Source organism: Microtus oregoni, unplaced genomic scaffold (assembly GCF_018167655.1).
Source record: "Microtus oregoni isolate MIOR12 unplaced genomic scaffold, Mior012 000038F_ref0000394, whole genome shotgun sequence".
NCBI lineage: Eukaryota > Metazoa > Chordata > Mammalia > Rodentia > Cricetidae > Microtus > Microtus oregoni.
Window position 1 is genome coordinate 9,894,037 of NW_024543097.1, and position 72,089 is coordinate 9,966,125.

General features: G+C 40.5%; 1 pseudogene; it reads right to left on the reverse strand.

The window, feature by feature from the left end:
• Positions 1-25,989: 25,989 nt before the first annotated feature.
• On the reverse strand, positions 25,990-33,517 carry LOC121433374 (annotated as a pseudogene).
• Between the last annotated feature and the right edge of the window lie 38,572 nt (positions 33,518-72,089).

Below are 72,089 nucleotides of genomic sequence, written 5' to 3' on the forward strand. Positions count from 1 at the left end.
GACTAGGCAGAATAGCGCTTTGGATGGGGAGTAGCATGGAGACCTTCCATAAACCTGCGCAGTATGAGTGAGGGCTAACCTGACCTGCAGAGTGGGACATCAATTGGAAACATACTGTTTAAAATTCTGCATGCAAATACCCAAAGGGCTGAAATTGACAAAGGATATCTCTTCTGAGTCTCAGTTGAGAGAAGAGAGTAATATAATCAGTATGTCATTAATCCTGAGAACAATATAACTTTTTAAGACCAGTATTTAAAAAAGATTCCCTTTTGTTTAGCCAGGGGTGGTGGCACACACCTTTAATCCCAGCACTTGGGAATCAGAGGCAGGTGGATCTTCGAGGCCAACCTGGTCTACAAGAGCTAGTTCCAGAACAGGCACCAAAAGCTACAGAGAAACCCTGTCTCGAAAATCCAAAAAAAAAAAAAAAAAAAAATCTCCTTGTTTTTATTTTGTGTGTATGAGTATTTCTCTACATAGAGGTAGATACATCAGGTGTGTGGAGCCAATTTAACTTTAAAAAAAATATAAATTATTATTATGTGTGTAGATATTTTGTCTGCATAAATGTCTGTGCACTGTGTACATGCCTGGTGCCCACAGAGGCAGGAAGAGGGCATCAAGATCCCTGGAAACTTGAGTTGCAGATGACTGTGAGCTGCCATGTGGGTGCTGGGGATCGAGTCCAGGTCCACTGGAAGATCCGCCACTGCTCTCTGGCCCCGAAGTTAACTTTTTACCACCATGGACTCATACCCATAGACAAACAAAAGAAAACTTCCTGCTGCAATTTTAACACACCTGTGCAAACACGTCAAGGGGTTACATGTGATATGTTGTCAAATAAATGCATGGCTGTGCTCAAGCCAAGATTAGGCATCCTCACAGAAGAGCCAAAAGGCAAAATGTCCATACATGACCAACCCTGATGCCCCAAACTTCTGTCTTCCAATGAAAGAATCAAAAACAAACATGGAGTTTCTATGTGGGAGTATCTGAAAATGACTTACGTGGGTTTTTTTTTTTTTAAAGAGAACTACTTCTGCACATTTTCTTTGCTTTTTGCTTTGTGTTTATTGAACATATGTCATGCACCAGACATGTCATAGTGGAGGTATAATGTGCACTAGTGCTAACAATACACACACACACACACACACACACACACACACACTCAATGTTCTTCGAGTAGCTGAAGTTGCTTTCTGAAGGCAGCTTAGCTAGGATTTGAGGCTGTGAGTAGTTCTGACTCCAATTTTCTTTTTGTTCTATTGCTCATTTCCATTTCACTGTCCTTATCAGAGAGGCAGGGACCCAGGAGGCAGGAGGAAGTCTGTGAGGTAAGAACTAGGAAAGGACTTTTGCTGGCTGGTATGGCCTGCTATAGCTTGTCTGAGTGACCAGAAGTAAAAGACTTCTATAGACACCTTGTAATGGAACCCCAGGAGCAGTCTGACAGACACATGAGTTGTTATCGGTAGTGACGATGTAACTTCTTTCAGACACAAGGGCAATAAACAATAAATCTGTCGGGAAGTTGTAGACCTGAAAGACTTTATGGGATCTGGAATTTATTTTTTTAAATGAATAACATCAGACCCATTTCAGCCCTCTTTCTAATATACTGCAAAGCCATTTTAGTGAATTAAACTATTATTTCTACTGAAGTTAGGTTGAATTACTTAACAGCATGGTGATTGCCTGGCATGGATTCTTGGCTGGTAATCACAGTTCCTTCGGAGGAGGAGTCAGGAGGACAACAAATGCAAGGCCAACCTGAGTCACTTAGTGAGACTCTATCCCAAATGAAAAGTACAAAGAGTATAGCTCAGTGTGAGAGAATTTACTTAGGATGCAGCTGTGAGGGGCTGTGGCCCAGCTCGGCAGGGTGCCTCCTGATTAGCATGCACCTGGCTGGCTTGGACAGTTCCTGATCCAGAAGGAAACTTCTGAACAGAGTTACTTTCAGCACATTGTTACCTTGAATCCTCTGCACTGTTGGCAGAGTTACTCTGATAATAATATTTTGGGTTCCTGGCAAGAACAATTTTTCTGTGAAGTCTGATTGATAAAGTGCTCTACTTGAGATCTAATCGTGCCTTTACCTTGTAGATCTGGCACAAATATATCCTAGAGAAGACAATATAGAAAATCCACGGTTACTACATTTTACACTTACAGACACACACATACACAAACAGAAGGAGAGAAATTGATGCTGATTTGTGCTAAGCCAAAGGTTGGGTACAGAAGTCAAGCCTGACCCTATTTTGAGGAAAATAACCAAGAAGTTGTAAAATACAAGGAGGGAAAGCAAGCATGAGAAATCCCGAGATGCAGAGGCTGGGGGAAGCAGTCCACTGTTATCTGCCTTGCCAATTAAGGAGAAATGGAAGCAAGGGAAAAAATTGGGTCACTCTGACATCTGTTATTCTAGCAATTTTGCTTTCAACATTATTCATAACTATGTCATCCCAGCTTATGATCTGGCCTCAAAGCAAAATCCTAGCTATTTATGAATAAAATACAGTAGTCGGTATATTGTAAGTAGAATAATAAAAAGGTAGAGATTTATGATGGGCTTCTGCACAAGGTAGACAAGATCTAGGTGTAAAAGATAATTGCCTTTGAGAAGGAGCTGTGCCTACTGCCAAGAAGCTCTCACCTCCCAATGTGGAAATTGCAAATGGATCAATTCTAAAACATTTCCTACAATTTAGGGCCTCAAAGGCATGGTGTACCATGCAAAGGGACGATTCTAGAGCAATGCATCAACATGGAAGGTTGAAGCCCACACAAAATAAGGGCCAACATGTTTCACAATGCATTATTATAGAAAAGAGCCTGGCTGGTGGCCTGGGAGAAGAATTACAAGGTTATTGTTCTGAATGAGTCATCTTGCTGCCTCTGCAGGAGTTATCTATTGCAGACGAACTACCATCCGTCCTGAACTAGTTGTCAGGATGCTGCAGATGTGGTTTACGGACTAGAGACCAGAAAAGAAATCTTGCCATACTGTGGCTGGAATCTTGCATTCCGTGTAAACTGTATACACTTGGATGAGCAATAGAAAAGTCAGTCAACTCAGCATCAGGTCCCAAGTTCCTAAGGAGTCAGAGGCAAGATCAAGACCAGCCTGGGAAATATAGTGAGAAACTTCCTTAAAATACGAAGTAAAATGAGAGATGGGTGTGGCCTAACGGTAGAAAGCTTACTTAGAACCCACCAGTGAGAAGCCAGTGTCACAGTGCAGCAGGAGAGAGAGCTCTTGCTTAGGATCAACAAGTCCCTGAGTTACATCTCCAGTGCTGAAGAATAAATGAGTCAGGATAACTCACGACGATCACCTCCCCCTTTGTCAGAACCTCTGTATTTGGTATTCTAGGTATTCACTAGCTAGGTCTGTCCCTTAGAAGGACTCTGAATCCAGATCTGCCAGGCCAGTGTAGGGACTGGAAATGTGCACTTGTACCTGGCTGTTGAGGATATTACAGGACATGGAGGCTTCTAAGCTAGAATTTTTTTGTGCCACTGGGATCAGTAACTTCCCTGAGGAGGTGTTAAGATTCAGTAGAAAATTTCAAGTCTTGTCCAAGTGGACAACCTGCTTGTTCAAACACATAGAGGGATGAAAGGCAAGGGAGGGGAAGAGAGGGGAAAATGCCAACTTGGCTAGATTGGGGCATCTGGCTAGCAGGAAAATGATAAAGTAGCTTTAGTGATGATAAGAGAGGGCAGAGAGAAACCCCAACGTTTGTGATGAAAGGGAAATGGAAGAAAGGAAAAAACATATTGATGGATTCTATACAGCAGAGCTGGGGGTATTGTATAGGTGGTTATTGTTTCTTTTCTTCACAGTGGTTATTGTTTAGACCATGGTTATTGTTTCTTTTGCTCTATGGATTATTATTATTATCATTATTTTAAATAATGTGTATACGTGCACTTGAGCGCATTACCTTTAGAGACCAGAAGATGGTGAGAGATTCCCTCAGAACTGGAGTTACAGGAAGTTGTAACAGGTTGGTGTGAATCAAACTCCGGGCCTCTGAAGGAGCAGTACACATTCAAACACTGAGTCATCTTTCCAACCCTAGAATCTTTTTCATTTGGATATGATCTGTGGTTTTTCAAATGACAATGCCCCCTAAAGATTCCTATATTTGAATACTTGGTCTCTATCTGAAGAACTCTTTGGGAAGGTTTGGAAGGGTGGCTTTGTTGGGGGAGGTGTTTGTTTCACTGAGGAAGGGCTTTGAGGTTTCAGAAGGTACCACCCCTGTTTTGCTCTCTCGGCCTCCTACTTGCCGATCAAGATGTGAGCCCCCAGATGTTCCTACTGCTGTGCTTCTGTTCTGCCACCACGGGCTCGAAGTTTCTGGAATCATAAGCCCAATTTCAACATTTTGTTTTTATTTCTTGTCTTGGTTCTGGCGTTTTCTCACAGCAATAGAAAAGTAAGCAAGATCTGTTCTAATGTGTTATTTCTTACTATTCTCTCCTAGGCTATTAGAGTCCTTTTCAGAATATCCTTGCCTATATGCCTGTATCTTAAAGGTTTTCCCCATTTTCCTTTAGCAGTTTTAAAGCTTCAGGTTGTCAGTTAAGTTCCTTTTATCTTCAATGAATGTCTCCATTTTTAACTGAGTTTTGTAGAAGGAGAACTGTAAGGATCTGGTTTCAGTCTTTGGCATTTGAGTATCTGGCTCACCTTGTGCCATTCCTTAGAGAGACTCCTTCCATCAGTATGTGTTTTGATATACTTTAAAAGCATCAGATGGCTGCAGTTGTGTGGGTTTACTTTGGACTTTCTTCTCTACTCACCAACAGGACTGTTTGGTCACACTGTCGTGATTGTTTTGTTACTATGCCTTTGTAGAATCATTTGAAATTAGGTTCTGTGGTGTCTCCAGCATTGCTCTTTTTGCTCGGGATCATTTTGCCTATTGGGGGTGTATGCCTGATAGCTCATGTATGTGTGTGAATTTGACACAAGTTAAAAACATCTCAGCTGAGGGAATGCCTTCATGAGTTTGGGCTGTAAGTAAGACAGTGGGGCATTTTCTTGATTAGCTATTTAGGCAGGTAGAACCAGCCTACTATGGGTGGTGCTACCCCTGGGCTTGTCATCCTGGGTTATATACAAAAGCTGAGTGAGCCTTGAGGAGCAAGATAGTAAGCAGTGTTCTCCATGGTTCTGTTTCAGATCCTGCCTCCAAATCCTACCCCGACATGCCTCAGTGATGGAGTACCGTAATATGAAATTCCAACCCAAGCTATTTTTGGTCATGGTGTTTATAACAACAGTAGTAATCTAGCTATGACAGTGTATTTCTTAACTCCACATTAATTTTTAAGACTCTTCTGATTGGCATTTTTGATGGGGCTTGCACCAAATCTGTAGATCACGGCTGATGACATGGTTACTGTCACAGTGTTGAGCTGCCTATCCATGAGCATCAAAAGTTTTTGCCTTTTCAAGTATCTTTAATTTTTTCTTTGATGTTTTATAATTTTCTTCGTAGACATTTTTGTGAACACCTTGGCTCAGCTTGTATATAGGTTTTGTTAATATTGTCTGTTTTGTTTTGAGACTGTTGTTAATGGAATCATTTTCATGAATTCTTTCTTACAGTGTCATTTTAGTGTAAGAACACACTTTGATTTGAAGATGCTGATCCCATTATGCTTAAATTGCTTAGCAGATCTAAGAGTGTCAAACAAACACTTAAACAAAAGTGCCCAGACCCAAAGACATCCTGAAGCTATGGAATTTCACTTTGTGGTGGCTTAAGTGAGAAGTCCCACAGGCTCTAGTATTTGAACACTTGGTCTCCAGTTGGTGTCATGGTTTGGAGAGGTTTAGGAGATGCATCCTTCATGGAGGAATTGTATCAATGGGGTGAGCTTTGAGAGTTTATAACCACATTCCACTTTCAATTACTTTTCTCTTTTTTTTTTTCATGAGGATGGAAATTCAGTCTCTGAGCTTCTGCACAATGCCATGCATTGCCACCATGATGGGCTTTTATATATTTGGAACTTTGAACCCAAATAAATAAACTCTTTCTTAAATAAATTTCCTTGGTCAAAGTATTTTGGCACAGCAACAGAAAGGTAAGTAATATATCAATCAATTACATTTCTATGTGCTTACCTACCGCAAAATGAAAAATCCACAGCACAGCTAAAACTAGAAAAGCAATTAGCTTTATATCCTCTTTCACCACTTATGTCTTCTATCCTGCCTTGTCATCTAATACCAATCTTTCTAGTTCTTATTTCTAAATGTTACAATGTACCCACACGTACATTTGTTCATGTATATACATGCATTCATTGTAGGCTAGGATTCCCACATGAGAAAACATATGAATTATTTTTGTTTTTCTGAGATTGATGATTTTGTTTAATATTATATATTCTAAGCTCACCGGGCTTTCTACTTTTCTTTAGAGATGATTCTTTTGTTTTCTGGTGCTGTGGGATAATGGTCTTGTACCATGTAAAGATTTGTCACTTGTATTGGTTTAATAAAACGTGGATTGGCCAGTAGCCAGACAGGAAGTATAGGCAGGTCGACCAGAGAAGAAGTATAGGTAGGGTGACCAGAATAGGAGAATTCTGGGAAGAGGAAAGGCTCAGTCTGCAGTTGTCACCCAGACACAGAGGAAGCAAGATGAGAATGCCTCACTGATAAAAGGTACCAAACCACGTGGCTAACACAGACAAGAATTATGGGTTATTTTAAGATGTAAAAGTTAATAAGATGCCTGAGATGCCAACCAGTTTACAATTAATGTAGACCTCTATGTGTTTCTTTGGAACTGAACAGCTTTGGGACCGGGCAGGACAGAAAGCTCTGTTAACATTCTGGTTTTAACTTCTTTATTTCTTTCTTTTCCATTATTACCATTATTAAATTACAAGCACTATATTGAATAAGAGTGTGGAGGGGGATGTCTTTGTCTTCTGCCTCATTTAAGAGAAAATTCTTTCAGATTTAACTCATCAAGTAGTAGATTGGCTGTTCATCTTTATTGTGTTGGCATATGAGCTTTCTGTCCTCATATTCATCAGTCGTTTTAGGAAGACTTGGTTTTATTTATGCCTCCTCCCCCCCCCCGTGTGTGTGTGTGTGTGTGTGTGTGTGTGTGTGTGTGTGGTTTAATGTGTATTACTTGTTCACAAGCCAGTAGAGTATATCAGATCCTCTGAAGCTGAAGTTATCAGCCACCATGGTTGCTGGGAACCTAACTTGTATTCTTTGTAAGAACAGTAATTGCTCGAACAACTAAGCCATCTCTCCAGGCCATCCTTCAGACCTTTTAACCATCAGGGATGTTGAACTTTGTTGTAAGACTTTTGTGCAAGTCTTACGTTAAGACAATCTTAGAATTTTGTTTTTGATTCTGTTTTTATGCTGTATTATATATGCTGAACCAGTCTTGCATCCTGAAATGAAACAAACTTGACTGAAATGCACAATCTTTCTAATGTATGGCTAAATTTACTTTCCGTTTATTTTGTAGAGACTTTGTATGTCTGTGTTCATTTAGTACATTGTGCTATGGTTTTCCTTTAGTGTCAGTTTTGGTATCAATATTATTAATATTGGTATTAATATTGATTTCTGGAGGTTTGGAACTATTCCTTTCTATATTATAGAATATCATCAGGAGCATTTCTCTTTCTATTAATGCCACAGCTTAAGATTTATGATAAATATGTCTTTTAATGAACTTTGACTCTGCTTCCTACTGGTCTTGGAGAATTCAACAGTGAATCCATCTAGTCTTAGGTTTTTGTATAAATACTTTATTACTGATTTGACTATGTTCTTTATTGACTTCTTAATTTTTTGTTCTTTATATTTTTTTTTCAGTTTTTGTAGGTAGTTTTTTGTCTGGAAATTTATCTTCATCTTTTATTTTGTTGTAATATAACCCTAACAATTCTGTGGATTTCAGAGGTTTCCGAGTCTCCCTTCTTGCCTCTAATTTTGTAACTTTGTTTCAATATTCTCTAGTTTTTTAAGTTACTTTAATGTAGGTTTTCTCAATCCTTTCTTTTTGTCTTGTCTTTATTTTCTGTGTGCTAGTGTTTGAGTGTTTGCCTATGTTTATGTATGTTCTCCACATGTGTGCAGTGCCTGTAGATGACAGAAGAGGCATAAAAAAACCCTGGAACTGAACTTGCAGACAATTGTGACCTCCATATGGGTGCTGGAAACCAAACCTGACCTCTGTACAAGAGCAGCTCATACTCTTAACCACTGAGTCATCTCTCCAGTACCAACCCTATGGTTTTAAACAACTAACTCTTTGCTTTGCTGGTTGCCTAAAAACTAAGAATACATGAAAATTGAACAATAATATACTTTTGAATAATCAATGGTTCACTGAAGAAGTCGAGAATGGGGGAATTAAAATATCTTATGAACAGTTGAAAATTAAAACAAAATGTGGCAGTTTGTGGGATACAGTGCGGAGCTTTAAAAATTAAGACCTTAGTTATTAATACCTACATTTAAAACTCAGAGATATACCAAATACCCTAATGATATATGCCAAAGTCTTAGAAGAGAAGTAATGAGAAAAACCAAAAATTAACAGAGAAAAAAATAATGAAGAGTAGAGTTAAAATTAATGGAGAGTAGCCTGGTGGTAGTGGTAGCCCACAATTTAGTCTCAGCATTCAGGAGACAAAGGCAGGTTTATCTCTGTAAGTTTGAGACCAGCCTGGTCTACAGAGTGAGTTCCAGGATAGGCCTACACAGAGAAACCCTGTCTTGAAAACAAATTTAAAATATTAATGGAGAGTGGACCTAAGTAAACACATTATTGTCTTTAGTATTTTTGTCTTAGATGTCTGTAGGAAATCATGAGTTATCTCTTTAGGCAATGCTGATTTTATGATTCCCCCATTTAAGATTTCAGGGTCACTAATCATCTATTCTTGAATTCCAATACCCTTTCAGGACACTAACATCTTCTTAAAGTCATAACTGCCATGACTACAGAGAAGATCTTACAAGGAGAGACACTTGTGACACTATAGACTATAGAAACAATGGTTCCCAAGAAATATAAATTTCTCCAGAAACTTAATGCAGGTCAGGAAAGAAAAAGCTGAAGATTGCTGTAGCCACACCCTGATCAGGGTGGTTTGGTTATGCATGTCTGTCGCTTTCTACTTAAACCAGGATTATCCAACTTCTTGGCTTTTCTGGGCCACAGTGGATGAAGAATTGCCTTGAACTACACATTTAATGCAGTGGTGTCCAGCCCAGAGCCTGAGAGGATATATATTACTTTGTGTGACACTTGTATTAGCTATTTCTATGTTGTGTGATAAACACCAGGACCAAAAGCAACTTGCCTGCTGTGTGTATGGGGGGATTGTATTTGCCTAACACTTCTGCATCACAGTCCAGCTATGAGGGAAGTTAGAGCAGGGACTCAGACAGGAACCTAGAGGCAGGAACAGAAGCCAAAACCACAGAGAAAAGCTGCTTCCTGGCTTGCTCTCCCCGATTTGCTTAATTTTCTCTCCAATACAACCCAGAAACACAAGACCACAGACTTGCAAACAGTCCAAATCTGATGGAGGTATCTTCTTCTCAGTTAAGGCTGTCACTTTCCTGATGACTCTAGTTTGTGTTAAGTTGACAAAAGCTAACCAGCACAGTGTTCAAAAGCAACTTACGGAAGTAAGAGTCTATTTGGGTTTACATTTCAAATAGACTTACAGAGTAATAAGAGTGCATCATCGAAGGTAGGCATGGCAGCAAGAGGCGGGCAGGCACTGTGGCAGAAGCAGGGAACGGAGAACTCATATCTTCAACCATAAACACAAAGCAGAGAATAAACTGGCCGTGAATTCTCAGTGACATCTTCCCTCCAGTAAGGCTGCACTTCTCCATAACCTCCCCCAAAACAATGCCACCAGCTGAAAATAAAGTATACACATAGGTGAGCCTACAGGGGACAGTTCTCATTTAAACCACTACACTCATTACAAAGCTCATTGTAAGAACTGTGAAGTCAAGTTATTATCAAATCACAAAAAGGCAGTGTGTGGTGGCACACGCCTTTAACCCCAGCACTTAGAAGACAGAGGCAGGAGGATCTCTATGATGTCAAAGTCAACCTGGTCTACGAAATGAGTTCCGGAACAGTTAGGGCTGTTACCCAGAGAAATCCTGTCTCGAAAAACAAAGAACAATCTTACAATGCTTTGAAGAAGACTATTCTTTTGTGCTGAGCTGCGTCCATAGCTATCTCAGGCCATGTGTAACCCTCTTGGTGCATTTGGGACATCCTTGATTTAAACCTCAACCTTAGCTATTCAGCTTACAGATAGATACAGTAGGGGTAGTTCCCGGATCTCGCTAGTCCTCTTCTCAACGGGGCCACATTGAGTAAACTTTCGTCTTCTGCTCTCCACTGTCAGCTTATTTTTGTGATTTGTTTATTGAGGAGAGGGCTGAAAGCTTAGAGTATCGAGGCAATCAGGACTGAGACAGTGACCTTCCGCACACAGCCACGCACCTGTTTTGTTTAAGTCGCATGGAGATTCAAGAAGGCAACTGTGCCTCTAATCTTATACCTTCTCTGCCTCTGAAGAATTCTCCTGAGCTCCTCATTGTCTCAGAGATTCTGTATTAATTTCAATTCAAGTTCATTAAAATGATATTTACAGACACTGGCTTGGATCTTAGCTACATCTTATATCATATATCACGTTGTTTCTGAGGAAGGCATCAGTTCCCGGAGACATCAGTTGTCTTTTTTTCTTTTTTCAAAGTAATCTAATTTTTATTGATTGTATCTTTGGCTTAACTCTTTTTGGTCTCCAAGATGATTTAAGAAATATACAATTATGTTTGCTTTTTTTTTAACCAACATATTATTCAGAAAAAAATTCTAAAAACTATTGATTCCAATTTACTTCTATTTTCCTTTTAATCCATTCCAAGACTATTTAAGTTATTATTTTTAAATTTTTGTTATGCTGTACAAAAATATAAATTTAAAAATGAAGTTTGAGTAATAAAGACAGTACAAAATTTCTTTTTTATTCTTTTTTCTTTTCTCTTTTCCCAACCAAAGCTCTATTAAAAAGAATAGGAAGCATAAATCCACTCAAGCCTTTCCCAGGAGAAATCAAATCAAATTAAGGGCTCTCCAGTTAAAAACTAGCAATGGCCTTCGAATCTCAGTCAAAAGACCTGGTTTTGATTTTCTGTTTGGGTTTTGTAAACTGACTTTTTTTTCTATTCATTTTTTTCTTTTCTTCCCAGTTCTCCTTCCCTCCTCAACTCCTGCTCCCCCTGCAATTCCCCATCTCACCCCCCATTGGCTCCTCAGAGAGGGTAAGACCTCTCCTGGGAACACAACTAAGTCTGTCCAATCACCTAGTTGAGGCCGGACCAAGGCCTACCCCATCCTATCTCCAATCCCTCGCCTAGGCTGAGGTCTCTCTCCACAGAGAATGGGCTCCACAAGTCACTTTTTCTTCACTGTCCACATGAGATCCATTAACACGCTCATTTTGAGAAGGGCTTATTTTTACTTTCTCTCTATGGATGCTCTCCTGTGTGTCTGTATGTGCACCTTGTGTGTACCTGGTACACAAGGAGGTCAGAAAGGGGCATTGGATCCCTCAGAGACCAGAACTACAAATGGCTGTGAACTGTCATGTGAACCCAGGTCCTCTGTAGGAACAAGTGTTCTTAACTGCAGGTAAACCTCTCCAGCTCCACCATTCTGGACTATACTTTTCTTCTTCCTTTTCAACCCCAGATATCAAAGAAAGCTCCAGAACATAAGTACTCTGCTAACTATGAAGCTGCAGACCCAACCATTCAGAAGAAGCTTCCTGAGATAGAACATCATGTTCCTGGATTGGTGACTCCCCTTGTGTTTCCTTACCCACTCAGCATAGGATACTTATATGGCCACAATAGTCAGTTGTTTTAATCAATGTGTTACCCAGAAAAAGAAAAACATAATGAAAAAGCCCTAAGCCATAAAAATTATCCTATCCTAAGAATTAACTAAGAGTGTTTGGTTTTAGGGAGAAAAAAGGATGGGGTCATAAATTTGACTGAAACTGGAATTATTAAGCAACAGCATCACTATGGGAGCCCTGCCAGACAAAGCAATGTGTCTTTCTCTGATGGTTCTCAAGGTAAGGGGAGGTCCTGTTCTAAGAGGAAGGACACTTAAAGTGTGACCAAAGGTATGACACAAGTGGAGGAATATACCACAAGTGCCTTTTTCTACATGGCAGAGGTCATTCTTTAACTGGGTAGAAGAAGAGGGATGATAATAGCTTCATTGCCATTACCAGAGTCCTGGGTATCCCCAGGATCATTCTGCTTATTTCACTGACCCCAAGTCTTCTATAGATCACCATAACAGCTCTGCTTCTTGATGACAATGCTCAGGCTGTGCCTACGGGCAACAGCTATACTACAACAGCGACCACAGTGAGCAGTAGATGAGATCCTTTATATGAATATAGAGAGAGTGTTTATGTCACTGAGAAAAGTATTACCCATGGACTCAGGGCTTGAAGCAAGGTGATATTTACTCTGGATTTACATACCTCTCAACAGGGTTAGAATGTATCCAAACAAGTCTGGGGACAATAAATGGGATGTTGCTTGTGGCACCCACATCTTTCTCCTTCCAGGGATAAATTCTTTTCCAGTCTCTAAAGCCCAAACAAATGCTTCTTCATTTTTCAGCATGGCATTTTCTCTCTCTCTGCTTAACACACTTTTAGCTCAGATGTTACCAAACTCTGGGGCCACAGCCTGTGCCCCAACAAAGCCAGGTTCGGCCATTCATTGTCAACAAGCCCACTAAAGGAGTTGAATTAGCAGTGAAATGCAGGAAAAAGGATATGTCTTCAGTCTGACTGCAATGGGAAAAGGCAAAGAGATACAGTGACAATAGCCATCCAGCTTTCCTGTCAATCTTTAAGGTCTCAAAGTGAGAGTAGAGTTTGAATAGGCAATAACAGATAAGTATCTCAACAGTCCCCTCACTCATGATCAGCTCAGCCTTAGTCTCCTTTGTAAGGTGCTCTGACATGTTGTAAATTCTCCTTCTGGAGACATCTCCCTTTGACTGATGACTCTTGCTTCTCCCAGAATGATATTCTTTGGGAAATTCTCTCTGTCTCTCTGTCTTTGTCTCTGTCTCTCTGTCTCTATCTCTCTCTTTTTGGTCTGGGACCCACTGTTTCAACACTCTGACCGAAACACGCTACTAGTATCTCATAAGAATATCTTCCTTTCCATCCGGCTTCCCATGCAGACTCCGCCCTCTTCTCTATGTTTTTCTTTGTTCACTAAATGAAAAATCTGGCATGAGAGCATAAAGACCCTGCCCCTGAGTTTGCTGCTTCCTGACTGTGCCATGTGGATCGTGTGTTAGCATGCCTGGCTTCACTTTCTTCACACGCGAGGACAGTAGTAGCTGCTCTAGACGGCCTGTGCAGGGAAGGCACAAGATGAAGAGGGCCAATGTACTGGATGAAAGTCTACTTCCAAGGCTGCGAAGTGTTATTAGCAGACACTGCAGCTCAGCCAATGCACGGGTGTCTACTCTCAGACCAAGAATCTTTCCTCCCAGAAGCTCTCACTAGTGTTTTTACTGGAACAAATATTTAGGTCTTAGAAAAAGATAGAGATGGGCTGGAGAGATAGCTCAGCAGTGAAGAGCATTGCCTGCTCTTCCAAAGGTCCTGAGTTCAATTCCCGGCGACCACATGGTGGCTCACAACCATCTGTAATGAGGTCTGGTGCCCTCTTCTGGCCTGCAGGCATACATGCAGACAGAATATTGTATACATAATAAATAAATACTAAAAAAAGAATATGATTTATAAAAAAGAAAGAAAAAGATAGAGATCTCAGGGAAGTTCCCTAGAGCCACTCCTGGAAGGAAGTTAATATCTGGGTCTGCAGAACCTTGGGGGACCAACTAAGCAGTTGTCTGTCAGTGCAAAAACACAACGCTCACCTCAAAGGGGATAAAAGATAGTTTATTCTGGGCCAGTAGCTATGACCCAAGAACACAGATTTAGGTTACCCAAGACTCCATGTTCTAATGTGGATGCAGTTTTGTGAAGTTTTAATAGTAAGAGAATGAAGAAAATCATAAATGAAGACACCTTTCAAGTATTTACTGGGAACGTCAGAGAGGGGGATAAGAGCTAAGTGGAGAAACCTCAGCTGTAGACCTCACATGGTATCTGATAGCATCCTTAGCCTTTGGGTTCATGGAATCTACTGGTCTGCTAAGCTAGCTAATACATTACAAAAGATTTTTAGCTGCGAACATAGGATATTAGGTCCCACACAGAAGCAGACAAAGAATGGCTGTGTATGGGGCTAAAGATAGCACAAGACAAATTGTAATTAGGCTCCCGACTTGCACCAGTCCAACTTCCTCATGTCGTTACGGTTCTCAGAAGTTAATCAGCCTTGTGTTCAGGAAATTTCATTCACGAGTGGGAAAGAAGCAGACCATCAGAGGCCACATTGAAACACCATTGAAGAGCATTAGCCTTCAGCCTAATCCACCTGAAGGGTTCTCAGCCTCCACCCTGGAAATGGAAGGGGCTGATACATGATGGGGGTGACAGTGAGACCTGAGGTTTCTCTGCTGATGTCTGCCCAGCACAGAAGACAGCGGTTCAGGCACTTTGTGAAGGTGAGAAATATGAGGGGACCTGACACGTGGAAGGACCATTGGGTCTCTTAGGAGCTTTCCACAGAGATTTGAAGAATAGGGATTAATAGGGGGAAAAAAAGGCTAAAAAAGAATAAGACATATCTATGTTTCGGTGTGGCCTTGTTTCACTCTTAGTTGTCTTTATAATAACCACGTGTATGATTTTGATATCAAAGGACGAAAGAACACTTTGATCTTTTCCAAATGATACTCTGCTATTCTGGAGCCGAGCCTAATCATTATCAGTGAGGCCTCAACTGGCAACTGATGGAGGAAGATGCAGAGCCAAACGTTAGGCAGAGTTTGGGGAATCCTGAATAAGGTGAGCAAGAAAGGTTGCAGGGATCAGAGGAATCAAGTACACCACAAAACAGAACACAGGATCAACTAACTCATAGGGCTCACAGAGACTGAACCAACAATCAGAGAGCTTGTATGGTCCTCTGCATGTATATTATGGTTATGTATCTTGGTGTTCTTGTGGAACTCGCAACAGTGGGAGTGGGGTCTGTCTCTGAGTCTTCTGGCTGTTTTGAGACCTTTCTCCTCCTACTGGATTACCTCTCCCAGCCTTATTATGATGGGATATGCCTAGTCTTATTGCAGCATGATATGCCATGTTTGATTGATATCCCTGGGAGACCTGCCCTTTCTTAAAGGGACATGAAAGGCTTCCTTTTGGGCCCCTAAGCGTCTTGCAAATCATGACACAGAAACTTATCATTAGTTTTGAATGTCTGGGCTTATATTATGCTTGCCCCATTAGCTCTTTTATTTTGACCTGTTTCTCTTCATCTACATTTTGTCTTGGGGCCTTTTACCTTTCTTTCCTTCTGTAAGCCCTACTTTCCTGCTTTCTTGCCTGGCTATCTGGCTGCAGGCATCTCCCTCTTTTTCTCGCTCATTCTCTTCTCTCTTCTCTCTCAAGCCTAGATTCCTCCTCCTCCTTAATTCTCTCTGACTACCAGCCCTGCCTATCCCTCTGTTGAATTGGTTTGTTCAGCTTTTATTAGTTGCCTTAGGTAAGCAAGGTGACACATCTTTACATCGTTAAACAAAAGCAGCATAAACAAATGCAACACACCTTTACATAGCTAAATATTCCACAACATTAACAAATGTAACACATCTTTTCGTAGTTAAAGTAATATTCCACAGTAGGAGTGGATCTGGGGGTAGCAGAGAGAGACTGGGAGGAGAGGAAGGAGGAGAGACTGTGGTCAAGCTGTAATATATGAAAGAAGAAGAAATTAAGAAAAAAGCATTAGATTGAAGATCTATTCCACATTCATTCTGTATCATGAATGGAAAAAATATTAAGCATATATTAACTGTAATAAGATGATAAAAGAATCATTTTCATTATTATAGTAAAAGACAAAGATATGTTTGTGAGGAAGGATGTGGGGTTGGATCATTCCAGTTTATTTCTAGGACACTCAGAAATGGGACTGATGAAAACTTCCAAGAAAATAGGCTGAATTTATTGAGAAAACAAAATCATGTTTGGCCCTTATCACAGACTCCTATGTTTGAGTACTTAGTTTCCAGCTTATGGAACTTTTGGGGAAGGATTAAGAGGTGTGGCCTTGTTGGAGAAGGTCTATCACTGGATGACGTTTCAAACACTATTTTTAGTATGTTCCCTGCCTTCTGCTGTGGCTCCATAAACTTTTAGCTGTCCCTGTCCCTATGCCTTGGTGTAACCCCCTCTATGTCTTGGTGTGAACCACATGGATTCTAACCCTCTGAAACTATAAGCCCAACTAAATGTTTTCTTGTATTTTTAAATAAAAGAAAGAGAGGGGGAAGAAAGGGGGGGAAGAAATCGGGCTGTATAACTCCATCTATTTCTAGAAAAGCTTTAATAAGAAATTTCATTAATGTATTTGAAATGGAAAGATGTGAGATACTCTCGTGGCTCACTAAATGATTTGGTTTTGAATAATATCAGAAAAGACATTTGCAATTTTGACTTATGGGGAAGAGTTTTTAGACAATTACTCTTTGAGTTATGAAACAATACAAGATGGCAATCATTTTCATCATCAGCCTTTGTGTATAGTAACTTTGAAATGGATATAATAATATATTTTTATTGTGATAATGGAATTAAAGAAGTTAATTATACTCTTTGTCTTTTGTGTATAATAAACACTGATGGTATCTACTAAATATTTCCCAAATTATAATCACACAGGTTGAAATCATTTGTATCTATCCTATAAACATCCCTCCACTGCAATCACGTTAATGTTTCCTAGCTTCTGGGCTTATGGTCAAAACCACTGCCATCTTTTCCTTAACTGGGTTTTCTACAAACACCACAGAATTATGAGATATGTTTGATATGTCAAAAATACTTATTTATTCTTAAGTCTTTCAGCATGTATCTTTAAGAATAAAGGATGACTTCTGTAGTGATATTTCACTCATATTTTAATAGATAAAGCTTGCTTGAAGAGTAAAACATTTGCCCTGGTCAGCCTTACAGACCAGGCAGTGATGACACACACCTTTAATCCCAGTAGCCATGCTAGTTTGTTGTAGAAACCAGGCAGTAGTCATGCATGAATTTAATCCCAGTCCTAAGAGAGGAATATAAAATGAGAGGAGACAACTCTCAGGCACAGTCTCATTATGAGATTCCTGGAGGTAGGATGACCATTTTGGACTGAAATAGTGGTAAGAGCCAATGGCTGGTTGTTTTGCTTTTCTGACCTTCAGGTTGAGTCCCAATTTCTGTTTCTGGGTTTCTATTAATTGTGCAACAGGCTCTCCATGAGTCACCACAAAAAAGGGTATTTATTTTTATTTTATGTGGTTGAGTGTTCACCTATATAATATATTATGTATGCAATGCCAGCATAATCCAGAAGAGGGTACCAGCTCTCCCAGGAACTGGAATTACAGACGGATGTAAGCTGCCATATGGTGCTGGAATTCAACTGAGATCCTCTACAAAAGCAGCCAGGGCTCTTAAACATCAATATCCATTTCTCTAACTCTAGGAAATCTTTTAACTTTTAGAAAGACCACAATTTAGTTCCCAGTGTGCATTGGGTGAGATCACAGCTGATAAGGTGAAACCATGACTCACAAGGGTTATGCATGAGGGAAATTAGGATGCTTTTACTGTAAATAGGTATATAAAATTTTATTTGTGAGATTTCCAGAAAATATCTAGAAAAGTGAATAAGGCCATAATCAAGGTCATAGACATCCAGTCTTTAGAAAGATTCATTGCTATTCAAACATTTGAAAATATTACTATATAAAAAGAATATTGTCTCTCTATCAGCATCCTCCATAGTAAATGTTAATTGTTTAGGAACCATATTAAATCTTTGTGTGTGGTGTATTGTTTGCATATGTTCATACATATGTTTACATGTATATATAAGTGAACTTGCATGTTTATGTGCATGCTTGCAGAAGCAGAAGTCAATGTCTTCCTCCATCAATCTCCACCTACCTTTTGGGACAGGGTGTCTTGCTGAGCCCAGAGCACATCGATTTAGCTACACTGGCTAGCCAGTGAGTTTCAGAGGTCTGGTCTGCCTCTGTCTCTTCAGTGCTGGCGTTACAGGTGTGCGCTACCACATCTGATGCTTTACATGGTTGCTGGGGTGTGAATAAGATCCTCAGTTTTGTGTGACAAGTGCTTTACCTGTTGTTCAATCACCTGGTCTCAGCTGATGAGAGACTAACCAGTCTCTAAGGTGAGGGCCTTCTTCCAGCTTTAATATTCCCTTAATGACCCCTGACTTTCTAGCCTGTTTCATTGTGTAGTTTGTTGGAAAAAGAAAAATAAACCTTAAGATATCTTCTGAGACTTTCAGGAGAGTTCTAAACTGTGTCTTCAAAAATGAATATGGTCTTTTGACAATGGCTAGACAAAACTACAAGAGAACAGAGCCAGGATGTGACTGCTGCAGTATTTGAGTGTGGAGAGCTCAGAATAAATGGCAGAATCAAGAAAAGCTTCATGAAGAAGGTGATATCTAGATGACCATTGAGTCATAGTGGACAAACAAGGATAAAACTGAATCAATAATCCACCTAAATTAATTATAGGTATATACTCAACCCCTCCCACAAAACATCAAAGTCTAAGTTGACCTACAATAGAAAGACCTACATTTTTATAATATCCATATGGTTGTTATAGAATCAGCCTAGAGGTTCATCAGGGAATAAATGGAGGAAGAAAATGTGGTACACACACCACCTCTACCACCACTACCACCACTACCACCACCACCACACTATTCATCCATAAACAAGAAAGCAATTAGATTGTTTGTGGAAAATGGGTAGAACTAGAGATGATTATTTCAGTAAGGTAAGTTAGATCTACAAATTCAATTACTGAATATTTTGACTTACAAAATTAAATATTGAATGTTTTCTTGGGGGTGGAAAAGAATATGGAAATAAAAGGGGGACTAATAGGGTTATAAGATAAACAGAGAGAGGAAAAGAAAGATAAAGTAGGATAGTGAGGGGTTGGGAAGGTAGATAAACAGTTTAGATCACTGGCTGCCTATGCAGAGGACCCAATTGGATTCCCAGCACCCAATTGGTAGCTCATCGATAACTACAGTTCCAGGGAATGTGATCCCCTCTTCTGGTCTCGACAGGCACTGTACACATGGAGTAGTCAGACATACATGCAGGGAAAACATCCAAACACATAAAAATAAATAAATCATTAAAAAATGTTAAGACAGAAAAGATAATTAGGGATGGACAAGGTAAGCATACATTATATGTATGTAAAAGTGTTATAATGAAACTTATTTTTTATGTATAAGTAATATTAATACTAATCAAGAAGACATGAAAAATGATTAAATATATTTTGACTACTGAAACAATTTTTATCTAAAATAAAAGGTTACGTTTATGCTAAAAAAAATAACCACTGAGCCATCTAATTTGAGTAGACATTACATTAACCAAAATTGTGAATCTGGGGCTTAGGCATAGAAAACTTGGAGAATGGCAGTCAAGGTTGTACCTCAAAGATAGGTCACATGAAGGAATGTTTTTGCTGCTGCAGACCCTGGTAAACACAAAGAGCACATGTTCCCCTGCCCCCAGCCATGGGCTCCTGCTGTGTACGTTGTGCAGCTATGTATTGGTGTTTTGGCACTCAGCTGGCCTCACAGACCTGGGCAGGAGCACAGCCAGCTGTGCTGACTGAGCAGGGCTGGAGGAGGTAGTATCTAACCTTCTGTGTTCTGGCAAGGAGGAGGGGTCTCTCTCATGTCACCTCACACAATGTTACAGTCCTCCAATTCAAGATGGAAGGGCCTAGGATTGAAAGGCAGGGAGAATTAAGAGATGCTGGAGGGGAGGGAAGTCCAGGGCATGATTGGGGCACACCTGGAGGGGAGAGTGAGTGGTTGAGGCAGATTTACTATGATGTTTGACTAGTCCATCTTGGATAAGGTTAGAAGTGTGAGGCTGAAGTTGCCTGAAGAAGCCATGTCTGTACTAGAATCCTATAATCTGGAGACCCATGCAGACAAGAATGTGGTAAGTCTACAGCCTCATTTCCTTTGAGTAATCTTAGGCTCTTTATGACCTGTCTACTTTTACTTTTGTGTCTTTACTGTGACAGTTGGTTTTAATAGTCAACCAGACACAATCTTGACCCACTCAGTGGCTAGCACTATTCCCTGGGATGGAAATCCTGAGTTATGTAAAAGTAGACATGCAAGATGAGCAGGTGAGCACTTCCATGAATACATTAACTTGTTCTCTGCTTGTGACTATGGACATAACGTGACCGGCTGCTTCACGTTCCTGGCACTGCCCCGCTGTGGTAGACTGTAATCTGGAATGGTGAGCTAAAATAAACCTTCCCCAAGATGCTTTTGCCAAGGTTTTCATGGTAGAAACATGAAACCAAACTAAGATGCAAACTTTGTTGTGACTTAGGCAAACATTGTTAGTAGCCTTAGCAGACCTCTCCCATGCATTAACTCTAGATCTGTGAATGGTACCAAATGACATCTGAAATCTATGGAAAGATTTTCTTCGCTTGCTGTAGCTTACTGGGATATCTAGGTTTTAACATACGCTACAGTCACCAGAGAAAAGAGAGCCCCTCTTGAGATGTTTCTATCAGATTGGTCTGTGGGTCTGTCTATAAGGGTATTTTCTTGATTGTTGATTGATGTGGGAGGGCCCAGCCCATTGAAGACAGTGCCATATTTAGGCAAGTAATCCTGGTCTCTAAGAAAGGTAGCTGAGCAAGCCAGGAAAAGTAAGTCAGTGAGCAGTGTTCTTCCATGGTCTCTGTTTCAGTTCCTGCCTCAATTCCTATCCTGAATTTCCTCAGTGATAAATGGTGACCGATTTGTGACTTAGACATATAAGATAAAATAAGCCCTTTACTCCCTAGGTTGCATTTGGTCAGAGCTTTATCACATCAGAGAAGAAAGCTGTAACAGCCACCTCCCTAAAGCCCCCACCAATGCATCTATTTTGACTGTATTACTGTATGCTTGTTTTGTTTTATGCCTATAGATAAATGTTCACATGTCCTCTTCCATAGTGGTATGCATCCTTCAGAATTCCTAAGCCTGCCTTCCTGGCCATACCACGCATAGTTAGCTCAAAATCAACTACTTTCTTATCTTACTCTTTACTGAAGACAAGTGATTTTATATCTTCAGGGGGCTTTCCATCTGTGATGCTGTCTCCATTAAGATGGAACTTGGGAACTTGTCTAAGACTGTACAAAGATGGGGTTTGTATCCCATTGCTGTGAGACTACAAAGGGCCATTTGATTCCTATTTCTGAGGGTGGAACGGAGGTGGTACAGAAGAGAGACACCTGATAGCAGGAGTGTCAGGGTGTGTGTCCTGTGGGATTTTCTTCTCTGAGGTAACCTTGAACTCGAAGGCTTCCTAAGCTAGTTCATCAAAGCCACAGGGACACACCTCTACAGCATCTGGAGATGGCTTATGGCAGCTCTGTGGCTGTATTGGCCTCGGCTGCTTCCCTGCCTGGCAGCACTTTAGAGAGAGATCAGGGTTCTCTCCAAAGTACTAAGTGCATCAAATTTAGCAGGGCAGGCTCCGCGTGCCAAAAGAAAATGCTCCAAAGGCTCAGAGTGGGCATGAGCAGCCCAGGAGGTCAGACTCTTAGCAGCCCTTGGTGGTGCATGCATGCAGAATGGTGTTCGTTCCCCTGGGTATCCAATTGGAAAATGTCCCTGTTCTCCACTCAGATGCCTGCTGGCCACCCAGAGCAAACTTCCTGGAGCCTCAGCAGTTTTGATTCACCTAAAAATATGATTTGGAATCAGCTGCCGTGTTAGTTGAGTAACAGATTCTGTTTTCCTTTCTATTTTTGTACTATCTTTCAGAAACACATTCTCCATAACGGATCTGGATACTTCAATGTTGTGAACTAAAGCCATATGGAGTGGAAGGAGAATCGGTTATGGGTTGGAGGAAGAGCTTCCTAGGGGCTTGTTAATCAAGTTTACTCCCTGCTGTCCCTCTCCTCCCCTGGCATCCCAGCCCCACAGTCCTTCCTTTGTTCCTTCAATCAAGCCTGGAGTGGAACCTGCTGAGTGCTGTGAGCCTGTCAGATTTGCAGGGAATCTCTCTGCCCTTGCCTTGGATGATTGGCTCAGTGAATCTGTGTGCTGTGGCTAAAGATTCCTAGGCAGAAAGCTAAGGGTAACTCTAGTCCCTGGACTTCTCCTGCATACAGGGACACCAGACAGCGTTAATGCAGCAGGTTCTGCAAGAACCTCCCCCAGCTTCCCCCAAGCCCTCCATTGCTTTCACAGTTACTCAGAAATGGGAACTGGGGCCCATCAAGTTTTGGGCTTTCTTTCACTTACCTGTGGAGTATAGGGAATCTCATTTCCCAGGTTCCCTTGCCAATTTGCTTCTAAGTGTGGCCATGATGAAGCAGGGGAAGAGCAGAACAGAGGACCAAACAGAGAAGGAAGGTGTTCGTCTCTCTGGCTAAATCTTTCCCTTGGGAATTGTTCACTTCGATAGTCCAGTCTCTTCCCACAGCGTCACCAGGGTTCCAGCTCTTTTTCTGTGGCCTTGCCTCCTAGTCTCTGCGTAGCCACTTTCTCTGTGTGGGAATGGCCTCTGTAGTTGCTAAGTCTTCATTTGTGCATGGCTTCTCAACACTTTTACCATCTCTGTGATCAATTTTCCTTAGAACAAAGTACATTTCATTCACAGGGATAGGTGTGCCCGACAAGCCATTTGCATTCATTTCTTTTCTAAAATTCCTTTCCTTTGACCACTTTCCTATTATATGGTTGATTTTTCCAATGAATTATAAGCTCTATGTGGGTATTATTGTGTGACTTTTCCTGGGGACACATGAATGAACATCTGATCACCTGACATAGAGCACCAATGACAAACCAATGAAGTGATTTCACCTGAGTCTGACTGGGAGAACCAGTGAGTCTATTGGAGCCTTTCATAGGAACATGAGAGATGCAAGGGCAGCTGCATCACCAGAAACAAATCTCAGCCCAGTGCAGTTGATGATTCATGAGAACTAAACCCCCAGAGCTCTTGGCACAGCTTTCAGGCAACTTGTCAGCTCAGAGAATCTCTTCTCTTTAACAGATGTTACTTCTATATAATCTCATGGAGAGGTTTCATGAATTTTGTAAGTTTCAGGGACTTCCTGGGCATTGTAAGTTTTTTATTTCCTGTGTCATACAATCGCCCCCTTTTTCTATTCATGAAATAATGTTTAAATGAAAAAGAAATGGCTATACCCTGCTTTTCTATTATGTGGCTGACTTTTTTTTCCAATTAATTTATCATAAGTACCATGCTAGGAATATTAGTCTCTTATCTATGATATAAGTTGAATTTTTTTCCTGATTTTTGACCTTTGCTATAGGTATTTATATTGTTATTATTTTCTTTGGCACAAACCACATTTCTATAAACTGTTTCAAAGACATGTATTTATCACTACTTTTGATGCTACATTTAGAATGACTAAATTAATCATAGTTAAAATTTCTCTACACATTTTATTTTAGCATTTTAATGGTTTCACTTATTAAAATGTGCAACTGATTCCATAATCTAATGAACAAAAATATATAGATATGACTTTATTCCTCTTACTTTTTTGGAAATGATTGCTAAGTTATATTAATATAATTTGTTAAATAGGTCACTGTATTTGTTTATTTTTTTGTGTGACTATAACAAAATGCCTGAAGCTAACTAGTTTATAAAGGGAACTTTAGTTCATAGTAATTGCGGTTCAAGGGCATGGCACTGACATCTGTTTGGCTCTAATGAAAGCCTGCAGCAGATGGTATCACAGTGGTGGGCATATGTTCAGAGAGAGGCAAAACGAGAAGAATCATGGGTCATACTGGCTCTTTAATAAGTTATGCTTATTCAATATTTATTAATTGGTCAAATTAATGGATTGCATTTGATATTTACATATTTCTACCATTGCTTATGCAAACCTTTGATCATATGCCTTTCTTCCAACCCTCTCTTGCCTCTTTCCTTTTCTCTAGACCCCCTTCCTCATTCCTAGGAACCCATCACCCATTTTTTGTTTGTTTGTTTCCAGACACAAGAGATAGCATGACAACTTGGCTAATTTTGATTTAGAAAATAATCACTGGTCCTACCCATTTTCCTGCAAGTAGCGTGATTTAATTTTATCTTTCTTATTTGTGACCTAGAGAGACTTCACTGTGCATATAAAGCAGGCATTTAAAAATCCATTTGTCTGTTGGTGAAGGTCAAGGCGGATTTCATGTCTTGGTTACATAGATACAGGGCATCTCTGTGGTAAATTTTAGTTATATTCCCAGAGCTGGTACAGCTTCATTTTAAGATACATTTATTTTTAGTTAAAATAGTTTTTAAAATATTCAAACTTTGTTTCCATAGTGGCTGTAATAATTTATATCAACACTGTGCAATTCTCCCCCCACCATAACCTCAATATTGCTTTGTTTTGTTTTTATGATACTCTTATGAGTATTATAGAGGTCCGTTAGAAGTTATATTATGCCTTTTTGAGATAGGCCCTCACTATGTAGCCCTGACTGGCCTGAAATTTGCTGTGTAGACTAGACTGGCATCAAACTCATAGAGATCTACCTGCTTCTGCCTCCTGAGTGCTAGGATAAAAGGTCTATACAATCCCAGGCCCTCATATTAACTTTCTTTGAGATTAATCTCCCAGTACTTAATTACCTCTCACTAAGCCCCATCTCTTTAAAGTTCTACGCTTTTTCCACATAGTCACCCTAGGGAATAAATTTCTAGAACATGCAGCCTTGAGGCACACCCTTATACCACACCCAAAGCATTCTTAGTCAAATGATTTGAGATGGCACTTCCACGAACCCATAGTTTACTATATATATTTGGTCAATTGTCATCTTTCTCCCCTGTGTCTTTGGTAATTATATGAATCGAATTTGGCCTTATGTAACTTTGGAGACTGGCTCCATTGGAGAGTAAAATGAATCTGAGTTTCAGTTTTTTTGGCTATGTGTGCAGAATGTCACTCCTTTTTTATATCTCTAATTGCATTCTCCTCTCTCTCTCTCTCTCTCTCTCTCTCTCTTTCTTTCTCTCTCTCTCTGTGTGTGTGTGTGTGTGTGTGTTCTTAGTTGCGTATCACTTGTCAGTTGCAGAATATTCAGTTGTTTCTAGCTTTTCAATGATGGGGATGAATGAAGCCTTATGGCTTTATTTAAAATAATTTAAAAATAAATCCACATGTAAATGTTCCTCACAGAACATTTATTTTAAAAATATTTAAATAAATAAATACAATTCTTTATTTAAAATTATTTTAACTCATATGTATAAGCATTTTATCTGCATGTGTATCTGTGCACCATACACATGGAGTGCCCTTAGAATCTGAAAGATTGGATCCACTGGAACTGGAGTTGCAGAAAATGTGAAGTGTACTGCCACTCAATCGTTGGTCCTCTGGAAGACCAACCAGTGCTCTTAGCTGCTGAATCATCGCTCCAGAATCTTGATTTATTTATTTGTTTTATGGCCCTGAATTTCCTTTAATCAGAGATAACCATGAAAAATCCACTAACTCTCAAAAGCTATATTTTACTTAATTGAGTCTTCATCTTTAAAAACATTTAATAAAACATGTATACAATATATGCTGCTTCCCTTTCAAGATACATCACATCACATTGCCTTCAGTTCGTCAGCTGGCATTTAGCCACTTGTGGCTCTGACTCAGAGAGATTACAGGCTCAGAAATTTCAAAGCTCTTCACCATCTCCTCCCGGTCATGATAATTCAAAGCTATAATTCCTTGACTCCTAATTTAAGTGTTTTGGTCAATTTCCTCACTTTCTGCCTTCATCACTGGTTCTATTAGTGGTAATCGGTCTTGATCAAGTCTTACTCTTGCAAAGGCATCCCGTATAATGAAGCAAACAGGAAAGATGTTTTCCACTATACAGGGATCAACCGCAAAATAATATAAGGACATTGGAGTATCAAGGTCTTCTCTAAAGCAAGTCTGCAACAATCTGGAGATTCCACTTCTTTCTCAGTCGCTTCTTGATGAGACTCTTCCATGCACTTCCACCTAGCATGCCTTGTCTGTGGCTCTTCTAGCCTATGAGATTGTCTTAGCCAATCAGTTTGTGGCTTTGGCACAGGGAATTCTCCATGTATTGAACCCGACAAAGAGAGAAATGTATGGATTTTATTAAAGATGTTTTCTCATTTTTGCCTAATAACTTTCAGGAGTCTTAGACAATTAATCAAAATCAGCTTTATCTTCACCACAGTTGAGTTCTTCAACTTCTACTGAATTTACACCCATGTGTGTCAGTAGAGTTTCAATGTATCTTACCATCAAATGAGTTTAGATCAGAGTACAGCAGTTTGGCTTTCTCTCTGGCCAATTCTGAAGCAAGAACAAGAAACTGGACATCAAGAACTATTTCTTAAACTCACAATAGTTTATTATACAGACTGTTGACCACTGCAAGGATCTCTGTTACCAGCATCCAGTGTGTCTTCCAGATTTTGTTGGGTGGAATTGATGAGAGCACAGTACAGGTGGCACAGGCTGTGATTGTACTTGGCCTCCAAGCAGGCCAGGTCCATCAACTTGTCCCCGAAATCAAATGGGTTGATGTCCTCCTGCAGGCCAGCCAGACCATGAGTGGAGTGAGAGCAAACGTGGTCCTAATGTGGGCCGGCAGCTGTTGTTCTCATGATTTATTTTTATTACATGTATGAATGGTTGCCTGTATGCATGTGTGTGCAATATCCATAGATGTAGGAGAGGCCATTGGATCCTGTTGAATTAGAATTATTGGTGGTTGTGAGACACCATATGGGTGCTGGGAACTGAACCTGTGTCTTCTGCAAGAAGGGCAAGTCTCCTAACCTCAGAGACATCTATCTCTACAGCCCCTCACATATAGATTTTATATAAACCTAAGTTTTCATTCCTCAGAGATAAACATGTAGGTGTAACATTACTCATTAACATAGTAACTGCACATTTCACTCACAAACAAACAAAAAATGTTCGTTTGAGGCTGGAGCTGGCCTTGTACTTTTTATGCATTGAAGGCTGATCTTAAACTCTTGAAATTGATCCTCCTATCTCTACCTCCCAGTGCTAGTTAGGATTATACATACAATATATACATACATATATATTATATATGTGCCAAACTGTTCCCAAAGAGGCTGCGTTCCCATTCCCACAGCTATAATGCTTAAGTCCATACTAAAAGTACAAAGCTTTAAGCAAACAGGATTCTACCCCCTGTAAATCTCTGCACTTTTAGCTGAGAGGGGCCTGATACTTAGAACAACCAGGGCTCAGCTCTGCAACCTGAGAAGGAGGGGACTGGGGCACGTTACAGCTCAGAGCTCCCATCCTTTGACCTTGAGAAAGGATGTTTCTCATTAGCGTTTACCCACAGAGGTACAAAGCAAGTGAGGCAACTCAAAAAGGAGTAATTGGGTCCACAGGACTTCCTACCTCAGCTGTAGGTTGTTGGTCTAGGAGACAGGATGATGGAAATCTTGCTTTCAGTACCAGAGCAAGCTCATCAGACCTCATCATGGGACTTGAAGATGAAACTTGTGTGACACAAGTTTTCCTCCTGTTGTGACCTGCTCCCTCACACCTGCAAAGAAGCCACCCTCTCTGCACCTAAGTGTATTCATTGCACCCCTCCTCTAGGCACCACTTCCTCTATCTGTGTCAGACCGACACTGGTCCAGAGGAACACAGCAGCTAGACCCTCTCAAATGAACACTTTTAGCATTAAATACCTATCTAAACATGAGCAGGGGCTATGCTTTGTCAACAATATAAGCCATAACCATTGTTCCCAAATATTGGTAAATTATTTTTGCCATGAAACTTCTAGAAATAATTTAACAATGAGAAGTTGATGGTTGCCAGGAAACAATGGGCAAGCAGCCAAGATGGTAATGTTCAAGAAGAATAGGAAATCCTGACCTATTTTGGGCGGTGGATAGAGAGAAAAGTAACTCTTGAATGTCAGCCCCAAAGTGAGGACCGTGAGACTCTCATTGCCTTTTAGGTCTCTTCCTCACTTTGAGGCATATAAAATTTTACACTCCATCTCCCCCAACCAATTAAAGCTGTTAGAATTTATCTTTAGCATAAAAAGCTACATTTTCCCCACCATAAGAAAAAACATCTGTTTGATTTAAAAGCATCATGTTCCATACCCTAAAGATAAGTTGGAGATCCAGAGAGGGAAAAAAAGGAAGCTTAAAGTAATGGAACATAAACATCATACAGAGGAAAGGTAATCAAAAGAAAGCTGTAGCTGGCTTAGAAAGCTTGTACTCAGGAAATACGCCTTAGTCTTGGATGGGGGTGGAGGCGGGATGGTTGGATCCCTTACAGGCTGGTGCTGTGGGCCTTACTGAGAACTCTGGATGATGAAAACTCCAGATGCTGCAGAACTCAGGATGTCTCTGGATTGTGAGCTGTTCTTTACTCAAAAGCTATTCCAAGATTCAAACTAATGTTTGAGATTTAAAACAGTCCCCTAGAGCTCTATCTAGTTTACTTTCTGTGTTATATATTTCTTTTTTTTGTCTCGGTAACAAAGTACTCGAGAAAACAACTTCAGGGAAGAAGGCTTATTTGGGCTTGTAATTCCAGTCTATAATCAGCTAGTCTGTTCAGGGCCTGAGGCAGTGCTTCAGTCTACGAAGCTTGTGTTGGAGTTAAACCAGTCACTTGGTGGTAGGCAGGTAGAGGGTGACACAAGAAGAGGTCTGAGCGACCCATACCTATCAAATATAAGTTAGGAACAAAGATTGTCTTGTCTTGCAAAGAAACCTATGCACAAAGCAAAAGCACCTTGGCAAGGCAATGGTTTTTACAATCAACCCCACCTGATTGGCCAGCACAAAGAGACAGGAAGGTCACTTGGGTTTTTATTCTAATGTAGGTAGCTACTGCATCTTTCTCCCATTGGTTGGGATCCAACCTCACAATCCTTCATGATTGGCTAGTTTTAAAAGAATTGGTGCAAAAGAAACAAAGGCAAAACGGAAAAGACTGGTCCCAGAAGTCCCTGGAGTCCTGAAAATGCAGGGGAACCTTTATGTAAACAAAGTTTTACAGGATGGGCTTAGTAAAACATTTGCATAAAGGGTTTTCAAGGTTGGGAAAACAAAAAGATTTGCAGAAGAGTCTCACAGGTGCTGAGGTTAAAAAGACTTGAATTATTTGTCATAAACAAAACTTTTACAGTATTTGACAGAAAGAATAATATTTAATATTTCTTACAGGCACATCAGATGACTCACTTTCTCTAGTCAGCTCCCACCTTCTAATAACCCCTTCAGTATCTAGCTGCTGATGAAGTTAGTGGCCTCAAGAGTCAATCACTTCTTTGATTGTATATACCAGTTGGAAAACAACAGTCAACACATAAGCCTTTCACAGAGACATTTTGTAGTCAAACCATAATGCTCTTTGCTATACAGAAGCAGAAACTGATGCAAGGAGTCTCTGATAGCAGAAATAGGTGAGGAAACTGTGAAGGCCCAAAATTGTGAGCCTATTTTCACCTTGTCTGAAGGTCAGAGAATTTCAACTTGCTCAGAGTTGTTGTCATTCAACCCTTACCAAAGGTCAGAGAGTTGAAACTTACTTCTATTTCTTCAAGGTTATTGTCTGTTTGTACCTCAAACAAAGAACCCACCTATATTCAGACCAGAGAGTTCTGCTCTCTCAATGTTATTGTCAACAGGTGTGGCTAATATCCAGACCTTGTATTTCAGGCATAGAGAAGTAGCTGTTTCTACCTCAAACAAAAGTCTAAGGATCCAACTAAGTTTCTACTCCCTCAGGGAGATAACAATGGATTTCACCTAGGGAGTGGGTTGCCTACAGAATGTTTTGGTTTAGAGTGTGAGATTACTTGTCTTGTTCTAGCAACAGAATGTATAAGAATGCAGCCTGCAACCTTCAACTGGTCTTTCTTTTCCTTGTATAATGTTAATCCATTTTTTGTTTTTGTTTTTGTTTTATCTTACTCTTACCTTTAGGGGTATTCTAAGCAAATGAAAATTAAACACGGGCAATTTCAGTATTCACTGGAACGATCTCCCAGCACTATCCTGTGTTTTCTGTTTTATTATTTTTCCTTTGTGTCTTTGTTATCTTTACTTGTTTTTCTAATATCCATGCCCCTACCCTGGTAAGTGCTATTTTTGTCAAAGCTGGTCTCTGACACAGAACATTACATCACTGAAAGAGAGAAGAAAAGCCCCAAACAAGCCAAATTTAAGGCAAAGCTAAGATGATGCTATTTAGTCCCTTCACTTCTGTACACAGACACTCGTTTCAGCTTCTTCTTCTCTTGTCTAGGGTTCCAGGCTATGGGGAAAGATGGAGATAACAGAAACATCACACCCTCTAGAATAACCCAACTGTTGTCATTGGATTTGGGTTAAACTAATTCTGTGGCTCATACCCTTAAAATCAATAAACTCTATTTTTAAGAGCAGTTTTAGATTCACAGTAAAATTGGAAAGAAAGTAGAGTCTTAACCACATAAAATGCCCAGTATTCGCATCCCACACCTAGTGATGTATTTGTTGTAGTTGATAAACCAACATTGACACATCATTATCACCCGAAGTTCACAGTTTGCATTAGGATCCACATGGGATTTGTGTTTTCTATGGGTTTTGACAAATATAGGGTGACATCTAACCTCTATTATAGCATCATTCCAAAAAATATTTACCACTCTAAAAGCATCTCTGCGTTCTATCAGTTCCTCCACCCTAAGCCTCACACCCTGCCCTCTACTAATCTTTTCATAGCCTCCATGGCCTTACCTTTCTAAGATACCACACAATAAGGATCATTCTACAGTGACATGTTTTCAGATTGGAATTTTTTACTTGGTAATTTTCATCATACATGATTTCCTTTCAAGATGTCCTCTTTATTGAAGGGTTTATTTACTTTTATTTTATGTGCAAGGAGTGTTTGGGCTATCTGTGTATACCTGCACCATGTACGTCCTTGATGGCCTTGGAGGCCAGAGGAAGGTATTAGATATTCAGGATCCGGAGTTACAGGTAGCGGTATACTGCCATGTGGGTGCTAGGAACCAAACCCAGGTCTTCTGCTAAAGTACCCAGTGTTCTTAACTATCAAGCCACCTCTTCAGCCCCAAGGGTCCTATTTTCAAAGTTCCAACATATCCATGTGGCAAACAGTGAGTCCCACCCAAGAGTCTTCTTTAGAAGGTAGTCTCAGTTCTCAAGAGGATTTATCTGGGAAGACAAAGTAGAAGAGATACCCTGAAGAGGGAGATGGGAACATGAGGGATTGGTTGAGTGGGCTGGGGACAGGACAGAGGAGAGTAATGACGGAGATGTCTTGTGAGGGGGTATTTTGGCATCAGAGAGAAACCTGGTGCCAGAGAAATTCCCAGCAATTTACAAGAATGACCCCAGCTAAGACTCCTAGCAATAGTGGAGAGCATGCCTAAACTGACCACCTCTGGTAATCAGATTGGTGATCGTCCTAATTGTCGTCACAGAACCTTCATCCAGTAACTGATGGAAACAAATGCAGAGATCCATAGCCAAGCACTGGGCCGAGCTCTGGGAATCCTGATAAAGAGAGGGAGGAAATATTGTAAGAGCCAGGGAGAGTCAAGGTCATCACAAGGGAATCCACAGAAACAACTAATCTGTGCTCATAGGAGCTCATAGACTCTAGACCAACAGCTAGGGAGCCTGCATTGACTGACCTAGGCCCTCTACATATGTGTGACAGTTGTGTGGTTTGGTCTATTTGTGGGACTCCTAGCAGTGGGATTAGAGCCTGTTCCTAAAATTTGAGCTGGCTTTCGGGAACCTATATTGGGTTGCCTTGCCCAGCCTTAATACAAAGAGAGGAGCTTTTTCCTACCTTTACTTGATATGCTGTGCTTTGTTGACATCCGTGGGAGGCCTGCCCTTTTCTAAACAGAAACAGAGGAGGAATGGTGAGGGTCCAGGGGACATGAGCGGGGGAGAGTGTAATTGGAGACTGCTCCTTTGTTTGCTGGATGCGCTGACCAGAATAATCACACAGAAACTATATTAATTGCAACACTGTTTGGCCAATGCCTTAGGCATATTCCTAGCTAGCTCTTACATCCTCAATTACTACATTTCTATTAGTCTCTGTTTTCATCACGAGGCTGTGGCTTACCAAAAAGGTTCTGGGCATCTTTTTTTCCTTCAGCAGCTACATGGCATCTCTTTGACTCTGCCTACTCTCCATATATATTTCTGTCTAAGATTCCTACCTGGCTTTATTCTGGCCTGCCATAGACCAAAGCAGCTTCTTTATTAACTAATGATAATAAAACACATTCACAGCATACAGAGAAGAATCCTCATCAGGAGAGGAAAGAGGGTAAACTGTGGCTGGTATGTAAAACAAATGAAAAATTTTAATTAATAAAAAATATTTTAAAGCCACCTATCACTCTGCACCCTCAGTGGAACTCTGAAACACAGCTTGCTCCAATACTGAGGAGACTTAAGAGGTGAGTGAACAACCACATGGCGGGAAGCCCCACTCTCTAGGATCTCCAGAGTAGGACAAAACCCCGGGGCCCCTCCCCCAACTCCCTTGGCTTTTCTAGTCAGCCAGCAGGGAGTTTCCTGCAGCTAGGCTTCCCCTAAAACCCATATTCATCCAAACTACTAGCCACACACCACCCCCAAACCCACCTATCCTTGTGTAACCTGGGTGGAACTCTGAAACACAGCTTGTTCCAATACTGAGGGGACTTAAGAGGTAAGTGAACAGCCACACAGCGGGATGCCCCACTCTCTAGGACCTCCACAGTGGGACAAAACCCCTATATAATGTTCTGTCTCTTTAAGAGACAAGCCACGTCAACTTTTTCCCTGCTTGCAGCCTTAGCTTCTCTCTCTTCTTTCTCTCTCTCTCTCTCAGAGGCAGCTTCTTCCTCTCCCCATTTCTCCCCTTCCCTCTTCTCTTTCTCTCTCTCTGTCTGTCTGTCTCTCTCTCATCTTCTCCCCTTCTCCCCTCCCTTCCATAGCTACTAAATAAATATCCAACTCCATTCTGTATGATGTGCCTATCCATCTGTCTGCTGCCACCAGGATCCCGCAGCAAGTCTCACCTGCCGCCACATGGAAATCTGCCTCATAGTCTCGATCACCATCCCTGCTTGGGACTGGGTGCTTTCAGGACCCCGAAAAACAAACAAACAAACAAACAAACAAACAAAAACAAGGATAGCCAAAAACAATCCTGTACAATAAAGGAACTTTTGGAGGCATCTCCATCCCTGACATCAAGCTCTATTACAGAACTACAGTAATAAAAACAACTTGGTATTGGCATAAAAACAGAGAGGTTGACAAATGGAATTTAATTGAAAACCTGGATATTAATCCATACACCTATGGACACCTGATACTTGACAAAGAAACTAAAATTATAAAATGAAAAAAAAGAAAGCATCTTCAACAAATGGTGCTGGCATAACTGGATGTCAGCATGTAGACGAATGAAAATAGACCCATATCTATCACCATGCACAAAACTCAAGTCCAAATGGATTAAAGACCTCAATATAAATCTGACCACACTGAACCTGATAGAAGAGAAAGTGGGAAGTAATCTTCAATGCATGGGCACAGGGGACCACTTCCTAAATATAACACCAGTAGCACAGATACTGAGAGCAACAATAAATAAATGGGACCTCCTGAAACTGAGAAGCTTCTGTAAAGCAATGACATAGTCAATAAGACAAAAAGGCAACCTACTGAATGAGAGAAAATCTTCACCAACCCACATCAGACAAAGGACTGATCTCCAAAATATATAAAGAACTCAAGAAATTGGACATTAAAATTTGAAATAACCCAATTAAAAAATGGGTACTGAACTAAACAGAGATTCTCAACTGAAGACTCTCAAATGGCCAAAAAAACACTTAAGGAAATGTTCAATATCCTTAACCATCAGGGAAATACAAATCAAAACAACTCTGAGACCATCTCACACTTGTCAGAATGGCAAAGATCAAAACTCCAATGATAGCTTATGCTGGAGAGAATGTGGAGTAACTGGAACACTCATCCATTGCTAGTGGGAATGTAAACTTGTACAACCACTTGGGAAATCAGTATGATAGTTTCTCAGAAAACTGGGATTCAGCAATACCAATCTTGAGCATATACCCAAAAGATGATCAATCATACTACAAAAGCATTTGCTCAATTATGTACATAGCAGCATTATTTGTAATAGCCAGAACCTGGAAACAACTTAGATGTCCCTCAGTCAAAGAATGGATAAATAAAATGTGGCATATTTACATATTAGAGTACTACTCAGTGGTTAAAAAAAACCAATGACATCTTGAATTTTGGATGCAAATGGATAGAATTAGAAAACACTATCCTGAGTGAGAAACTCCAGACCCAAAAAGATGAATATGTTATGTATACACTCATAAGTGGATACTAGCTATAAACAAAGGACATTGACCCTATAGTTCATGATCCTAGAGAAGCTAAGTAATAAAGTGAACTCAAAGAAAAACATATATGGACCCACCTGGAAATTGGAAACAGACAAGATCACCTGACAAAATTGGGAGCATGGGGGTAGGGGGGAGAAGGAAGGGTAGAAGGAGAAGAGGAGGGGAGAAGAGGAGGGGTGAAGAGAACTTGAGGGAATGGGATAGTCGAAATGAAGGAAAGACAGAGGTGAGAGCAAGGAAAGAGATATTTTGATAGAGGGAGCCATTAATAGGGTTAGCAGAAACCTGACTCTAGAGAAATTCCCAGGAATCCACAAAGATGACCCTGCCTAAGATGCTAGGCATTAGAGGAGAGGGGACTTGATCTTCACTTGTCAGACTGATGATTATCTTAAACATCACCATAGAACCTTCATCCTGCAACTGATGGAAACAGAGGCTGAGACCCACATTGGAGCACTGGACTGAGCTCCCAAAGTTCAGTTGAAGAGTGGGAGGAATTAAAATATGAGCAAAGAGGTCAAGACCATGATGAATTAACACACTGAGCTAATAGGTGGATATCAACTCCAGCCAGACTGGCAAAAAACAAGTATAGGACCAAACTAGTCCCTCTGAAATTGATTGACAGTTGCATGGTTTGGGGCAGACTAAGCAGCCACTGGCAGTGGCACCAGGATTTATCCCTACTGCACGTACTTCCTTTTTGGGATCCTATTCTTTTTGGATGTATACCTTGCTCATCCTAGATATAGTAGGGAGGGCCTTGGACCTTCCCCAAAGCATGTGCCTTATCCTCTTTGAGGATTAGATGGGGGTGGGGTGGGAGGGTGTGCAGAGGGAATGTGAGGAGAGGAGGGAGTGGGTACTTGGATTGGTATATTTTAAAAAAATCTAATAGATTAAAAAAATAAATAAGCATGGCAAAAAGTATTTTAAAAAAACAGAGCTATTTCTTTTCCTTTTACTACTCTCACCCACAAGGATGTGAATCTAAAACTATCAGGGCCAACAGCATAGTTCCATGAGTAATGGAGCTTGCCCCCAAACAAAGCGACTGGAGTTTGATTCCTGGAAAGCACATGATGAAAGAATTGACTCTCATGTTGTCCTCTGACCTTGGTTGTATGAGTGTTCATGTGCACAGAAACCACACACACACACACACACACACACACACACACACAGTAAACAAATAAGTGTAAAGAAAAATGAACTACTTGCCGTATTTAGTGGGGCATGCTTGTAATGTTGGCCCTCTTGAGGCTGAGGGTAGATGGTCTGAGATTTCAAAGGCACTTTGGGCTATATAATGAGACCCTATCTCAAATAAACACCATGCATAATTAAAGGTGAAAACAGGTGTTGGAGAGACAGCTCACCATTCAGAGCAGTTGCTGCTCTTGCAGAAGACTGGGGTTTTATTCCCAGAACCCACATACAATGGCAACTTATAGTGGTACATGACTAAATTCCAAGATATCTGATGCCCTACAGGTACCGGGCACCGATATGGTACAGATACACACATGAAGGCAAAATACTCATACATATAAAACAAAATAAATAAATCTAAAAGAAATATATAAAAAGTCAATTTTATAAAAGTATTATTCATTCAACATTTATCTTTTCTGCCAAATACAGGCTCTCCACGATAAGTTTATTCCCGACTAACCTACCAATCCTTCCAGTTTACCTTACAACTTAGCAGGTAACAAGAACAGAATAAAATGGTGAAGGAGAAGGTGTATCCTTCTCTAGCCATGGCAACTCAGTTGGCTAACTTGCTTCCCAGCCTCACCGTTCAGTGCTGGATCAGAATCATGGGGGTGCTTAGAACATTCTACATCCTCCTCTCAGAAAGAGCCCTTCAACTATTCACTTCAAATATTGTGATTAAATTCTACATCCAGAACTGCAATTACCTATCAGTCAACCAACCATGTGATACACCATTCAGACTAATTGCTAACAGAGCCTGATTTTTCAATCACTCATCTTCCAGCAGAAATTGCTATGATGTGGCAAGATCAAGAGAAGAGAATAAAAACAAAAAGAGGGCAAATATTATATGTAGAATCTACAGTATGTATTCGTGAGTATATGTATTTGACTCTGTGTCTCTGTCTCTCACAGACATATGAGTGTAGACATGTGAGTGTGTGAGACATGAAAGCAGAAGGAAGACTATTGGATGTAGAAAGGGAGCACATGGAGGTGGGAAAAGAGAAGGTGAAAGGGAAATAAGAACAAAAAATTGCCTCAATATGGACACCAAACAGGCATCTGTAGGCCACAGGTACAACAGTACACTCTGTCATATGTGATATCCATACATGTGTGTGTGTGCACGCGTGTGTGTGTGTATGCATGTGTTGATCCTACCTGACTCTAGAAGCTTTAGAGTGCAGAAAGGCCAGGACTGTGTTGTGTTAAGGTATTTAGAGTAGATTCGTTGCACAAAATAATTATTTTTATGGTAAAGTGTCCAGATTCGCACATAATGCTCTTTCATCACTTTGAATTCTTTACTGTCACTCTCTGTTGCCCTACATCCTCAACCCCAACCTTCTATGTTCTCTTTCCTATTCCCAGGTATCTGTCTGGTAGCTTGAAGGAGAATGGACCCCAAAGGCTCATATATGTAAATTTTTGGTCCCTAGTTGGTCAGCTGTTTGGGAAGGATTAAGAGACACGGTCTTATTGGAGGAGGTTTGTCACTGGGGGCATGCTTTGAGATTTCTGAAGTCTACACCTTTCCTAGTCATTGTTCACCAACTCATACTTGTGCATAAGATATAAGCTCCAGCACCCTGCCTGCCTATTGCCATACTCCTCACCACAATGGCCATAGATTCAAAGCCTCTGGAACTGTAAGCCCTCATTCAATGCTTTTTTTCATAAGTTGCCTTGGTCTTGGGGCTTTGTCACAGCAGTAGGAAAGTAACTAAGATACCATCTTGGTAGTTTTATGCCTTTAAGGAAAGTTTCTGTGTATGAGAGGAACCCGAGCTGTTTGTTCTTCCAAGTCGGCCTTATTGTTTCATGTAATAATCTGCAATTTCTATCCTTTCTTTGTAGATGATGTCTTTTTGTTCCTCTGTCTATATGGCTTAAGAAAGCTCCATCGTGGATATATAGCATATTTTTTTATCCACTGACTTGTTGATGAACATCTAGTCTGTTTCTGTCTTTGGGCTATTATTATGGGATATTTGTACACTGTATAAACATGTATTTGTTGTCACTGATGTAACAAAAAGCTGAACAGACAATATCTAGGAAGGAGGTATAGGCAGGATTTATGGGGGAAAAAAGAAAGAGGAAGAGGAATCTCGGTATGCAGGAGAAGCCAGGAGATATGGACAGGAAACAGCCTATAGGCCCATAGTACCCAGTAGATTTTTCTGTGAAGCAGGAAATTTGAAGATCTGTTCTGCCTATATTGGAAGTTTGTCAGTCACTTTCTTCTGTCCTACAGAATGTCTGGCAGTTTCTTCTGTGAAGTAGGGACCCTGGAGGATCATCCCATCATTTGAAATGTTCAACATTCATGTTTTTGTGAGTCCAGCATGTCCAGTTCACATAGCATATCATCAAGCAGTTCAGGCAAGAGCAGTTTCTTGCTCAAATGGCTAGCCTTGTCACATTGAAGGCAAATTACATAACAAGTTTCTTAAATGCCCATCCACCTCTATGAAGTAATTGGTACTGCCAGAAGCAGACATTTCTCACTGTCGAGAAAAGTCCAAGTTCTTAAAACATTTTAAATGCCATTTTCTGTAGGTCTTTGAAGTGCTGAAGATTATCTATCTAACTGAAATACATCTCTATATATCTAGAAAACCTCACCAATATGTTTAAATTTTGACTATTATAGATGACTATCTATTAATCTGTATTTATTAACTATACATTACATTTTTAAATGAGGTGCACAACACAATACCTTAAACAAGAACAGAAATACATAGTGTAACAAAGTTGACCTTAAATTTGTATCAATAGAGCAAGCTCCATACCAATGCAATACATTCATCTCTATATCATATTCCCCTTAATTGTTCTTAACTTGACTGTGGCCATTAATCACTTACAATCAACCCCCTTTAAATTAAAATGAACACTTATAAATAGTCGTTTTGGGAATTGGGACATTGTTTTCTTCAAACAGCTTCCTGCTGTTTATTGGTTGAAATACTTTTAGGATTCATGGAGACCTTTCCAGGGGGGTTTGTTCCATCAAACCACATTAACCTGTAAGGAACCCACAGGTTCTCATCTTCTGTGGAAATAAAAGCAGAACCTCTTTTCTAAAGCAACATATTCTTAGACTCAAATTTTGAAGCCAAGATACCTTTATAGTAGCAATCCTTAGAAACAAATGTCTTTCTGCAGTCAAAAAAAGTCAAAGAAAACACAGTAATATGCATAATCCAGACTCTCTCTATACTTTCCATCTTTATGTGTCTTATTTTTTTTTACTCCTTTAATCTATGACTATCTGTACTTTTATATTACTTGTTTTATCTCTTCAAACACTTTACTTCTTTTTATAACTCTACTTCTCTATTCAAAGATTTTGTGCATTCAGAGGTCTTTTTATCTAAATCTGTTTTTATTGTGTATCTGTAATCATTTTCTGACTAGGAGCACTTTAAAAAAAAATGTTAAGAGGTCATGGCTAGGACAAACTCTGCAACCCTGCCAGTTTGTTTCACCCAGTCCAACATGGTGGAGGCATGTTCACTGGCTCGGCAAGCCAGGCTCACTGCCCCAGCTTCAGGGACACAGCCAGTTTATGCTGCCATTAAGTAACTTGTAGCACTCTGCTCACAAATCCCATTTAAGTGTTCTGTAGCAGGACCGTGCTGCCAATACAAACCAGGAAGCCTTCTTAAAGAACTTGTATCTCTGCTTGCGACCAGCAAACAGAGGCTGTCTGAAAATAGGTTCCTACCAAGAAGTTGTGCTTAGCTCTGTTCTTTGGGTCTAGAATTCCTTTCCAAGCTCTCTCATTTTTCATGTGGTTGAAGTTGCCCCATGTTTGGATGCCATTTTGTAGATGGAAATTGCTTGTTCGTTTCCCGACTACTCAGACCTGAATAATCACACAGAAACTATATTAATTACAATACTGTTGAGCCAATGATTCAGGCATATGTCTAGCTAGCTCTTACATCTTGAATTAACCCATTTCTATTAATCTGTGTATCATCACATGTTTGTGGTAAGCTAAGGTTCCTGTGGGCATCTTTCTCCTTCAGCAGCTACATGATGTCTTTTTGACTCTACCTGCTCTCTCTATACATCTGCTCAGATTTCCTGCCTGGATTTACTCTGCTAAGCCATTGGCCTAAACATCTTCTTTATCAACCAATGGTAATAAAACATACTCACAAGCATACAGAGGAGAATCCCACATCAATTTGTTTGTTTGTTTTAAGTATATAAGTGTTTAAATGTATGTCTGTATACCACGTGCATGTCAGAGGAGGCAAGAAGTGGAAATCAAATACACTTTAACTGGTGATCGGTGGTTATGAGAGGCCATAGAGGTGCTGAGAACTAAACACTGGTTCACTGGAAGAGGCTGAGCCATCTCTTCACTCCTTTCTACCTTATGTTTCAATGAGATCTTTTCTGTTTGTTTAGACTTCATATTTAAGTGACATCACACAGCATTTGTCTTTCTGTATCTGGTTTATTTCACTTAACATAATGTCCTATAGTTATATCCCATGTTGTCCTGAATGGTGGGATTATCTGTTTTAGAGACTGAATAGTATTCCACTATTAGTATTCCACATATAATCTTTAGAACTAGTATTCCACATAACAAGGGAAGGCATTTCAGAATCCATATCTCCATGAGGCTGGAGAGATGGCTCAGCAGTTAAGAGCACTTACCACTCTTGCAAAGGAACTAGTACTTACCTAGTAGCTCACAGCCACCTGTAACTCCAGTTTCAGGAGATCTAATGTGCTCCTCAGGCCTCCATAGGCACCACACACACATGGTGCACATACACACATGTGGGCAAAATAACCATACACATAAAATAAAAGCAGATAAATATTTTTAAAATAATTTCTCTTTCTCTCCATCCTTGCCAGGATTTGATGTTTGTCTTCTTTGTAATTGCCACTCTGATTGTGTGTGTGTGTGTGTGTGTGTGTGTGTGTGTGTGTGCATTTGTGGTTTTACTTTGAATTCCCCTAAATGATTAGTGAAATTGGACATTTTCCCCACGTATCTGTTGGCCACTCATGCATTCTGTTTTGGGAAATGTCTGTGTGATCTTTAGTCCATTTTAAAATCAGATTTATATTTTTTAATCTCTTGATTTTTACTTTAGAATTACACTCCTTTTATGTTCTGGATATTAACCTTTTAGTGGACCTACCTATAGGTTACAAATATTTCCTATTCTGTGGGCTGTTACTTTTCTCTGTTGCTCATGTTCTTCTCTATGTGGAGGTTTTAAAGTCTTTTTGTCCATTTCTGGCTTTGCCCCCGCTTATAACCAATAAATCCCACACTATGCCTCTGCTCAGAACCATTTCCGTTTTCTTCCGGTAGTTTTAGTTTCCGGTCTCATATGTGCATCTGTAATATATTTTGCATTGATTTTTGCAGCTGGTGAGAGACATCAGTCTAAATTCATCCTTCTGCATGAAAGCAACCAGTTTTCCCAGCATCATTTATTTTATTTTTATTTTGTGTAATTGGACAAATTACCCAATCCCCTTTGTGTATATTTGGCTCCTTTGTCAAAAATCTGCCATCTAAATGGAGTGAGTGTGGGAAGTAAGACAGTAACAAATCCAAACAACTAGTGAAAAATGGCTTTGTGCAGAAAGTGATGACAGAGTAGAGAAAGGCAGCATGTAGGTTTGGTGAAAGATAGTTTTCAACATCCCTACTTCTTGAGAAATCCCCGTCCTTATCTCCACAGTCTGGGACTTGCCACATTCCCAGTTACTTTGTCTCTTTGGTTTAGACACTAACGCCTTATTTAATGAATAATTTGGACACGGGGCTGTCCTCTTTTCTGATAGTGGGCTCAGTCACATGGTGGATCACCTGCAGCTCTCCAGACCTCAGAATTCTGACACAAGCAGGCACTTGCTTCCAGCTAGAGGAGCTGGGACCCAGTACCTCCTTATCTGTAACTTTGATGAACTCTGAGTGTACCTCACACTGAAAATAGGCCATAACCATCTGTTTCTCCTCCTGTAGAGAATTATTGTTTTTGTCACTCTTTGGAAAGGCATTCGAGAGGGGAAGATATTTCCTTTTAAGTGAGTTGTTCATGAATTAATGAAGGTGTATGGCGGAAACATTGTATTGGTATCTGTATAGACAATGTTGGAAAATGAAAGTTAGATGCTGGAACATGCAAGTTAGAGCTAATGGCTCTGCTCATATTGCCTGTGTGCACATCATGATCTGTTGAGAAGCATTCTCACCACCAAAAACTTATCACTGTAGAGAGATGATGGCTTTGTGATCCTAGCCAAACAAGTAACTTCTTTAGAAGCCTTGCCCCTAAGCCACCTGTCTTCTACTCTCTGCAAACATCTAGGTGTGATTTCCAAAGCTTACATCGCATGCAGAAATAAGGTGGGTCTCAGGCTTAAACATATCATTGAAATAAAAGATAGAGTTATTATAATTTTCATTGAGTAGAAATTGGATCTTATTTTTTTACAATGATTTATGACTTTTGAAACTGTGTTGTTTGTTAGGTTTGGAAAAATAAATGAAATCTTTTAAGTATGTTATTTCAAAAGTGAATTCATAACATGTTTATGTGCAAAGATAAGATTGAAGGGCTTACTATAAAAGTTAATATTTGGAAGAATGGTATAGAAATAGTTCTTCAGAAATGTCTACAGCTACTGATAATTTAAAAATTGACCATAACCTTCCCAAAGTTGTAATTGTGAGAGTTACAACTAACCATCAGAAATATCTGCAGTTTTAAAACCTCTTCTTTTTACACTGATTCTAAAAACAATGTTGAGTTTGTAAACTACACTGAATTGAAAAAAAAAGTCAATCTCCTAGATTAAATGTTCAAGGAGAAGGGCTGGAGAGATGGCTCAGTAATATGGTTAAGAATGCTTGTTGCTCTTGGAGAGCACCTGAGCTTGGTTCCCATCATCTTCTACTTCCAGGGGATTGGATGCCCCCTTCTGACCTTTATGGAATCATGCACACACATACACATACAGCAGTGCAGGCATACACACATAAAACATAAATAAGAAAAGGCTATTTTAGTTAAAGAAGACTGTTCCAACTTACCAAGTGACATGAATTTAAAACTTCAGTTTCACTTAAAAAAAATACTAAGTGAATTTTGGTGTGGTACTAATCAGGACACAATTTTGAACTATTTCTGCCTTGCTTATTTGTTTTTGTTGTTGTTGTTGTTTTGTTCTTTGTTTTTTGAGACAGGGTTTCTCTGTGTAATAGCCCTAGCTGATCCTGGATCTAGCTTTGTAGACCAGACTGGCCTTGAACCCACAGAGATCCACCTCCTGAGTGCTGGGATGAAAAGTGTGTGCCACCACCGCTCAGTGCTCCTACTATTTCTGAAACAACTCCAAGCCTACCATTTTGTAGTGTGCACTTAGACTAAGCAGCAACCCCAACATTGACAGCTATAAAACCACAATATTGATCTCATTTGAAAAACACTGAAGATGCTCTGAAGTATAAAATATTCAGCCCCAATATATTTTTGGCTAAAAATAAAAAGTACATCCTTCTCATTAGCATGAAAATTTGCTTTAATCTTTAATAAGTAGTAAACATGCATTCCAAAGGATTATTTTTAAATTGACTTCATTATTTATTATCAGCAAATGTTTGAAATATCTACCTATTTTCCACACTCATATGCCCAAAATGATGCACATATTTCTTGAGGGAAATGGTGCTGTTACTGGAAAGACTTCAGAAGCCCTGATCTGTGTCTCAGCCTGTACGATGGGGCAAAGAGTCAGGGGAGAACAGTGTGTGAGCTCCGATGGTGGGTAAGACAGGGGTGGATGGTCAGACACTGAGGCTGGTGGTTACAGGCCAGAGAGCAGGGGCTGCATGCAGGGATACGCAGAGCTATGCATTCAGTATGTGTACATACTTACTGAAGCAGTATCATCAAGTATGAATACTGGAGAATAAAATTAGAAAACCAGACATCTGATTTTCCTCATGACACCTGTTCTGTCAGTAGGAGGTTCCGGCTCGGAGAATTTAATTAAATTAATTAGCTTAATTTAATTAAATTCATAAATCTTGAGGATTAGTAACATTAAGGAAGAATGTTTGGCACAGGACTGGAGATTTGGGTTCTAAATGGGAGTTCTACTTTTCCCTTTTTTAAGCTATAAATATGTATTCACTGTATAAAGTATCTGACTGCATTATGACATTTTTGCGCATGTATCATGACCACAGTCATCCCTACCTTAACCTCTTCTGTCTCCCCCACCCTCCTAACAGTGTTCCCCTTCTTACCTTTAATGTCAGCCATCCCTTCCTAGTGTTCATGCTGTATGCTAAGTCTCATTCTGTATCCATACGTAAGAACTGAGTTTCCAGCTTCTCATAGTGAACTCATTTCCCACTCCTGGGCCCAAGCAAAGTCTGTGCTCCCTTGTTGTACCCCAAGCCACAGGTGGAGGCTTTTGGGCGTCCATTGACCTGATTGGCTAGTTACATCTTAGTGTTACTCTTGCTGGGCCTCACAGTTTCTGATTAGTGCGATTTCTTTTTTAGTAGATTCTGATAAGTTTTAATCACCCAATTCTGAAATTCCTTCCTTTGTTCACAGAGAATTCAAATGTATTATCCCTAAATCTTATTTGCTTGTGCATTTTGTAGTTTATTTTATAGTCAATTTTTAGTTTTACTTCATTGTGTTCTGATAAAATTAGGTATAATTTAAGCTGTGTTCAACTTTTTTTTTAATTGAAATTTAAAAAAAAATTTTTTTTTAGTTGTTGAAAAAAATGTCTGCCTCCTCTCCGTTTCCCATTTCCCTCCCCCTCCTCCCACACATCGCCCTCTCCCCCCACTCCCCTCCCCCTCTCCCCAATCCTCTCCCCCTTTCCCCACTCCATTTCCCCTCCCTCTCGAGACTGAAGAGCAGTCGAGATTCCCTGCCCTGCAGGAAGTCCAAGGTCCTCCCACTTCTATCCAGGTCCAGGAAGGTGAGCATCCAAACAGGCTAGGCTCCCACAAAGCCAGTTCATGCATTTGGATCGAAACCTAGTGCCATTGTCCTTGGCTTCTCATCAGCCTTCATTGTCTGCCATGTTCAGAGAGTCCGGTCTCATCCCATGCTTATTCAGTCCCAGTCCAGCTGGACTTGGTGAGCTCCCAATAGATCAGCTCCACTGTCACAGTGGGTGGGTGCACCCCTCGTGGTCCTGACTTCCTTGTTCATGTTCTCCCTCCTTCTGCTCCTCATTTGAACCTTAGGAGCTCAGTCTGCTGCTCCAGTTTGGGTCTCTGTCTCTATCTCGATCCATCGCCAGATGAAGGTTCTAAGGTGATATGCAAGATATTCATCAGTATGGCTATAGGATAGAGTCATTTCAGGTTCCCTCTCCTCAGTTGCCCAAGGTACTATCTGGGGACATCTCCCTGGACACTTGCGAGCCCCTCTAAAGTCAAGTCTCTTGCCAACCCTAAGATGGCTCCCTTATTTAGAATATATATTTCTCTGCTCCCGTATCCACCCTTCCTTTATCCCAACCATCCCCTTCCCCCAAGCTCCCCCCATCCTCCCCTTCTCACTTTTCTCACCCCATTTCTCCCTAGCCCCATGCCACCTCACCCCCAAGTTCCCAGTTTTTGCCTGGCAATCTTGTCTACTTCCCATATCCAGGGGGATGACTATATGTTTTTCTTTGTGTTCATTTTCTTATTTAGCTTCTCTAGGAACACAAATTATATCCTCAATGTCCTTTATGGCTAGAAACCAATTATGAGTGAGTACATCCCATGTTCATCTTTTTGGGTCTGGGATACCTCACTCAGGATAGTGTTTTCTATTTCCATCCATTTGCATGCAAAATTCACGATGTCATTGTTTTTTTACCGCTGAGTAGTACTCTAATGTGTATATATTCCACACTTTCTTCATCCATTCTTCCATTGAAGGGCATCATTGGGTGGGTCCTCTTTCCCTCTCTTCTTATTGGCCACCAGGTAGAGATGGGAAAGAGGCAGAAGGAGCCACAAAGTAAACTTTTTCTCTCACCCATGAGCTCAAACAGGGACAGCCCTCCCTGAGACAGATTTCAGTGAATCAGCTCAATTTTATTTCAGAGTATAAGGAAGATATAGGATAGGGGAGCCTGGGGACAAGTTCTAATTTGCATTAAATGTCCTGCTCCTTTCACAAGCCTTGCTATATGGCAGTATGGTCCTATAGCAGAGCTTCCAGCACAAATCTATCTTCTCACCAGGCATCTGTGCCAAGGGTCAAACTAAAGATGAATCAGGCTTCTGGTTTAGAGACAGCTTTCATATAGTCAGTCCTCTAGACCCAGGTTCATTCTCTGGCTACGGGCAGGCAGAAAGCAGGAAGCTTTACTAGAGGGAGGAAGCTCCATATTGCTGACCTTAGAGAAAAGCTGCCAGACTTACGGCAGACTAGAACCTCTAACCAGCCAGCAATGTCTTCCAACAACTTATGGCTAAAATGTAATCTATTTTATATTTTTATATTCTATTGAATAGGCTCCTAAAGATAAATGGATTTTCAGCTGTTAGATGGAATATTCATTAGAATGTTGTCTATTTGATCTATGGTACAGTTTAAATTTCTAATTTCTTTAGTGGGGTGTGTGTGTGTGTGTGTGTGTGTGTGAGAGAGAGAGAGAGAGAGAGAGAGAGAGAGAGAGAGAGAGAGAGATCTGTCTGTCCATTAATTGGAGTGGTACATTGAAATCTACTTTTGGTGTATCTGGGTCTATATCATTCTCTATTTCAAGTAGTATTTGTCTTATGAAATTTGGTACATACATATTACATATTTGTTATACTTTGATGGACTAGTTTCCTTCTCATGGTGGAATGAGTTTCTTTATTTCTGCCTACTGAATTTTGTTGCAGTCTGCTTTGTTGGATATGAGAATGATACTTGGTATCCATTCTTGTTTTCTTTCAGGTTCCACTCACTTGTAGGACTTTCTATCTTGCTCCTTTTAGTTAGTGTATTTCTCCTGTAGTGACATGTGTTTCTTGCAGGCAGAAATTGTTGGGTCTTGGTTTTTAAATCCAATTGAACCATTTGCATCTTTATTTAGGGAATCAAGATTATTTACAGTGAGAATTATCATTGATAAAGTTACATACTGACTCTTGTCATTTATCTGTGTTCTTTTATTGTTCCGAGGAAGCTGTGGTTTTCTTTCACTCTACTCATATGAGAAACTCAGTGGTTTTACTAAATCACCACATGGATGTATTCTAGTCCTCAGCATGATCTGTCATTTCTTATGTTCCTCTGGTTTGTTTTATTTCCCATTTTTATGTGGACACTCAGTGCTTCTAATATTCTTCCTTCATTAGCACATTTGGTAGTTTAACTGTGCGATGATGCATAGAGGTCCTTTTCTGATTGTTCTATTTGGTATTCTAGATACTTATTACACTTGAATTTCCAAGATTTGAGACAGTTTCTGGTATTCTTTGCTAAACATGTTCTATTCTTTTAGCCAGGACTTTGGGTGTTTCATGTGTTTCTGTTCTGCATAAATTTCACATCTCATTCCCAATGGCTTTTCATTATTTTGTTAAAATTTGCTTTTCTTTATTATCAGAGTTGGTAAGTCATCTGCCTGTCTTGAAAGCATGCTGCTCTTTCTTCTGCTTAATGTGGTCTGTTGCCAAGTCATTCTAAGAAGATTCTGTTTGATTCACTGTGATTTCAATTTACAAACTTTCTATTTGACTGTTCTCAGAGCTTCTTTTAGCAAATCACTCTTTCAGATCCCACATTACTTTTCTTAGCTCATTCTGCTACTGATTCATGAATTCACTGACCATTTTTAATTTTACTAGCTTGAGCAACCACACAACAGCCTAACCACCTCAAGATTTTATAGTTGAAAGAAACTTTGGAATGACCTCAGAGAAACTGCCCTCTTTAAGTTGAGAAATGACTCCCCAAGAACCACACAACCTGTTAAAAACACTCATGTCTTCTCTCCATAGCCAAGATTGTTGCCAACACCAGCCTCCTTCCCTGAGAGACTTGGAGACAAGGAGAGATGCCCGTCTCCAGAAACTTTTTGCCACTTGTTACACTCATTAATGCCTTCACCAGAAAACTAGTGATAAAGTAGCAGTAAGAGAAAAGGGTCTCATTACACACCTGTAAAGAAACATGGAGAACATGCTATTGGGAGGGAAAAACCTTGCTTTTCCCCCAAACTTTTATCTCTACAGAAAAAGCCAGTTGGATTGGCATTGGAGAGAGAGAGAGAGAGAGAGAGAGAGAGAGAGAGAATGAGCCTACTGTGCACCAGCCATGGTGTGTGAAATAAACTCCTGAATATGAAATGTAATCTCAGGAGAAGAATATCAGAAATCTCAGAATCTAGTAAGGGAAGTAAAAGCATCTTCAGGAATGAAGGCTGGGGCTAGTTTCTGTGTCACAAGTCTTCCTGAAGAGTGATGCAAGAGACTGGAACGTGATGATGTCACCCAGTACTAGAGAGGTGATCATAAGCTAATTCTCTACTTTTCCAAGAAAAATGTGGGTGGTTGCTTCTTTTGCTTGGATGAAGAATAGGATAAAGAATGAATGGCTGCACAGTGACATGGAGAAGCTGGTGTGATGAAGATAACAATGAAGATGATGCCCACTGCCTTCACACTGTGGCCACCAGGATGCTTGCTTTTCAGACATTTCATCTGTATTCACGATAACTTTGTTAAGTGAACACAATCACTCATTGCCAGTTTTCTAAAGAAACAAGGCAATGGGAGGTCTATTAACCTTCTCAGAGCTGCCAGATAGAACCAGAGCTGAACTGAGGTCTGATCCCGATATCCAGATTCCTGTTTCTCTCTTGATTTGAATGCATCAATTGTACAGAGTAAAGCGTTTTGCTCTTGCATTTTTATGCACATAAAGTACTGCAATCATTTTCTCTCTGTATTACCCTTCCCTAGTTCCCCTCCGAGTTTTCCCTTTTCACATCTTGAATTGTCTCTCTTCTACTTTTATGTACATTCCTCCCACGGATTCCACATGAGAGAAGAATATACAGGGCCTGTTTTGCGTTATCAATTTATTTTGCTTACTATGATAACCTTCAGTTCCATCCATTTTCCTGCAAATGATATTATTTCACACTTCCTTTTGGATGAAAGAGAAAACTCCATAAGTATCCTTCATTATCTTTCTCCATTCACCCACTGATGGGCACCTGGGCAGATTCCATAACTTGGTTGTCATGAAGTGTCCCAATGATCATGGTTGTATAGGTATCTATTGTTAGAGTGCTGCAATTTTGGAGGGAATATCCAAAGTCTTAGTCATAAACTACCCAGGTGTGCTTTCGTCTCTGAATATTCTCTAGAAAGACTTGAACTGCTTTTTTTATATATCCCCAATTAAATTTTCTGAATTAAAAAGCTACATCAGCACATTAGGCAAGTGTGTTGAAGTAGCTCATAAGGCTGAACAGAGAAAGCTGTAAAGTCCCCTGCAGGTGATATTCAGCTGCTATTACTAGATGTCATTTCAAAGTGAGGTCATGTTTAAATGTATACATGTCACCAGGGCAGGGCTCTCAAGCTGTTCCCCAGGGCTTAGCCTTCATGTTTTCCAATGTGTGTCTCATCTAGGTTCTGGTAGGCCTACCCACTGGCATCCAATTTACAGTCAAGCTTTAGAAGCTTGGTAGCATTAAATGACTAATGTAGTCATGATGAACATATAGAAAGTAATCCATTCATATATCATATTCTATATGTCTACCCACCATTATTGTTTCATCTCATCTTAATTATTAAACAGTTCTTTTCTTAATGTTTTATATTATGCAGTTACGGTAGTTTTTAGGACAACATAATTTCCCCCAGCTTGAATAATAGAGTACAGATTCCCATTAAACAAAAACTCACTGTCAACCACATTCCGTTTAGGCTTTCGTAAGTAGAGATGCAGCCAATTTTTTTGGTACTTAAGAATCACCCCTCTCTGGTAAAACAAGAAGAAAGTTCTGAAACCTCTGTTGGTTTTGGCCGCACATCAATGTGACTGCTGTGTGGGTGGGAAGATCGCATCCCTGAGACTCTCCCAGAGATGTTGTCCTAGTCTGTGAACAGATGGCATGACGGCTCAAAAAGAGTAGCTGTTCCTACCTTGTCTGGAGCCAGCTCCACGTAAAGACAGCCACCTGGTCCCTCTGCTCTTTGTAGGGGTTTATTAATTAGAGTAGTTCAAAATGACTTCCCACCACAATACTCTGTACTGTAACTGTCTTCATGTCATCTCATACCTGAATGTTTCATTTACTCCGGATGCCAGGAGACAAAGACGGGGCTGGAGAGCTGTCTAATTCTGTTGTCAGGATCTTTGTATGGGAAGAGCCATTTGGGGGGTCTTGAAGGGCAGAACGTGGGAGCCTTAGACAGGCAGAACCAGCTCCTCACACAGAAGCTTCCCCAGGCCAAGGGGTCTGCTGAGAGGTCAGCTTGTCTGAAGTATACGATACATAAAGTGTGAGCTTGGGGTGTGATATCAGCACCAGTGGGGACATGATACAGCCACAAGCCTTGGTGTTCTTGTTTAATTAACATGCCTGCAATAGTCAGATTGCAAGAGGACTATTCAGGTATATTCTAACGTTGCATGATTTAATCTAACACTATATAGGTTCTATAGATTGGATTATAAATGTGTAAGAAACTTTATATAGGAAGTGGGAGATGGATCTGGTAAAAAAAATAAAACATAGACTTCTTTCTTCTTGTCTGTATCCTGACCTCATAACGTTAAGTTTTGGTTTTCCCTCTCTGAATGCACAGTTTTATTCTCTGAAGCGTGGGTCTACTTTAAGTTGGATACCTGAGAGTTGAGATGGACATTGAAGCCCTGTGGGGGTTCTGTGATCTGGATCTAAGGGTTTCACAGAGGTTAGGGAACTGATTCTTCACACAGCAAATATGTTTCTCCCCTAATACAAAGAATTTAAGATGGAATGGGAGCAGAGGTCAGGCTAGTGGGAGCGTGGGCATCACACAGTGAGCTGGTGCTGTAGGTTGGGAAAATGGGATTGACTGTGGTGGATGAGGCTAGGGAGGAAAGTTGGCTCACGGTTAACAGATCTTTCTTTGCATAAGAATTTTAACCTAAATTTCTAGATGTTACGAACGAATTAACACACACATATGCACAACAACATACACATGTGCAGAGCAGAAGAACAAAAGCAAAATATATCCCTTTGCTAATTTTAAGCAGTGGGACATTAGTTTGCAGTATATCATTCCATTTGGCACACGCCGAGTCTGAGATTCAAACAAAATGAAGACTGTGAAGGCCCTCTCCTCCCCCAAAATTCCATGAATGAATATCAGCTGTTTGGCTCATTGGTTAAGATGGGGTTGCTTTTAGGCAACCAGATGTTCCCGTCTGCCCTCCTTTTTGAGACATAGCCTGTATCAATAACTGGAAAGTAAGTCATTTGTAACCCCACTCTTGCTTTCTGGTGTGCTATATTTTACTTCTAAATGGCTGAATGAATTAACATGTAAGACCTTGATGAGTGTACCCATAATCCCCCAAGATGCACACACAGCACAAAAGAAGGGGGGAATGATTAACTACCCACTCTTAAGCAAACATGTCCCAGATCTTGTTTGCAATGGTCCAGTCCATCAATTACTAATTAGGTACCATAAGGACATTACTAAAGTATCTGTTTTTAACCCCTGTAGGGAAAAGTTGGCAAAAGTGTGAGCTTAGGGAGTTCTCATAATGTTGAACTAACATTTGCTTGTTTGGGGAGAAAGAAGAGGATTCACTGAATCTGTCTAACCCCGAGTTTGTTACTCTGGGATACTGTAGGAATGTCCCAGAGATTTCCATGTCCACAAGGGTCCAAAACACACAAGCATCTGCATAGTACTTGTTCACAATAAAGGGCTCCAAGTTGAGGAGGGTCTGAGAAACTTCCCTGTCACCTGTCACCCACATCATCATCCGTTTCCAACCCTGTTGGCTTTGTTCGACTTTGGGTATTGTTGATTTACAGGACACCACTACATACTCTGGCTGGCCAGGAAGTCACTATACAAACCAGACCAACTTCAAATTCAGCCTTTTTCTTCCTCTTGAATGCTGGGATTATTAAGGGTGTTCCATACCAGGCAGACATGGGGCTTTCTCTGTATAATGTGTGTCTAAGGAGCGTCTGTGGTGAGAGGGAATCAATCACCTTCATTATTCAACCACATCATGCAGAACAGTGCCAATGGATCACATGCTGCTATGTGGGCAGGCGCTAAAGCTTTAGCCATTGCTAAGCTGGGAAAATTAGAGGGACTAGCTCACCTTGCCTGGCTCCCAGGTGTGCCAGTAAAGAACATTTCTATGGCAGTTTATGAGAGTCTGTCTTGGTGGCGAAGCCAAGCCCTCATCCTCAGAAGTTTTTCTCATCACTAGATGGATTCAGAACTGTCTCTGGAGTGTCTTCCTGAGGACCACACCGGTTACATACTGGTCATATGATCTGAATAAGGCATGGGATGCTTCACAGCTAGGCTTTTTCTCTATATACTGGGGTTGATGTTCAAAACCAGCAAAAAGTCAACAAACTAACAAACTACACTATCCATCTCTTAAGTCTGTTGTGAGACAGAATCAAGTAAAAATGAAGGAGACTGCCACATGCCTTCAGAGTACATGATTGCCAGATGGCGCATTTGTTTCTCTTTACAGTTAGTGACCACAAATGTAATAGTTGAAAAGCATACAGTCTGTGTTATCTCACAGTGCTGGAGATAAGAAGTCAAAAATGGGTCATGCCAGACTACACTTAGTGTCCACAGAGCTGAGTTCTTCTTGGAGTATCTGAAACTGGGGGATTCAAGCCCTTGCCATTTTCAGTTTCTAGAAGCATCCTGCATTCCTTGATTCATGGTTCCTTTTTCGATCTTCAAAACCAGCAAAGTATTTCTAAAGACCCTGCACATTCCCTCACATTATATTGTGTAGGCTTCTGTTGACAGGTTTTCTTCTGAGACAAGGGTGCCCTGGGACCCTTTCATATCGCAGGGCCACCTCCCCACACCCCTGGACTCTGACCTACCTTGACATCAAAATTACATCTTCTTTCATTACCTTTTGCTGACGTTGTATCTAAGGTGACCTTTTCTAGGAAATGTGGGTTGTTGGTGACTGATAAGACAGGAAGTAATGCAGATAGAGTTGGTAGATGAGAGCCTGTCCTGGGTTCACCAATGTCTGCTCAAATCACAGAGAACAACAGTGCCAGTCAAGAGAGTCTCTATCTTTCTCACTTCTGAGACTCAGCCTTTCGCCTCACTTGTTCTTCCCTCTGAGCTCAGCCTGATTCATGATCCAGTTATTAAGTCCAGAACACAGATCAAGGTGAGGTAGCCTAGGAGTGTTGCAAGATAGGACCGGGGCATTTGAGCAGGCTGGTGCTGAGGAACTCCTCCTGTAGGGTGTAGTGGCTTCTGCTAAGTAAGGAACTTCTGTCTGGTCACATTCTGCCTGGTCACTTCCTTTAAATGTTTTCCAGGTTCTTCTCATCTCCTTAGTCTCGCCTAGCCCTCAAATTTCCTCTCTGTCACTATCCATAGCATTAGATGTATCAAGGACACAACTGCTTTTTGATATGACATTGCAAACAGGTGGTCAGGATCTATGACTACTTCCTCACCTACAGAATGTGAAAAAGCCCCCCCCATATATATATGCCAGTTATGTCTTGCTTGCTTAAAGGAAAGTCTAATCTCCAGATTCTGCCTTTCTTCTACTCTTGTTGACAGTGTTAGGAATATTTTCCTAAAGACTTGAGTCCATGCCCCTTTAATTATCACCTCAGCTTCCTGTCACCTCTTATACAAACAGTCTGAAATGCAATCCCAGCCTTGGGCCTCCATCTTTGGAGGCCTCTCTTCTGTACCCATTGAATCTTGACCCCTCCCCTGGGAGGATCAAGGTAGCCCGCCAAACTTTGACCCCTCCCCAGGAAAAGTCAAGACCACTCCCACAGGCTATTTAAAATGTGCCCCCATGTTCTATCGGGAACCCACTAAGGCCAGCTGGCCTGGGTCTGAAAAAGCATGGAATAAAACCGGACTTGATGAACATAGTGAACAATGAGGACTACTGAGAACTCAAGAACAATGGCAATGGGTTTTTGATCCTACTGCAGGTACTGGCTTTGTGGGAGCCTAGGCAGTTTGGATGCTCACCTTACTAGACCTGGATGGAGGTGGATGGTCCTTGGACTTCCCACACATCAGGGAACCCTGATTGCTCTTCGAGCTGATGAGGGAGGGGGACTTGATCAGGGGAGGGGGAAGGAAATGGGAGGCGGTGGCGGGGAGGAGGCAGAAATCTTTAATAAATAAATAAATTAATTAAAAAAAAGAAAAAATGTGCCCCCCAAAATAAACACGTGGTTTTCCCTTTTCCTCTCAGGTGGTCGTGTTGTCAACTTCACATTTTCCTCAGGGCTACCTGGAAGCACAGGAGTCCAATTAAACCTGAATATCTTTTTTAATTTTATTTATTTTTCCATTTAAAAATTTACACTTCCTCCCCTCCTCCCATTCCCCTCCTGCTCCTGCACTCATCCTCCACTCTCCCCTTCCCTCCTTAAGAGAGGGCAGGGTACCCTGCCCTGTGGGAAGTCCAAGGCCCTCCCCTCTCCATCCAGGCCTAGGAAGGTGTGCATCCAAATAGACTAGGGTTCCAAAAAGCGAGCACATGCAGTAGAAACAGGTCCCAGTGCTATTATCCACGGCTTCTCAGTCCACCCCCATGGGCAGCCACATTCAGAGAGTCCTGTTTGATTACATGCTTGTTCAGTCCTGGTCCAGCTGGATTTGGTGAGCTCCCATTAGAACAGGCACGCTGTCTCAGTGGGTAGACCAACCCCTCATGGTCCTGACTTCCTTGTTCATGTTCTACCTCCTTCTGCTCTTCAACTGGACCTTGGGAGCTCAGTCTGTTGCTCTGATGAGGGTCTTTGTCTCTATTTTAGGGTTGTCAAGAGACTTGGCTCTAGAAGGGATCACAGGTGTCCACGGGGATGTCCCCAGCTAGGACCTTGGGCAGCAGAGTAGAGGGTGCCTGACCTGGCCTTGCCCCACTATCACACTGATGATTATCTCGAATATCACCATAGACCTGGTCATTTGGTCCGATTTAGTCTGGTTGGGATTAACTGTGTCAGCAGAGAGCTCGCTTCAGGAAAATATTCCTAACAGACTGGAAGAGTGCTGAAGTCATATGTTTGAGGGATGAAGAATTTCTGCCAGCCTGAAGTGGCAATGAATATCTGATAAGATGTTGGCTGACTTGATGCCTCTTCCTGTCACCATCTTCTCCACATCCTGGAAGTTTATTCAGTCATCATCGCCTCCCTGACTGCAACAAGACTTGAGATCAATATTGAAAAGGACTCTAGCACTCCCGTCTCTTTGGTGGCTGTTGGAAATTCCCTTTAAAGGGTCAACATTTAACGGAAACCCTGCTGCAGTAAGTGCTTGATAACTAGGAAGGTGGGGCATGCTGTGACTACTGCCATCTCCACCGTACGTGTCTCCCTTCTTGTGCTGTGATGGGTGGAGGGCACTACTTTGTTTTCCAGCTTCTCAGTACGGACATGAACATTCACTTAGGTAATGAGAAAGGAAGGCATACTGTCTTGACAGTGGGGAGGAGAGACCCTCTACTTTTACTACCTCGAAGGTCAACTGCATCCCTTAAGGCAGGCAACACAAAGCACCTTGCCATTTCTGGTGTTCCTAGGCTCAGGCTGAGCTTCACAGGGGTCAGGGATACACATAGTTTGACAATGAGAACTGCCTTAGATCATAGAGGGCAGGGGATCTGTAACTTTACATAAAGCTAGATTCCTAGATTGAAAAGTCAAGTTTCTAATCTTCTTAATAGAATTGTCTTAGTTTGTTTTCTGTTGCTGTTATAATCTTGATGGCCACAAGAAATTTCGGCAGTAAAGGCTTTGCTTCATCTTATAGCTTACATCCACCATAAAGGGAAGGCAGGGCAGAAACTCAAGGCAGGAACCTGAAGGCAGAAATTAGAGCAGAAGCCATTTACTGGGTTGCTCTTCTTTCCTCCCCCAGGATAACCTGTCCAGAGTTGAGATCACCCACAGTAGGCTGCGCTTTTGCACATTAATCATTAATCAAGAAAATGCCCCACAGGTGTGCCTACTCGTCATTATGATAGAGGCATCTTTCAACCGAGGTTCTCTCTTCCCAGATGAGACTGGCTGTTGGGAAGTTGGCAGAATCTAATCAGCACAGGGACCAAGCAATCTACCACAGCAGTCAAAACGCAGCTCTTTCTTCTTACTAAGTGTGAGGTCACAAGTCATCCCAGGGAGCCTCTGGACTTCCTTTGCCTTCTTTGGGTTTGTGGTGGTTTGTGACACCAATCTCTATGTCTTAATTCATTGTCAAACCAGAGAACGTCAAACAATTTCAGTCAGATAAAAAGACAAACTTCTACCTCCCCATATCAAGTGCATTCCAAAGTTTCCAGTCTGAATACTTTTAGTATTTAAAACCAATTTATTCTTTAGAAGCAGTGTAGAATATTACTAAAAATGGATTGTAGAGGATCATAAACACAACCCATGATCTTATCACCACATATCAAATATATCAATTCACATGGAATTGAATAATAGGCTTATGGAAGGAGAAGATGAAAATGGGCTTAGACTAGAGTTCAGCGGTTTCCTGCTGTGAGTGGTCCACTGATTCCACAATCTCCCAGCCCAAAAGCATTGGCCTCTTGATGATGGCCTCAGCATACACCGACCACCACTTTATGATGGCTTAGCCTTAACTAGCGGCCTAAATCATCCAAATGTGTTCTCTGATCCATCACACTTTCTGCTTGTCGCTTTGCCATGGTCTGTGGTCAAAGCTGTTTTTTCATTAAAAACCAAACAAAACAAAAGATTTCTCAAAATTGTCAATTTTCGGGATTATCTCCAAGCCCACATGTCTCCCATGTCTCACTGCACGGTCTGAGCTTTAGAGACATATGTTCCTAACGAGCATCTGGGCTGTGTCTACTTTTGTTTGAATGCTGTGTTTTTTCATAAGTGGGGGAGGGATTTTGATATCACACCTAAAGTGACAAGGGTGAACTCAATACGTCAGAAGCCCTTCAGGCTATTCCCAGAAAAAGACCACACGACCTTGCCAATGGGCAAAGTCATACACTGAAATAGAACCCACAAATCTTCCTGTCTGCTGGATTAAAATGAACAGTTGCTTCACATTATCTTTCCTAGCCTGACTTGGCTCCGGTTGGATTGCTTCAGGGCTCTACCACACAAAGCAAGATGTCCCTTCCTATGGGAATCCTTCTTCACACTCCTTTTGTTTTATAAAGGGAGAAACTGAGGTCAGAGTAAGAGGGATATTTTGCTTAATGTTAGATTATGATGTAGTTGTGAAAAACCAAGGCTTAGACCTATGTCTGAGCTCAGCCATTTTTCAACTGTCACACTTGTGTTCCTCCATTGACCACCTTGGGTAAGTCTCCTGTCTTTCTGAGTCCTGTCTTCCTTTCTTATCCATAAGATGGTATATTCTTTTTTGTGTTGATTTCACAGGAATGTTGGGAGGGCCCATGTAGATAAGAAGCTGAATAGAAGCTTTGTGAAACACTGGCGTCATGTTAAAATAAGACATTTATTTTAAATAGCATCATTTATTTAGCAAATGGGAAGATCTTACTGGAAAAGTCACATTTTACCATTCTGGATAGAGGTCCAAGGATGGGGAGTGGCTAGAGAGCTACATTAAATCCCGCAGACCCCTTAGGATCAGCGCAAGAGTCTTATGTCCAGAGTTATTTAACACAACATTCAGAAGCAACACTTGGGAGCAAGGTGGTTTCCATGGAAACCTCCACCCTTCATTCTTCTCATCAAGAAGCTACTACCAAGTATTAGAGATAGGTTTGCAGTTTACTGAAGATACTCCCCAACCAGCCCCAGTCAGTGTCCACCCACTCTGAAACTCATAAATCTCTCATTGCAGCTGTCATTAGCTATTATATGAAATACCTGGCACAGGCTAATTTTATAAACAAAAGAGGTTCATGCATCTCAGTTGTGGAGGCTCAAAATGCAAACACATGCTATGGGTCTTGGTGATGCTTTAGTTGAGTTACTTCATGGGGAGGCGCATCTGAGGGGATATGTGGATCAAGGCTCACATCTCAAGGCAGAAAGCATAGTACTGAGTGGGTTTTCCCAGTAAGGCTATCGTAAGTGGATCAAGAGAGGCAGTATAAAGAACACTTAAATCCTGAACCAATTCTCAGGGCACTCCCTCATGTCCCAAAGGCCCACCTGTTATTAGAGCTTCCAACCATTCCCTAATCCTTCTACCTCTAGTACCACACCTCCAACTCTTGGGCCTTCAGGAACACTTGAGGATGCTGCAAATGTATCCAAACTACTTTATTTGTGTGGAAGCTTTCTGAGCTCTTACTCAAGTGAGAAGGTCTAAAATAGCAGATTGCATGGTCCATTGCAGATGCCATGAGTTCATCACAGAATAACGGATCATTTCATACTTACTGATGCTAAGTCTGTAGAGTCATTTCAATATGTGTTATCTTATTTAGTCCTCATATCCATCTATAAGGAGGAACTGGTTGTGAGCCCATTTTATAAAGAGACTGAATCTTAAATATGAAAAAATCACACTGCTACTGTTATACAGTAAGGAATCTTTGTGTCAGGGGTTTGAGCCCAGATGGTGCTCACTCTGGGGATCATGTCCTCTAAGCAGTCACTAAACTTCTTAGGGGCCTTTTCAGGATTTAAGAATCCTTCTGATGCTATTCACCATGGGACTGAGGCTAAGAGATGATGAGACATTCAAACATTTAAATCCCTTAGGTTGGCTTACTTTAAGGCACATGCTTTGCCACAAATTTATATACTGGGTGCATGTGTAGTTTTCTCCTGTCATCATCATGGTGTGTGTATGTGTGCACACACATGCATGCACACACTTGTATTCTGTATAACATGATAATCTCAAGTTTCATACATTACACTGCAAATGACATGATTTTGTTCTTTTTGGATGAAGCAAACTCGATTGCATATATATATATATATATATATATATATATATATATATATATACCTTATTTTCTTTACCCATTAATCTGTTGCTGGGCATTTAGACTGATCTCCATAATTTGTACCATGTGAATAGAGTTTTAATAAACATGGCATACAGGTATCACTATTGTACACTGACTTAGATACCTTTGGGTATCCACACTGATTTTCATGGTGGCTGGAATACTTTACATTACCACCAGCACTGTATGAGGTCCCACCTCATCCTCGTCAGAGTTCTTGATAGTTTGTTTCCTTAGGGACATGAAAGGTATAAGATTTTTCATGTTGCTGTTTGATGGGCGAAGAAACCGATACCCAGAAGGGCTATGCTACTAATCACATTACCAGCCAGTAAACTGAACAAGTCCTCGAGCCTGAAGTCTTTCTTCAGAGTGCCTTCTATTTCAGTCTAACATTGAGAAATGCCTACACTGTTGCTCCTTCTACAATACTGGGTATATCTTACTAAAATGTGTCAGATGAAATCTGAGGGTAATTGTATGTTTTAACGTAGGAAATGAGAGACCAAACTGGAAGTTTTGTGCATGTAATACAGTAACCTGAGGTATAACCATGCACTTGAGAGCTGGATGGTGGTATCCCACAAATGGCTCAGTAAACATGGAAACTTAAGTGCATATCCCAATGAGCATACACATGCCCATTAATAGGAAACATAATACTTTCAGTTTTACCTTTCTGAAGTCATACATATACCCAAGAAAGAAGAGTTATTTGGGGCAGGTTTGCTCAGCTGGACCTTACAGTGCATCTTTTGTTGTTATTGTTGTTGTTACATTCATTTCACATCTGCAGTTTCCCCGCCCTCCTCTCCTTCCATTACCTCCCCCTCACTTCTCCTCTGCCCTTTTCCCCAGTCCACTCTGCCTCTGTTTTTGTTCAGAAAGGGCAGGCCTCTTAAGGGTATCAACAAAGCATAGCATATCAAGTTGTAGTAGGACTAAGTTACTCCCCTTGTATTAAGCCTGAGCAAGGCAACCCATTATGAGGAAGAGGTCCTAAAAAGCCAGCCAAAGCATTAAGGGCAGCTCCTGCTTAGGCTGCTAGCAGTACCACAAGTGGACCAAGCTATACAACTGTCACACTTATATAGAGGGCATATGTAGGTTCCAGACTTGTGAGCTCCTATGAGACCAGATTAATTGTTTCTGTGGCTTCCCTTATGATGTCCTTGATACCCACTTATAAGTGAGCAAATACCATGTTTGTCTTTCTGGGTTTGGGTTACCTCACTTAGTATTTTTTTTTCTAGTTCCATCTATTTCCACCTTCAAATTTCTTGATTTTTTTTTCTTTAAGGAGTTGAGTAAAACCCCATTGTATAAACGTACTACATTTATACACTATTTGTTTATCCATTTGCTTATCCATTCTTTGGTTGAGGGGCATCTAGGTTTTTTCCAGGTGTGGCTATTACAAATAAAACTACTATAAACAAGTGTTTATAGTAGTTGAGCAAGTGTCGTTGTGATATGATTAAGTGTCCATTGAGTATATGCCCAAGAATGTTATAGCTAGGTCTTGAGGTAGATTTACTCCCAATTTTCTGGGAAACCACCATATTGATTTTCAAGTGGCTATTATAACGTTACACTCCCACCGGCAGTGGAGGAGTGTTCTTCTTACTCCACATTATTTCCAGTATAAGCTGTCATTTGTGGCTTTGATCTTGGACATTTTGACCAGTGTAAAATGGAATCTCAGAGTCATTTTGATTTGTGTTTCCCTGATGGCTAAAGAGGTTGATCTGTTTTTTTTTTTTAAGTGTATCTTTTCCATCCTTCGGTTGAGAAATCTCTGCTTAGCTCTGTACCCATTTTTTTTTACATTAGATTGTTTGGTTTTTGGATGTCTAGCTCCATCAGTTCTTTATATAAATATAAATTTATATAAGTATAAAATTTTGGAGATCAGTCCTCTGTCAGATGTGAGGTTGGTGAAGATCTTTTCCCATTCTGCATGCTGCTGTTTTGTTCTACAAATCCACATTTCTATCAACACCTGAATTTTGACATAGAAGCCAAATTTATACAACGGAAAAAGGAAAGCATCTCCAACAAATGGTGCTCATCTAACTGGATGTCTGCATAGAAAACAAGGCAAATAGATCCATATCTACCACCCTTCACAAAACTCAAGTCCAAGTGGATAAAACAACCTCAATATCAATCCAGCTTTATTTAGCCTGATAGAAGAGAGAGTAGGAAATAATCTTGAACGTATGGCACAGGAGATGACTCCCTGAATAGAAGACCAGTACACAGGCACTAAGATCAACAATTAATAAGTTGGACCTCATGAAACTGAAAAGCTTCTGTAAGGCAAAGGACAGCACATCTCAAACAGTGAGAAAACAATAGAGAACCCAGCCTTACCCTTTCTCAGGAACAAGAAATCTTGGGAAGAGATAGTAATGAAGGCATATGTCATTGCTTGTCCCCCAACCTGAGCTGGAGGGCCTTGGTAACCTGGGGTCGGATTTGAGCCATAGGGCTGTGAAAAAATAAGTCCATCTGAATAAAGAGGGCTTACAACAGCCCTGTTGCTGTGACTTTAAAGAACTTCTGCTTTCACATTCTTAATAACTACATGAAAAGGGCTGGCTTTGAATTGGCCCTTCATGCAAAGAGATGAAACCCACATGCAGAAAGGTTACCTTACCAATGCCACATAAAGCAGGCAAAGGAGGGCCAGAATGTGAACACCAGTCCTTCAATACAACAGGTCAGTACCATCTATGGGTTTATGTTTACACTTTGCTTATTTTGCATCATGAATAAAGAAGTATGAGGAAGCACTTACTTTTATTAAATTTATTTTTGCAAAATTTTTTGCACTTCTTGCAGCCACTTATTTTTGACAAGACCCTCTCCTGTTTATTCCTAGCTCCTACATAAGGCACACTCATGTAGGGGTCCTTTGAAAGCAATTGGTGCGCTTAGTGTAATGAGAGAACAAGGCATCTTGGGAAGTTTCATGTCTCACTGACTGAATTCGTGTCATGATCTGGGGACCTGGAAATAATTCTGAAGTAAAGGGCAGGCCGGGCAAGGATGGCATGGGGGACCTTGCCCAGAGACTCCCCTATTTCACTCTGTTAGTACTGAATGGCCAAGAGCTTCTGAAAGGATCAAGGACACATCCTCAGGAGGAAACAGTAATGGTGTTTCAAAACTGGGTCTACATGAGTTTGGGGCATTCGTGCTGGTCACCAACCTTGAGGTAAGAGAGGATGAGGATACTCAATATTTGTGCTGTTTCTGGGTAGAGTTTACTGCAGTGTGTTCCTCAACAAATGCTTATTTGGGGGTTATAAGAAACACTGCAGTATACACAGAAGGATTTGGTTTCATGATGTCTTTAATTTCAGGTGAAAAGAGTTATTCAGTTATAGATGACCATAGGAAGTAAAGTGGAGAAGGAAAAATAAGCTTGACCTTGGTCTGCTTTAGAATCTGGGAAAGACAAATACTATTAACAACTAACATTTTCAGCACTTACTCTATAATAGGTTCCATATGCCAAGGCTTTTAAACACCACACCTTTCTTAATCCTCATGACAGCTGCAGTAAGTGGATCTTAACCTGGACTGAGACTCCAGTTTATCCTTATTGGACAGAGAGCGAAAGTTGAGCTTACTGCTCAGACTTCTCTGCACAGCTCTCTACACATGCACCCAGGGAATGGCTGTGTCTTAGTCAGTGTTCTACTCGTGTGAAGAGACGCCATGACCATGGCAATGTTTATAAAGAAAAGCATTCAATTGGACCTGGCTTACATCTCAGAGGTTTAGTCCACTATCAGCAGGCCAGGAAGCATGGTGGTATGCAGGCAGACACAGTGCTGGAGAAGGAACTGGGAGGTATACATCAGGATCCATAGGCAACAGGAAGAGAGAGAGCCACTGAGCCAGACGTGGGCTTCTAAAACTCCAAAGCCCAGACACCAGTGTTGCGGGAGGCCCTCTCACTCCTCCAGCCTATCACCACTGAGATACCAGCCCATGGGGCGTGGTCTCTCTCCCTTTATAAAAGCGGCCACTTCCCTCTCCTCTCTCTCTTCACTTCCTGCTCCGCCTGCGACTAGACTCCTTTCCTGGTTGCGTAGAGGGCTGTTGCCTGGGACAGTGATCTGTAAGTTTTTTCCCATTTAAATAAATACCACCCTAATAATCATAACCCCGAATTGGTGTGGCATTGTTTGTGATTTACGCCTTCAATTTGGCGCCCCACGTTGGGCGCCAACTGTAGTAATTGGGGCATCGGGGCAGCATCCCCAGCACCTGGCCGCCCCCACAGCTAGCTTTACCCAAAATAATTACACGGAGACTATATTCTTTTAATCACTGCTTGGCCCATTCTCTTCTAGGCTAATTCTCACATATTAATTTAACCCATTTCTAATCATCTGTGTATGGCACCCCAAGGTGCGCTTACCGGGGAGATTCTAGCCTAGTCCATCCTGGGTCGGAGCTTCATCCCGGGAGCGGAGCTGGGCATGGCGTCTCTCTCTGAGGCGTCTGCTCCCGAGAGAGCAGAGCTGTGGAGTCTCTGACCTCACTTCCTGTTCCTCCCAGCGTGTTCTGTTTACCCCTCCCACCTATCCTCTAACCAATAAAATGGGCCAGGGCAGTGCCTTTATTAGCCAATGACCTTCCTCCATCACACCAGAGACACACTTCCCCCAACAAGGCAATGTCTACCCAACAGGGCCATCCCTCCTAATCCTTTCTAGCAGTGCCATTCCCTCGGCAGTCAAATATATGAGCCTATGGGGTCATTCCTATTCCAACCACCACAGGCTGCACCTAAAAACATCCTGTGGTATTTCTAGCTCTTTCTTTAGATGATTGGGAAGCACTGTCTGTCAAGGACCACTCAGGCATGTCTGATCATCTGAAATAAAGCCTTGGTCCTGAGTGCTGAGGACTTGAGGCAGCCCTGCGATAATGAAATTTTACCCAGCAGAAGTCTCTAACATGTAGTATGTATTTATGTAGAGACAACCTGAAGATGACATGTTCCCTTCTAATGGCACAGAGGGGCTGATAGCTGCACATTGCAGAAGGAGTGTGAAAGGTCAGCCTGGAAGCTCTGGCGTTGAATTGCTACTCTGCCTACCAAGTCAACTAATTAAAATAAAAGAAGACTCAAACCATTTGCTTTTATAGTGTAGATTTCCAAAGCGTGTTTGTTAGGCATTGTTTATATCATCTCTATTTCTTCATGGAGAGAGAGGGGTCATTAAAAGTTTATAACTAACCTCAGGTAATGCTATATCTTCATTAAATAAACACAGTTCGAAAGCATGAAGTTTTGAATTAAAGGAAAGCAGTAAACATACCTGTCTGAGAGTTAAGTTCCCGTGAGTAAGAGAGCCCCATGGAGGAAAATACTTAGGTTGATGCAGGTGATATGAGACACAGCTGCCTGGCTGACGAAGACTAGGCACACCCTTACCCTTGCTCAATATTCTGGGCATTGCTACCTACTGACGTCTATAATGTTATTAGAGATTCACACAACATTCATGATAAACATCTGCAAATGATCATAAAAAGAGAGGTGGACGGTGGACCCCCTTCTGCCTCCTGCTTTTAGTTTCATGATGCTTATATCCTCCAAATGTCCTTACTGTCTCTACTCCTGCTGGAGGACATTACAACAGAGAAGAAACCCAAATGTCTTTACTGTCTCCACTCCAGCTGGAAAACATTACAACAGAGATAAAAAACCAGATTGCTGGTCTTAAGGCCTTTCTGAGGAGAAAAATCTCAAACACAGCCACATGAGTTTGTGACAAAGGATATTAGAAGAGAAGTCTCTGTAACAGGATTATTTTGACACCATGAAAGCAGAGTCTTTAATGCTGCCTATTAATAGAATCCTGGTTCTTGCCCCTTGTCCTGTAACTTGGCAGTGTCCCGCCTCTGAGACCCAGGCATACTTTTCTACCTCTTGATTCTGTTTAATCACTTGATTTGCTTAAATCTTCAGGATGCTGATGGATACGATCCAAAAAGAAGTGCCAACAGCTCCCATCTAAATGGCCTTTTCTCCTTGGCTCTTGGTCACTGCCCTGAAGAAGGGGTACAGGAAATCTGCTTGTTCCTGAAGATTATGAAACAAATGGCAGAAGACATCTCCAAATAACTCATCTGACCTTTGTATAGAATATCATTTCCTGAAAATATCTCTTGCCTTTGAAGAGACTGGGCCTTTGCTACACCTTCCAGGCAAGTTAACAATACACCCTAAGACCATTTGAAATTATACTCAATCTGCTTTGTATCCAGCCTCGTTAAGTTTAACTTCCCTTTAAAAACAATGTGGTCAACCATACTCTGCCTTGGATTTCACATGTAGTCAGCTTTTACAACCTAAACTAAACATAGCTTTAATCTTGAACTCTTCCATACCCCCAATCCAGAAGAACTTATGTGTGTGTGTGTGTGTCCCCGTGTCCGTGTGTGTGTTGTGGAAATCATTTGCTGAAAACAGCCAACAGTTGAAAACCACCTTAGACAACAAACACCCCATAAACGTTGGAAGCCACATGTGGATGTACGTTGATAACATCTGTGTGTGTTTGCTGAGTGCTCTTCTGGAGCAGTTAAGTAACTTCTTCCCTTGTAAAGCTCTCTTGAACATTTTTATAGAAAAGCCTTTCTCATACTTTGTTGTTTGTGCTGTCCAGTAAGAACAGACCAAAGGCTTTTGTTAACAACAGGAAACACAGAGAGACAACAGGACAGAGACAGAAACTACACACACACACACACACACACACACACTACAGAGAGGCTGAGGAGCACAAATTACAGATAGATGGAAGATGCAGTGAGAGAAGTAGAGAATTCAAATTTGGTCTAAACTACTCCAAGTTTTCATTCCTTAACAACATCTCTACACCCTTGCATCTATATCAGTGATTCTCAATCTTCCTAATGCTGCAACTGTTTAATATAGTTCCTCATGTTGCTGTGACTCCAAAACATAGAATTATTTTCTTGCTGCTTCATAAATCTAATTTTTCTACTGTTATGAATTGTGATGCAAATATCTGATATGCACGATATCTGATAAGCGACCCCCAAAGGGGTCACGACTCACACGTTGAGAATCACTGATCTATATGAATGAACTAATGCTACTTTAAGCAACAGAATTTAGATGTTTTAGTGTGGATGTTGATACCATAGAAATAAGATTACAAGTGGCAACTTACCATCATATTCCAAATCAAACCTTATTCCACAACCTTCTCTGAAAAATCAAATGTCATATAGGAGTTTAAAGTTTCATTTGTTCCTTCTACCTGATCAGTTGTAGGTGATGTTTTCTATGTTAGTAAGTTCACATGGAGTCAACGACCATAAAGGAGTCAGACTATCACATATTTCGATGCTTTAGTTTTATTTTGTGATTTTTTTTCTGTTGGCTTAGCAGTTGCACACGAATCTCTAGGTATTTTAATTACTGTCTGTGGCCCCACAGCTTTGCAGTCAGTACCCTGCCAGCCGCTCAGACAGCAGTCTGTCAGGGTTTCTGGTCCCATGTCCCCTGGCTCTGTTGTTCTATTTACCAACAAAGACTTGGAAGTCAGTTGTGGGAGTGAAATCTGCTAAATTTTCTGCAACCAGCTGACCTTGCTTTTTGCCCAGAAACAACACAAGAGACGGGTCTCTTTCCTCATCCCAGAACCAGAAAGAAAGCTCAAACTCCAGGTCCTGCCCTTTCCTTCCTGTGCATAGTCTCTATCCACATTGCTGGCTTCTCTATGGCTAATTCTGGTTAGTGAGTCACTGGCTCCACTCCCTTACTGAAGGTAAACATTATTGACAATCTGGACTGTCACAGTGCAATCAAAATATCCCACAAAAATTTTGTTTTGTTTTGCCTTATTTTATTTATTTATTTATCTATCTATTTATTTATTTTGGTTACACAATCTCACTTTGTAGCCCTTGCTGTCCTTGAACTCAGAGTGATCCTCCTACCTTACCCTCGTAAGTGCTGGAGTTATGGGCATGGACCACCACTCACAGCTTGTTGTGATTATTTATCTGCAAGTATAAATATGATAAATCAAGTATAAATATGATAAATCAGAGTTCAGAAAAGCAGTCGATTTTAAAGCAAATCAAAATAGCAAGTTTGGTGTAAAAAGATTCTGACAAGAAAACAGAGTGGCTAAAATGATCTGATTCCCCATCAGAGTAAGCATACCAATAAGCAAACAGGAATAATATCAAAATGTGTGTTGTCTCATGATATTCTCAAAGGTCTTTAGTGTTAATTATCCTCCTCCTCCATGCCCACATTACTCCTTTTATTTCCCACTCCTTCCTCACTCCACCTGCATTCCACCTCCTGTCCTCTGAGAATCATGAATTTATTTTGTCAAAGCTTTACAGTCTTTGTGTGTGTGTGTGTGTGTGTGTGTGTTTGTGTGTGTGTGTGCATGTGTTTGTGTCCTGTGTGTCCATGCACATGAACGCAATGAGTGCAGAGGTCAGAAGATGGCATCACGTGGAGGTGGAGTTACAGGTAGTTTTAAGACATCTAAGTTAAATGCTGGAAAATGAATTTGAGTTCTCCATAAGAGTGACAGGCTCCCTTAACCACCGAGCTCTCTCTCCAGACCCTATGACTTTTCTTATAGAAAACCAATTTAAATGTTTCCTTAATCACTTAATTTTATAGCTATTTTAAACGGGATGATTTCCATTTCAAATAATTCACTCTTCACAAAAAAGCAACAATCCTGAGTTATGTTTGTTGTTTTTGCATCCTGCCACTCTGCTGAACTGAAGCATGAATAGTAATCGTCCACTTGTGGAGTATTTGGGGTTTTCTTTGTATAAAATTATGCCTTCTGAGGGCAATAGTGTTTGGGTGACTTCTGTCCCAATGTGGATGACTCTGGATGGTACTTTCAATACCATATTGAAATAAAACTCTGGCTGTGGAATGCTTGTCTTGCTCTAGGCTTTATAAAGGGCTTACCCTTTCCCATTTAACATAACGTTAATAATTGGAAATTCATATATGGTCTTCTTTCTGGAGACACTTTTATTCTATATCTTTCTGTATTTTATCACAATGATATTGAATTTTACTAAATGCCTTATTTGCATTTGTTGAAATTATTACATTGTTTCTGTTGATCTGGTATGCCGTGTTTACTTATGTTTATTTGCCTATTTCAAAATATGTCTATCTGCTTTGGGAATCAGGGTAATTCTAGCTTCATAAATATGTATTTAGAAGACTCCATTCCTCTCAATAGCCTTGAAATAAATTCGGGATAATTGACATTTTTTTCTGTAACTCCTCAGTAGTACTCAGTAGTGATATATGGTCCAGGTTTTTTTCTATGATCAGGGAATTTCCATTACTGAATCTGTCTCATTACTAATTATCAATATGTACATTTTTCTATTGAATTGTCTTAATTAGGGGTTTTATTAGTTTGAAGACATAGCATGACCATGAAAATGCATATAAAGGGAACATTTAATGCGTTGGCTTACAGTTTCAGAGCTTTGGTCCATTGTGGTGGAACATGTTGGCATGCAGGCAGCATGGTGCTAGAGGGAGCAGAGAGTCTGACATCTTAGCCCGCAGTCAACAGGAAGTGAGCTGAGACACTGGGCTTGGCTTGGGCAACTATTAGACACCAAAGCCTGCCTTTACAGTGACACACTTCATCCGATACGGCCACACCTACTCCAACAAAGCCATGCCTCCTAATAATGCCACTTCCTTTGAGTTTATGGGGACCAATTACTTTCAAACAACCACACTTTGTGATTTAACTTTGCTAAGTTGTATGTATCTAGGAACTTTCCCAGTATTCCTAGATATAAATATTTGAGGAGATCATTTTCCAAAATAACCCCCCCATGATTCTTTGTAGTATCAGCTGCTATCTCTCTTCTCATCTCATTGATTTCTTGTTTTATGTCTTTAACCCTTTCTCTTTCTTAGTCTAGGTAACTGTTCGCTTGTCTTTTTGAAGAGCATGCCTCTGTCCCATTGGTCATTTGCATTTCATTGATCATTTGTATTTCTTAGTCTAGGTAACTGATCGCTTGTCTTTTTGAAGAGCATGCCTCTGTCCCATTGATCATTTGCATCGTTTCAGTTTTCATTACACTTATTGGTATGATGTTAATATTTGTAATTTTACCTGTAGTAAATTTAGGTCTAGGTTTTCTCGCTTTCCTAATTTGTTGAGAGGTAACAATAGGTTATTTTTCTAACATCTTTGTACTCTTTTGATGTGTGATTATTATAACTCCAGCTAATATTCTTCTTTTCTGTACTCTTAGTTTTGGTATGTAGTATCTCCATTTTAACCTGTCTCCAGATATTTGAACATTTCCCCCTTGACTCATTTGATTCACTCATCAATTAAAAATTTTTGGTAGACATGTATTTGCATAATTTCCAAACTTTTCTTGTTCCCAGTTTTTTCTTGCCTTGTGGTTTCAAAAGATGCTACATATGAGTTGTTTTCTGTAATTTGTTGAGACTGTTGTTGAAGTTTGTCACATGTTCTGTCCTCAGAAATAGTCCATGGACTGTTGAGAAGATTATGCATTCTGAAGCCATTGCATGGGGTGTTCTGTAGGTGACTGTTAAAGTTTATTAAGGCATAACTATGGTCTGCTGTACCTTTGTTGATTTTCTTCCTAGAAGATCTTTATGTTTCTGGACATAAGATTTTAAACCAGCACTCTATCAACACCTTTGGTCTGTTAGCATTTGCTTTGTATTGTGGGTGTTCTTATATTTGCATTCACACATACAAAGAAATGTTACTGTTATTACCAAACTGATTGTTTGTCTTAACACAATGACCTTCCTTGTCTTACCCTACTGCCCTCGGCTTAGTTTATTTCATCTTATGTGAGTGTGGCTGGTAATTCTCTATTTGTGTTTCTATTTTTTTTTTTTGTGAAATATCTTACTCAGTCTCTCAACTTCCGTTTTGTATGTGCTTTTAGACATGCAGTCAGTTTGAATAATTACATTATATATACTATATAATTATATTACTTTTATATTATATGTTATAGAGTAAGATTTTGACTTATATCCCCTCTCCTACTCTAGGCCACTTAGATAATTTGAAACCATTTATATGGATGCATTTAATCAGTTCTTAAATCAGTTGTTCTGGATTATTTTTCAGTCTTGTAATTTATTTTTTCCTTGCTCTTTTTATTGTCTACCTTAATATTTAAGTTAATAATTTTCTCTAGTGGTGTGTTTTCATTTCTTATTTATTTATTTATTTATATTTTTGTTTCTTTAGATATGACAACTTACAAATACACTTTTTGATTATAACATACAATTTAAAAGTAATAGCAATTAAATAATTTTAAAGATAGGAGAAACAAAAAGAAAATATAATAAATTTATACTTGCATAGCATCTTCCCACACTTAGTGTTTCTACCATCTTATTTTATGCTCCACACTGCCTATCTGCTCTCATTTTAAAGGATAGTTATTATTCTGTCATTTTGTTTATATACTGAAGACATTTGCAGCTTACGTACTACATTGACAATAAACATTAGACCATTGTACATTGTTTTACCATTTACGTGGTGTTTTATACCTTTAAGCATGCTTTGTTACTCACAAATGCCTTTTTCTTTCCTTTGGAAGAATCCATGTTGTGGAGATGCTATCTGTTGGCTCCTGTTTGGGAATGTACTTAATCATTGCTCCATTTATAAAGAAAGGTTTCACTGCCTACTATATTCTGAGATGACATTGTCATCCTCAGTGCCATGAAAATCTCATGTTTTTAATTGTAAGGATTTTTTTTTATCATTTTTTTTGCAGACTGGGGGACCCTAATAATAAACTGGCCCAAGAAACTATAGCAATCAGGTAACACTAAGCACCTGATACACTTGGCTTGGAAATTTTTCTTTTCTGAACAAGCAATGAAAGGACTGGTCTCCACCTAGCTAGTGATGATGTGGGACAGGAGGGAAGATAGAAACAGTCTGAGTGCTGTGAGGGCAGAGAAACTCTACCTGTCTCTCATAAAGAGAAAGGATGGATTAGCTGAGACAATATCAGAGAAATCAGCCCTCGATGAACTGCCTCATCTGTGCTACTGGAAATACTCAGGTATTGCCATCTGAGTTCTCATGAATATCAGGGAATGAAAGACAATAGAGGGAGAACAGACATTTATAAGGGAACTGGGAATGAGAGAAGCTGCATTTGATCCTTAGTTCACCAGGGCAGGCATAACTGTGTTCACAGGAGACTTAAAAAAAGAAATTGATTCAGCAAGGACTTTGAGACTAGTATGGGGCCTTAGTGGATTTTCTGAGTCCCATAGTGGGACATGACCTTTCCATTGCAGGAGGGGCTTTAGTGGTTACTGGATCCAAGACTACCTTCATTGATGGCAATCTCCAAAAGCACCAGGGGCAATGACCAGTGGTAGATAGGTATGGAGATAAAACAGTGCAGCTTAAATACCAGCAACTTTGTTCTATAGAAGTATAATAATTGCCCCAATCAAGCTGTATAAGTTTCTCTCCTGAAAAAAAACGTGGTAGGGAGTGGAAATTTTTCAGCTCTCGTGAGGTTCCCACTACAGACAGGCATGACTGAGGGAGAAGCATTGGCTGTAACTGCGGCTCAAACCAAGAGTCTACCAAACTCCAAGTGTGAAGGCCTTGAAGTAGCTCAAGCATCTGGAGCTAACATCACCAAGCCCATGTGAGTAGGAAATTTATGAA